The sequence below is a fragment of the Doryrhamphus excisus genome, linkage group LG2 (assembly GCF_037039965.1).
Source record: "Doryrhamphus excisus strain RoL-2023G ecotype Guam linkage group LG2, RoL_Dexc_Guam_v1.1, whole genome shotgun sequence".
NCBI lineage: Eukaryota > Metazoa > Chordata > Actinopteri > Syngnathiformes > Syngnathidae > Doryrhamphus > Doryrhamphus excisus.
This window is the reverse complement of record NC_136358.1, coordinates 12,336,006-12,408,094: the sequence shown is the minus strand read 5'-3', so window position 1 is coordinate 12,408,094 and position 72,089 is coordinate 12,336,006. Positions and strand designations below refer to the sequence as shown.

The window sequence follows — 72,089 nt, the reverse complement described above, 5'->3', positions numbered from 1 at the left end:
TAGTCTGCCCATTAGAAGTCCACCTGCACTCCATGTATCATCCTGAATCAGATGCACCTGTTTGAGGTCGTTAGCTGCATAAAGACACCTGTCCACCCCATACAATCAGTAAGACTTTAACTTGTAACATGGCGAAGACCAAAGAGCTGTCCAAAGACACTAGAGACAAAATTGTACACCTCCACAAGGCTGGAAAGGGCTACGGAGCAATTACCAAGCAGCTTGGTGAAAAAAGGTCCACTGTTGGAGCTATCATTAGAAAATGGAAGAAGCTAAACATGACGGTCAATCTCAATCGGAGTGGAGCCCCATGCAAGATATCACCTCGTGGGGTCTCAATGATTCTAAGAAAGGTGAGGAATCAGCCCAGAACTACACGACAGGACTTGGTCAATGACCTGAAAAGAGCTGGGACCACCGTTTCCAAGGTTACTATAGGTAATACACTAAGACGTCATGATGTGAAATCATGCATGGCACGAAAGGTTCCCCTGCTTAAACCAGCACATGTCAAGGCCCGTCTTAAGTTTGCATATGACCATTTGGATGATACAGAGGAGTCATGGGAGAAAGTTTTATGGTCAGATGAGACCAAAATAGAACTTTTTGGTCATAATTCCAATAAGCGTGTTTGGAGGAAGAAGAATGAAGAGTACAATCCGAAGAACACCATCCCTACTGTGAAGCATGGGGGTGGTAGCATCATGCTTTGGGGGTGTTTTTCTGCACATGGGACAGGACGAGTGCACTGCATTAAAGAGAGGATGACTGGGGCCGTGTATTGTGAGATTTTGGGGAACAACCTCCTTCCCTCTGTCAGAGCATTGAAGATGGGTCGTGGCTGGGTCTTCCAACACGACAACGACCCGAAGCACACAGCCAGGAAAACCAAGGAGTGGCTCCGTAAGAAGCATATCAAGGTTCTAGCATGGCCCAGCCAGTCTCCAGACCTGAACCCAATCGAAAATCTTTGGAGGGAGCTCAAACTCCGTGTTTCTCAGCGACAGCCCAGAAACCTGACTGATCTAGAGAAGATCTGTGTGGAGGAGTGGGCCAAGATCCCTCCTGCAGTGTGTGCAAACCTGGTGAAAAACTACAGGAAACGTTTGACCTCTGTAATAGCAAACAAAGGCTACTGTACCAAATATTAACATTCATTTTCTCAGGTGTTCAAATACTTATTAGCAGCTGTATCACACAAATAAATTGTTAAAAAATCATGCATTGTGATTTCTGGATTTTTCTTTTTAGTTTATCTCTCTCACAGTGGACATGCACCTACGATGAAAATTTCAGACCCCTCCATGATTTCTAAGTGGGAGAAATAGCAAAATAGCAGGGTGTTCAAATACTTATTTTCTTCACTGTATTTCCTTACTTCCTTTTGTCTGGTGTGCATTTCTTATATGTCCTTTGTATTTGTAAATTAATTACTCTTTGCAAAAAATGACGTCTTTCCATGAGGACAGTTGGATTATCATAACATTAAAATAGCTTCCTCAAAAATCAATGTCCTCTAAAGAGTACCATGTGTCTATTTTACTGTGTGACTTCAATGACCACAAACCAGCAACCAATGTGACTCAAATTTGACACACATGTGCTTGTTAGCCCCATAAAGATGTGTAGCAAATAATGTTGTGATTCAACTAAACACCATAAAATTACAGAGGTTGATTTGTACAGTGTGTGAAATTTCAATTTAAACTTTGGGGTTTGTGTCATGTATTCGTCAGAAAAATAATACCATAGGCAACAAAGTTGGGGAACAAGATTTGATAAATATTTGGTTAAAGAGTAGAAGAGTCGCGTTAGGTTAAAAAAACAAAATCTGGACATAGACACACGACCAAAAGTAAGACGCCAGTGTCATTATAGAATAGAGTATTTCATTGTTCGTTTTTGCAATGGTTAACCTCTTACTACACTAGTGTGACATTTTAGAATGTTTCTATAACTCCTGACATTAATTCAGTCCTTTACTGCTTTTAGTGACAATCTGTGACAAAAAAAAGCTTGAGAAAATAAAAAAATACAATAACTTTTGCTTAAACTTTGAACCTTGTGGCTAATTTATGGCTATGTTCCAATTTTGCGACATCTCCTTTCAACTACTACTAATGAGCTTGTCCAACCACTCAACGAAGAAGGTCATTACTCGATGTAACAGCCTCACGATGTAACAGACTCACGGTGTTATCTTTAAAAGAATGCTAAATTCATCACACTGTAACTTAACACTCAAAAGGCCGCGAAGAAATATATAAGTGAGAGTTAAAAATATAGCAAATACTTGCTTATATAAATAAGCAAGTATGCATGCTCCAAATCGTCCATAGGTATGAATGTGAGTGTGCATGGTTGTTTGTCTATATGTGCCCTGTGATTGGCTGGCGACCAGTCCAGGGTGTACCCCGCCTCTCGCCCGAAGACAGTTGGGATAGGCTCCAGCACGCCCACAATACTTGTGAGGATAAGCAGTAGAAAATTAATGAATGAATGATGCATTTCATCCCAGCAAAGCATTGTAGTTGTGCTGCAATGATGTCAGCCTCCCTCTGGGCTCCACTGGTGGACAGAAGCAGCATTGCTCCTGTCAAATAAAGAGCTTCCTGATCCTCACGGACACATACGTGCCACAATATGCCATTTTATGTTGTGGACATGTGTGACAAATCTGTTTTTCTCTCAAAATTCAAGCGGTGTGTCTTATAAACTGAAAATCACGGTACGTTTCAGTGTACTTTCATTATTATAGGAAAAGTAGTTAAAGCAGTGAAAAATTGTCCCCCTTCAGTGTACAATGTGGTGATTTTACTGAAATTGTTCTTGAAACACAGAGTTCAGGTATGCACTGAGCTGCAAAAGAATGTCCTTGGAAACAGTCAACAAACCGGTTTATGGAGCACTACTGCTAACAACATGTGTATTGTAACATCCAGACTGTCTCAGCATATCAGGTCAGATATTCCCTTCCAGATAATAAACTGTGGTGGTAAGAATACAAAAAAAAAAACACGACTGTGGAAAACTGATGTCATAGCAAGAGTGGACGCTTATCGCCACATTGCAACCATGTGCTGGAATGTTTACGCCCGCTCGCGTGATCTCGCATAACAGTGGCGGGTGCATGCCGTTTTTCTTACACCAGGGGTGTCATAACATACAAAATACAATGAAGATACTAAAAAATTAACTCCAAGGATCACTGCAGAGATTTTTCACTTGACTTTAAAAGTGTATCACCCCCTCCCCTGCAATTTTAAGATAATCACAATTAAGATAAATCAAAGGGAAAACTGCAAACTACAAATCACGTCTTGGCGCTGAGCAGCTGCTAAATGTATCACTCTCCCTTCTGTGTTGGTGTGTTGGTCAGACAAAACAAGGCAGTAAAGGCAGGAAGCCATGATTAAAGCACTTCCTGTCTGACTGGCCCAGCGGATCAAGACGCTTGGCAGCAGCTCGGGTATTATTTCAGTCGACCCCCTCAGTGAAGTGCTGTAATCACAGAGGAAGGCCGCTGAGTTTCCAACTGTATTGCTTCCAATTAATAAACAAATGTACCGTACAAGCCAACTTTTTTAATTTGTCGCCTTTCCCCAAGTTAACCCTGGCGTAGTTGTGTAACTTTTCTCTTGTTGTACTTTCACACAAGAGAAAAGAAAAAGAATCAGAGTTTTGGATACTTTGGATAAAATGACTGTTATTCCATTATTTCCCCCAAGGATGATAGCCAAGAGCAGGAGCAGGCAAACTACAGCCAATTAGGATTTTTAACCCTCGCCGCCAGACATTTTAAACCTTTAACATCAAAGCTGAGTTTTATATTTCATTGACGGTGTCACGTCCGGTTGCCCTTGTTTGTGCCTCTGTCTCCCTCCTGTCCTTTTCTGTTACTCCAGATCTGTTGCACCTGGCTGGAGGCGGAGCTGTTGAACGCACCTGAAGCTGATGACCCCTGTCCGGTATTTAAGCTCACCTCTAACAGCTGGCCATCGCTGGATTATTCTCCTTCGCCACCCAATGCTACAAAACTCTGTTATTCCAGTTTATGCGTTCAGCGGCTCGAGCCTCCACCAGCCCTGCTCTGTATAGTCTTTTTCCATGGTGTACCCTTTTCTACACCATCGCCTTTTGTTACCTTTTTGGGACTCAATAAACTGTTTGACCGTACTCACCTGTCTCCGCGTCTGGGATCCTGGCCCAAACGAGCCGTGACAGACGGGGTTTTTTGGCTTGTTTTTGTTGTTCAAGTCCAAAGTCACAGTTGGAGTTGCAAATATTTGATGATATTCTCAAATCAAGTCCTAAGTCTTCAAAATTGTGACTCGTTGTGGCTGTTAAAATTCACCTGTTAACCGCGGCGACAAATTTATTTCATTAATTACATCCAATTTATTCATTTAATTAACGATATGCGCACCATAGCAAGGTCCTCTCTGTTATGACGGCAGACGGAGGCACAGTGGAGCATCCTTGCATAGTCTTTTCTTCTCTCTTCATTCTGACCTGAACACATCAACATTTGTTTTCTATGCCGCTTATCCTATGCTGCAGCCTATGCCAACTGACTTCAGGCCAGCCAATCACATGGCACATATAGACAAACAACCATTCACACACACATTCATACCTATGGACAATTTGGAGTCGCTAATTAACCTAGCATGTTTTTGGAATGTTGAATGAGGAAACCGGAGTACCTGGAGAAAATGCACACATGCACGGGGAGAACAAGCAAACTCCACACAGAGATGGCCGAGGGTGGAATTGAACTCGGGTTTCCTAGCTGTGAGGCCTGCACGGTAACCACTCGACTAACATGCAACAGAGGCAACATTCGTTCGTTTTCTACCGCTTGTCCTCGCAGGGGTGCGGGGGTGCTGGAGCCTATCCCAGCTGTCTTTGGGCAAGAGGCGGGGTACACCCTGGACTGGTGGCCAGCCAATCACAGGGCACATATAGACAAACAACCATTCACTGTCACGGTTGCGCTTGGCGGTGTTGCGATACGACCCCAGGATGCAGAGAGCAGGACCAAAAGTGCAAATAAAAGGTAGTTTAATGCAGGAATGGCAGCAGTGGGAAAACACAACAGCCACTACAAAGCAAAGACAATTCACAATGAAGCCACAACCGAAAGAGCACGCACCTGAACTAAATAGGGATAATGAAATTAGAAGCAGGTGTGTGAAAAGAGCAGGGGTAAGGAAAACGAAGAGAACAACAAAGGAAGTGAATACCAAAATAAGGGCATGGAAAGTGGAACAGAGGGAAAGAAGGAAACTAAGAGAGCTGTCACGAGGGGGTGAAGCCCGCTCGGGACAATTCACACTCACATTCATACCTATGGACAATTTGGAGTCGCTAATTAACCTAGCATGTTTTTGGAATGTGGGAGGAAACCGTAACATGGGAGAACATGCCCAAGTCGAGAATCTAACACAGGTCTTACCGATCTCATGACTGTGGCCGACATGCTAACTTGCATGCTAACTTGTTCATCAAAATGCGTACTTGTCACTCCAATCTAGAAGCTACATTTTGTTTGCCTATTACACACTCCATCAACAATTTTTGAAGCGTCCTTTTATTGTGGCCAGGTTTATGCAATAATGCTCTAAAGAAAAGGTGCAGCAAAAAAAAAAAAAGAATCCATGTTGATATTGCCTTGCTTTCATTTTGAAGCTTCCTTGGCACTGAACAGGAAGTCATTGCATGCAAATAAAAAGACTTGATTCATTATTATAGATCAGGGGTGTCCGGCCAGTGCCACATAATGAAAAATGAAAGGAAAAAAAGATGATATCCGATATTGGCTTTTTTTTTCTTCTAAAAACAGATATGCCTATATTGTCCAACTCTCAATTTCTGACACCGATCAGCCGATACAGATATGTGTAACATGACATATCTCCTGTGGTGGAATGAACTCATATGTGTTGTATAGAGCATTTTTAATATCGATTTTCATGATCGGGAAACAATCCAATACCGATTCCACATTTTTTTCTTCCAAAGAAAAGCAGTCACAGTTTGCACAGTTTTTTTCCCCTCATTTTAAGTTGCATTTTCACAATATTTTGACTTTATTTCCATAATATTTAATAATAATACTACTTAATAATACTTTTCCCTCAACCTATTTTATACAACCTTTTAATTACTATTTTGTTTTTTATTAAAAAAATATTTAAAAAAATATTTAAGCTCTATTATACTAAAATTATATCTTTTTCCTCATAATATAATTTATTCTTTTAAAACTGCAAAAATATTATTATTTTGCACTTCAAATTACAGCTTAAAAAAATATTTTTTTTTACATTTTCCAACTATTTTAACTTTCTTCTTGTAAACCTTCTCATAATTCTGAATTCATCCCCATAATATTTTTGACTTTACTCTCGTAACCACTTTGTCTATAACCCAATATTCCCCAAAGGACAACTTTATTTGTTGTTTTTTTTTCGCATAATATTACAACTCCAAAAAAAGTATTTTCCATTAATATTTCAACTTCATGCAAATAAAATGACAACTTCTTTTTCATAAAATTGTGGGGGGGTTTTCAAATTTATTTTAGTAGTTAAATTATATTTTTGTGCCACAGGACAGTAAATAAACAGCAAACGGCGTTATAACTAACAATACTGTGCAGTTCTCAGTTTGTGGACCACGCACCTGTTTATACGTATTTATGTCATTTTACGACCTCTTTATCTGCACACTAAATAGGGTCCCTATTAGCTCTTCTATGTTAACGCTTCATGTTGTTATTCATTTCACAGTTAGCATCATTGAGGGTCACCGGGGAGGGTCCATGTTGTGGTCCGAAGCCAACTCAAATATTGATTTTACTTTAGGTTGACAGCAAACACCAGCCTGAATGTTCCGTAGCGTCACGCTGGTGTTATTAACTGCTTTCTCTGTCCAAGCAGTAGCTGTGTGGTTTGGTGATTTTTGCCCATCAGCCTGCTGGGTTGCCAGGTCAGACTGTGGCTGATTTGGGATGTGAAATGCAGCCACTGAGATGCTGTCACTAGACGTTGGCTCGGAATGATTGTGCTGACAAAAACATCCATCCTTGAATTTATGTTTCACTTTTTGGAAGCAATAAGAAGCACACAGGTGGGCTTTCATGTTTAGTCAGCTTTTATTACTCCACTGTTGCGTGGCTTGCGTCCCACCCTTCGTGTAGTATGAACTTTTCAACGCCCATTGACACATACAATTGTCTGCTCTTCCCAGTTGCTGTAATTATCACTTTATTGTATATTTTATTGCCAACTTCACCCAGGTTAGTAGTAGTCTGGTTATGTCATATACTGCCGTACGGCGCTCACCTGATTTGAACGTTTGTCAGTGACACATGACATGTTATAAAATTCTAACCCCGGATGACTCATTTTATTATCAGCACTGCTGTCTTGGCTCCTCCTCCTCGGTTCCAATGTTATACCCATCTCCATGAACATCTGCAGTACTTTACTACATGAACGCAAAGCAATACACATACAGTATACAGTAGACGCCTGCTATTTGCAGAGGTTACAGTACAGTATATTCCAAGACACAACCTCATCATATGCAACCCATAATGAAACCATTCGAGTCCACTGTAGTTTTTAGAGTTTTTAATGTACTTTTGAAGTTTAGAATTTCGACACATCAACATCTTGTTACATCATCTTCTTATGGGACACTACTATAGAAATTAAAATCTTTTTTATTATTATTATTTTATTATTAAATATTCTTCAGCATTATTATATATATATTACTATTATATCAGCATTATTTTATTATTAGCTTATATTTTGCAGTTTTTTCTATACATATCAATTTTGGATAATACTCTTGATACTAATAACTTTCTCTTATATAATACTCCATGTTTTGTGTATTTTAGGCTCAGAAATTGTCAATCAAAACTGAACTGTTTTTCAGTTTAGATTTGACAATTATTTAATTTTGGGTAGCAATAATAATTTATACAAAATTAAAAATCCAATCAAAATACAATATCCAAAATACAATATCTAACAATAACGATATTGTGTATGTATCATCTACAGTAAACCTCGGATATATCGGACTCGGATATATCGGAAATTCACTCACATCGGACAGATAAAAAAGAGCCAATTTTTCTGTAATGCATTTCCAATAAAAATTCATTGCATATATCGGATTTTTTATAACGGATTTCGCCTATTTCGGACAAAATCTCCAGTCCCGTTCCAATTTCCCTCGCATATATCGGATGGCCGCATTGTGGCCTTTGATCCATCTTTGATTCATGTTCACAGCCAAACCTAAAGATTATAACATCTTTGTATGAATTACAGACATGTACATGAGCATGTACAACGAAATAAAAAGTGCTATTGAAATGTATGGGAACTTGCCAACTTGTCAATAGCCTGTGACGTCATTATCGTTTGCGTTTATGTTTATCGTTTGGTTTCTAAACCTCCCTAATAGCAACAAGAAGGCATTTCTACAGATTTGAGATTTTTTTTTTTTTTTCGTTGTACATGCTCATGTACATGTCTGTAATTCATACAAAGATGTTATAATCTTCAGCTTTGGCTGTGAACATGGATCAAAGAAAGTTCCCCCATGGCATTGCGCGTCCGTGTAATGAATGTGGCAGGAAGGGTAGGCCCTAGGTCTACATGAGGCCAAATCCCAAAACAGTAGTGAGGTTAAGATCACGTAGGCCTACGTTATGCTAATCTTGTTGATGTCACTGGCTATTGTCTTTCTCCTGGCTCCAGATTTAGGACAAATATAAAAGTGAGTGACGTAAATAATACTAGCACAGCAGTGAATGAGATCTTAACCTCACTATTGGAAATAACGTAGGCCTGACGGGCATAACAGGGCCTAGCTTAATTAACAATTTGTTATGCTCAGAGTCCAATAAAGTTAAATTCTCATTACCTTACGTCTCTTTTCATTGCCCAGTCCAGGTACATTGGAAACATAGTCAAGGAAGTGCCTTTTTATAACGGATAAAATCCGATTTACGCATATACCGGATATAAATCCGATATATGCGTAAAACGGACATTTTCCGGTATACGCATATAACGGATTTCGCTTATATTGGACAAAACCAGTGGGGACAATTGAATCCAATATATCCGAGGTTTACTGTATTATCTGTATTGCTTGATCTCATTACGGTGGATGTACATACATATTGTAATAGCTTTTAAAAAATAATAATTTTCAAAACATTTTACTGCAGCTATTTGTTGCATTGCAGCGCTTCATATTATAATATTTTCCAAAACACAACTGCAACAATACAATTTTCTATTCATTCATACAGTACATTCACGATGGTGTAAATCCAAAGCATTTAACATTTAGTTGGGAGGCTTGAAATTTTTTCAACGCAAACCTGTTGACCTACAAGCGACCTGGCCTTATTTGTCTTGTTAACCGGACCTCCAAAGAGAGGTGACATTGTGACAACACAGCATCCCCGACTGTTCTCCAGCCTTGCTTGATGAATGAGACGGCAAACGAATGATAAATGGCCCAGCTGAAAGCCACATGTGCATTCAATTGGCTCACGTGAGCCACACAGGAAGAAGTGTATGTGTGTGTGAATGTGTTTGCATAGGCACAAAAGAGTCTTTGTGGACCCAATACACAGCAGGTAAATGACATCATGATACTGTATGTGTATATGTGCAGCATTCACTATCAATTTTCCCATGAGGAAGGATGTCAAAGGCACACGTCATCAGTAAACCGATATGCTTCCACACTACAATCACATCGGCTCCAAAGGCACATTTCACAACACAAACAGGACATATTGCATCGGGTTGTAATCCGAGCTGCAACAAGTTACCGCGCCATATTGCAAAACCTCTATCAATATCTAATTTGTACAAAACGAAGCAGCTGCTTGTGCAAATACAAGACAACACGTTTACTCATCTGTACCTTGACATAAATATCGGTTTTCAGAAACACCTCACTTCGGTGTCTTTCAACAGCAGGTCGCCAGTAGGTCAACCATGCAACCGGAACAATGACAAGGAAGCCGCTTTCATCATTACTCTACATACATAACATACAGACTACAAATTATAAATGAAGAACAAAACTAGCTAATTCTAACCCTCAGTAACTACTTGTACTTTATTTTTTATTTTTGTGTTAAGTTCTATGTCACTATACGGCATGCAGGTGTTGCGATGCGACCCCAGGATGCAGAGATGAAGCGAATGGTGCAGGAAAAAGCTTAGCTTTTAGTTTTGAAATTCAGCAAATGCAGCACTGGCATACGACACGCAGCAAAGAACAAACAATGCACCAACAAAAGGCAGACGCAACCGGCTGAACTAAATACGACAATCAAATTAGAAACAGATGCGCGTAGAAGGGGAAAGTAAAAGTGACGGGACACAGAACAGACCAACACAGGAAGTCCTACAAAATAAGAGCAGGAACTAAGGCTAAGAGGAAAACTAAGAGCTGTCACGAGGGGGTGAAGCCCAACCGTGACAGCTAAGCAACAGCTGTGTCTGTAAGCAATCCTTTTTTTCTACCTCTGCATGCACTTTAAAATGTTGCAACTGTGTTGTTGGTGGGGTGAACTCATCCAAAATATGACCGTTCAGCAGTTAATTATCACCGTTACAACATTGGTTTTGTTGCTGCTGTGTTGTGCAATAGAAAATGGACCATGACCATGTTGTCAAATAACAGTCTCTCACCAGTGTTACCATCAGGGCACTGACTGTACTGTTCTCAGGAAGTAAAATATCACAAATCTCACATGCACCTGCTAAGCTGACCTAGCTACATTTCTAGAAGGAACATGCAATCCTGTGTTGCTTACCATGAGCAGTGGGTATTGGGAAAACTGGTTGGAAATAATTTCATTGGAGAGAAAGTGTAACACATATGACACAAACAGCAATTAACATTTTAAAGCGCAAGCAGAGGTAGATAAAGCTACTGTTAAACTCTATCCACTACAGACTACAAATGACAAACATAGAGGATGCATAGTCCATAGTTGACAAGTTTGAGTGTGTACGTATCTATATGATGAGAGAAGTATCCATACATTTGGGGTTACCATGGAAGGCTGCATGATAGGAACTGAATGTTCTAGGGATTGTACACTGCTGCCAACCAAGAATTTCAGGTCTGGAGGCTGTCAATAAAGCCGGTCTGGCCAGTCTGTGACAAAGACCAACTGCCTTTTTCCAGTGCATCTGCTACTCAACTCATTCAGTGCTAAGTAATAATGACATTGCCATTTTCATATCATTTCCTACAATGAAATAAACGGACCACTAGCAAACAGGTGCAGGATCAACTGGAGTACATGAACCTGTGTAGTAATGGGGGTTAATCTGACTGTTTTAACTGTTAAAGTACTTCAAACTGATCTATTGTCTAAGATGTGATGTTGAGCAGGAGACATGAGTAAAGAATCCTCCACTGTCGGGTTAAGCAAGTAGGTTTTTGTGCCCTTTGATGTGGGATTACTTAGAGGCTCCTGCTGGGTTTGGATCGACGGGGGTTCCGGAGGAGGAGGGAGCAGCAGCTGCCTTAGTCATCAGGAACTTTAATGGAGCACATCTCTCCTTCGTTCGCAAAGACACAATGTACCTTTTGGTGTTCGCTGTGTTTCACATGCGAGTCCGCGTTTTCGATGTAAGCTGATTTGGGAAACATTCCGAAAACATTCCATGTATCACTGTCGAATAACTCCTAAATATTGTACCAAAGCTGGAATACTCATTTGCTTTTAGATTGTATGGGGAGGAAAGGTCGGTTGCCAGAATCTGCTCTTCCTAACTGGGAGCTGGACCTGTACAGTTTTCCCTCGTTTATAGCGATTCATAAAATAAATTAAATGTTAATAATTTTTTCAGAGCATAGAGCAACTTTCCATCTATGGTTTTTAACATTATTAGAGCCCTGGAGACATGAAATAACACCCCTATAGTCACCATTACACGCCTACTATTCATTGTTTACACCGGAGTGCACAACTATTAGGTTACAGGGACTCTTACGACAGTCGCTAGCTGGGAAGCTAGTGAGCTAACAAGCTAGCATGATAATCAGTTAGCGTCAAATTTATTTATTCTAAACTTAAGGATTTAAAACATAGTGGGAAAGGACAAAGTGAGAGGGCACGAATGCACCACTTCCACACAAAATAGGAGAACCTTTTTTTCATTGAGGTAGGGTAATGTTACATAGAGACATCCATCCTTATTACATGACTGCTCCTTAATCACCAGGATACTACATACCACTTGCATTTAAATATGTTTGGACTATTAATCGACTTTAGTCTACCACAAAGAAGAGCTTTGCTATAGCATCATTGGTTCGATGGTAAGCAAACTACTTCTTACAAAAAAGGCTGTACAGTTAACTCTCCACTACTCACCGCTCCTCACCTTGCCATTCCAACTACAATGGGAGCCTGTTAGCAAGATGACCGTAGGTAACAAAAGCTGTGGCTTCTCTCACAAGCACCCTCATGCCCTTTGCGGACTGCCTTATCGGCAGGGGTGAAAGGTGCAATGGTACCTGTAGCAGGAACAAAAGCAGCTGTGAGCTCTTTGTAAAGTGGCAGACGGCGTATCGTAAAGTAATGCTTGATAAGGGACAGAAAGCAGCTGGGGGGAAAACATGGTGATGACAGTAGGATAACATGACACAAGAAAACCATTTATAAACAGCTATGTTGTTAATGTGTTGATGTGCTAAGCTGCAGATCACCTGTGCTTGTTTTGTTGTAGAAACTAAGTATACTTTTCAGATCATGGAGAGTTTGACGTTTTAGAACTTGACATGTGACCCTTTTAGAATATAAATGTGTGTGTGTATATGTATGTAAAAAAAATCAATGTTTTTTGCAGAAATTACGTTAACTTTACAAAGTTTTCGTAATTTTCTGTTGGAGCTGCTCTGCATCTGCGCACACCTGGGAAAAATTATAATCAAGCCGTTCTTACGACATGCTTGGAAACTCACATGTTGCCAGATTGTTGCAATGTCTACGCTCGCTTCCTGTTCAACCCTGTGTTGTACTTGCCTAGTAGTAGTATTTTGCAGTATGTTTGCAAGTTCTGGTGACCAGTGTGAGACAGATTCTGTGGGAAAATTTGTAGTCTTCTTGGAAATGACATAACTATTATCCATTCATCTATCCTCACGAATATATATACTCATCTGGCTACTTTATTTAAAATGTTTAAATTTAGAATGATAAACAAAACCCAAACCCAAAACTTTAAAAATATACATTTCTGGTATCATTCATTCATTTTCTACCACTTATCCTCACGAGGGTCACAGGGGTGCTGGAGCCTATCCCAGCTGTTTTTGGGTGAGAGGCGGGGTACACCCTGGACTGGTCGCCAGCCAATCACAGGGCACATATAGGCAAACAACCATTCACACTCACATTCATACCTATGGACAATTTGGAGCATGCAAACGCCACAGCGGAGAATCAAACCTGATCTCCTGACTGTGTGGCATACGTGCTAATAAAATTATGTTCGTTGAATACTATGAATGGGGATACAATTTACTCAACACACTCACTAAAAATCTCAGTCTCAAGTCATCAAACTAAAGTCAGAGTCAAGCGTTGATTCACTCATGTCAAACTCCAGGTCAGGTTGCTGCAGTCTTTGATGATAATGTCAGGTCGAGGCCAAAGTCATCAAAATTGTGACTCAGGTCTAACTCAAGTCCAAGTCATGCGACTCAAGTCCACACCTCAGTCTGCATGGACGTTGCTTACAAGTCTGCTTAAGAGGCTTGACTCACAAGTCCAGAGAAGATTTGCACTGTACAAATGGCAACCTGAGTAAGTGGGTCATTCATTAATCCTGTGTTTATACATGGCACCTGTATATTGTTGATGTCAGGTAGAAATATACACCCGCAAGGTCATCACAAGCTAAATAAACAACCAACTTGGACTTGTAAGGCCATAATGCATTCGCTGTACCCAATAAAGCAGCGAGGGGCTCGTGATTCTGTAAACTGTAGAGAACATAAAGTTTTACTTGGAGTTAGAGGCGCACGTGAGCACGTGTCGGAAAATATACAGTACCTGTAGGGCAGGGGTGCTCACACTTTTTCAGCATGCGAGCTACTTTTAAAATGACTGAGTCAAAATGATCTACCCACTACCAAAATGCAAAACATCTATTTATTTTCAAATGTATTGAGGATTATTTTTACGTACAATGTATGTTGATGTACCTTACATAACCAAATGAGCCAATATTGCAAAACACACATCATTAACTATTAACATTTTTTGTAATTACTTGAGTTTACTTAGATTACTTGCACTGAATTGAATCAGCCAGGGATGCATAGTCTGGACAGTAGCTGCTGATAGCCAGCCTCAAGCACACTTCCAAATGTTCATCAGTCATGGTGGAACGGTATTTGGACTTAATGATCTTCATGTAAGAAAAAAAGTCCACCTCCCATTCCGTATGGAAGTGATATGTTTTTGCCTTTTTACTTGGCCCAGCTACTTCACTCATTTTAGTGACCATAAACTTTAGCGAGGGCTTAAAATCTGACGGAATTCGCCGACTAGCTTAGCACTTTGCATCGTTGTTTACGCATGAGCGGTGACCTAAAGGTCAAAATTCAGTTGTCATCTGACTGGTTGTCCTTTATGTCAATCAAGTAACGGGGATAGATGATAGGCTGACATTGTAAGTTCTGCTGCACTTAGAGACGTTGTTTGATTTGATTGGTCACCCGAAGGGCAACATTCAGTTGTCATCTGAATGGCTGCCCTGTATATCAATCAAGTGACGGCATTGATGCTAGGATGATATTTTTTTAATGTCATGCCGTGATCGACCAGTGATCGACTAGTACCACCTCCGCGATTGACCGGTAGATCGCGATCGACTTAATGAGCACCCCTGCTGTAGGGGGTTTACACAAGAAAGAAATAATACTGTGTTTCACCGGCTGTTTTTCCTTTGTCGAACACACCATCCAAGCCATCATACCTTTGCATAACACTGTCGTACTGTAGGTCTTGCATAATTGACTTGTCATAATGCAGACATTACAGGAGGCTCTCGGTGTACATAGGGGTTCCTTTTGCTAAGAGAGCATGGATATCTATTTAACCTTGTGTTTGTCCGCACACTGAAAAGGGCGTTCCAAGGGAGGGAGAGATTGGCTTATCAGGAAGAAGAAGTGTCAATGACAGCAATACCTTGTTTCCACATTACTGTCCATTTCATAGGAGAAGATCCTTTCACATGTTCTAGGATTCCATCTTTATCTGCGTTTGAACTGATTTCACTTCATTTTCCACTTTCACTTGTGACACAAGACAATCACAATTGTTTGTCTCGAGTTGGCAGGGCAAAAAAAATAAAAAAGAACTAAATTGACTTTGTTCCTTCAACTGTGCACATGTAACTAGTTCTTTTTATTTTTGCATAGTAGTCATAATTTTGGGGAGTGCAGAAAATGTCACAACATGAGGACAGCTTGTTGTGCTTTGCAAAAAAACGTTTTGATGATACCTTCAAGGTCGAGTCAATTTAAAGCCAATTCACATGCCTTTAGATAACATCCAAAAGGAAACTCAACCGGGGTGCTAAACCTGGACCTTTTTATTCAAAGCGCTCAGTGAACCACAAATTGAGTGGTAAAAAGAAAAAGCTGCCCTAATAGCTCTGACACAGGACCCCTGCTTTTATCTTCTGCCTTATTCTTTCCATCTCAATCCAGTTGAACAATGAATAAACGACCATGCTGGCGGTCGCGTTGACATAGCAATCCTTTGATTTTCTGTCAATGTGGGTCAAAGCACACAGGACGCATAGTGAACAAACTTTTGTATATTTCTTGACTATAATAAGCATTTTTCAGCACAAAAATGGCAACATGAACTAAACTAAACTAACAGCAGGCACAACAACTCCTAATAAAAACATGGGCTACTGTTGCTGGAGAAATACACGCCAAGTTAAAACTCAACTCTGAACACCTGACGTCATTTCCTGTCCTCTTATGTCTAAATGGCTCATTTTCTGTTATTATGTCAACTATATTGGAAAATCTGAGTGTAAAGGTGACTATAGGGGTGTTATTTCACGCCAAGAGGGCTTTAATAATGTTACAAATTGCATTTAGAAAGCTGCAAACAGATTTTCTATGCTCCAACTATGAAAATATTCTATTTATAAATGAGGAATCATACTTCACTTTTCATGGTCATGTCTAGAACCAATTAGCTGCGATAAATGAGGGATTGATGTGTCTCTTTCTGAGCAATACAACACAGGGGTTCCATTTAGGCCTCTGCTGCTAACTAGTGGTTAAATATGTAATTACATTAAAAATGTACATAACAATTTCTAAGCAGCTGCTTTAGCAGGTTGATGGTGAAATTACAGTACCGATTAAAAATCTGAAAAATCTACCATTGAAACTGTCCGAGTGTTTTACACTTTGCAAGTATGTATTGTTGCTGAGTTTGCTGACACACAAGGAGTGTTCCGAATGTGTAAGTTGTGCCAAGCTTTAAGAAAAGCTCTCTCAGCGTTTTCGCTAAAAGCCTTTCTGGCTCCTGTACCAATGGAGCTTGTTGTGTAACCCGTATGCCCACCATAGACCCTGGTGAACCGCTTTGAGGACGAAGCCCGTCACGGTGGTTTTTAAACATGGGTTCATCCACCACAGCACTCAATTAACACTTCATCCCAAGGTCGTAGCTTTGGGGTTGACACGTATTCCCTTGCTTCATGCGCTTCCTCAGAGCGAGTTAAGTACACACAACAGTAGTCGGGACCACTTGACCCCTTTCTTACCACAGAAGCCTATGACTGCAGCTATATGACTGTTCTGCTAAAAAACGTGCTTTGCTAAACATTTTAAAATAAAGCTCAGTCCGCTATAAATCTGTGTACACTGAAGCACTACATTACTGGCATAGTGACACCTCACCACCAGCTAGCAACTCTCTATGACAAATCAATGTCTCCAGGAAGCTGCACGGCGGACGAGTGGTCAGCGCGCAGGCCTTACAGCAAGGAGACTTGAGTTCAATTCCATTCATTCATTCATTCATTTTCTACCGCTTTTTCCTCACGAGGGTCGCGGGGGGTGCTGGAGCCTATCCCAGCTGTCTTCAGGCAGGTTGCCAGCCAATCACAGGAGTTCAATTCCAACCCGGCTATTTCTGTGTGTAGTTTGCATGTTCTCCCCATGCGTGCATGGGTTTTCTCCCTCCCTCCCACATTCCAAAAACATGCTAGGTTAACTGGCGACTCCAAAGTATCCATAGGTATGAATGTGAGTGTGAATGGTTGTTTGTCTATATGTGCCCTGTGATTGGCTGGCGACCAGTCCAGGGTGTACCCCACCCGAACACAGCTAGGATAGGCTCCAGCACCCACGCAATCCTCATGAGGATAGAAAATGAAAGAATGAATGTCTCCAGGAAGGATGTTCCACTCGTGCTTAAAATGACTAAATTACGACAAAATATTATGTTATGATGAATGTGAAAGGTGTTGGTAGGGCAAAGGTCAGACCAGCTGAACCTCACAGAGCGAGGGCACGCTGGACTGGGGGGTTAAATGCACGTGACAGAGAAAAACGAGAGGCTTCCAGAATGTGCAAAATCCAAATTACAGAGCTGAGGTGGACCGAATGCGTGTTGCCAAACACATGACTGGCTACAAGCAAAGGGGGGAATGATATTACAGCCAAATGAGTGTTAAAGAAGTGGAAAAAGTGACACAATGCTCTGCAAGGACTAAAACTGTGTATAAATCACTTCTAATAAAAGTGTAACACATTAACACCCTTTGCTAATTGACCACTGCATCATTTTCACCAACATCTGAATTGGAGCAATAACATTCATACCTGCAACAAAATATATTAAAAAGCCCAAAAACACCAAAGTTTTATACTCTAAACCCCATAATATGTCTTTTGACCGGTGCTGGTGCTTGCCTCTCACCCAAAGTCAGCTGGGTTAGGCTCCAGTATACCTTAATGAGGGTGAAGTGGTTCAGAAAATGGTTGGTTGGATGGATGGATGGATATTATTGTCATTGCACAATAACACAGCAGTGAAATTGCCAACAAAATCCACCTGGCTTTGGAGGCCAACCATTAAAAGCAGACATATTTTGAACATGGAAGCTTTTTTCATAGTCAATTTAAGTATAAACATTTACGAGCAGGCTAATAGACATAAATGTATTTCTGCCTCTTTTGCACTTCTCACTAGTCTTGCGTAAATCCACTGTAAGCCCATAAAATGCACAATATTGTCATGAGTGTAACACATATGCAGACTTTTCCACAAGCCTGTTGGAGGTGATCACATGACAGTACATTACATAGTGTGGTTTAGAATATAAAACCCGAGTGTTCCTGGGTTTTTCATTTGTAAAGTTTTATTGAATTGGAAGCTATGAATGGAAAAAGAAACCAGATGGATCTTGAGTGGTTGCCGTGGTGTGGCACATAATCACCACATACACAGGAAAAACAAGGAGTGTGTGTGTGAGAAAGAGAGTGCGTCCATTTTTTTTGCCAGTTCTTAAGGTCCATTAGCTGCCCTCAGAGGAGCAGGAACGTAAAACGGTCTGCTGCACGCATTACAAAGAAATACTGTAACTCTGCATGATGCATTTGTGCTGATTTTCATGGACTGTGTCTCAATTGGTCCACTTCCATACTTACACTTAGCATTTCCAATGCATAAGGTTGGTGCACGGCATGGTTGCAATTCAACGTTAAAAAGGAGAGAAGAGGAAGTGCGTATAAGGACAGCACTGTACTGTCAAAATTCAATCTACATATATAAATACTACTTGTTCATCAAATTTAATTGGTTCCAGACCAATTACACTCATACTGTAAGTATACTCTGTACAGTATGTACTTTGTCCCCGAGGATGGTGCACTGATGATGCAATGCATTTTGCCATACTTGAGACAAAGCAGTAGTGTATGTGTTGGAGGTGACGGTGCATGGGAAATGAAAGGCCAATTAAAGAGTGCAGAGTCAGTCTTATTAGTGCAGACTGCATGTTTATCCAAGGGGTGGTGAAGTAAAAGAAAAACAAAACTCACAAGCTTCAGCACGCAGGCGCTTAGACTTTACATTCACATGAAGAACACATTATTAGTCAGTCAGAGTGGTCTTTATGGGAAAATATTAAACCAGGAACACACTCACGGTTCTCTTCCAAAAGCTTTCATTATGGAAAAAAGTAAGCGGCATTGAAAGCCAACACAATTCCAGCACTGAAGGTTAAAATGTGAACTCTATTTGACAGGGGTTCCCCTTTTTTTGCTAATACAGAAACATTGAAGGATGCAAGGCCATTTTGCAAAAAAACAAAACAAACAATAGCCACATATACATGAACCCAGATATTCGGTTTATTTGCTCAAACAGAAAAAAATTAACCTTTGTATACACCTCATTCTGAAAGAAAAGTGCCAATCCAAAGGAATATATATCCGATTAAGGTATCTTGTACCCGCTCAGGCGGAAAGTTGTCAGAGTGTGTTCTCCTTCGTCGCGTTTTTCTTCTTCTGTTGTTTATTGGTGGTTGGCAAGCATCAGAATCTAAACCCTTCTATACTTTATTCACAAGTCCAGTTTTTCTTGCATGCATGGGTTTTCTTCGGGTACTCCGGTTTCCTCCCGCATTCCAAAAACATGCTAGGTTAATTGGCCACTCCAAATTGTCCATTGGTATAAATGTGAGTGTGAATGGTTGTTTGTCTAATGTGCCCTGTGATTGGCTGGCGACCAGTCCAGGGTGTATCCCGACTCTCGCCCGAAGACAGCTGGGATAGGCTCCTGCACCCCTGCACCCTCGTGAGGATGAGTGGTAGAAAATGAATGAATGAGTAAGATTGAATTTAATCTTTTCCTGTTTAAATTTATCCTGGGTGCGCTCTTAGCGCATGCTCAGATATGACGTAACACACAACTTGAGACGTTCTTCAGTTTTAAAAATGGAGGAGAGCAAACAACACTGCACTGCTGCAGGAAGTTTGTTTTGGATCCAAACTAAATTTCAAGACAGGACGAACAAAAAACTCGCATACGGAGTTATTCCAACAAGTGAAAGAAAAACTTGGGGAAGTCGGTATCACGTGATGTTGGTGTTTACGCTTTACTGCACATGCTCCATTGACTATTCTGTGTCATTATAGCGGCGCATGTAGTCAGGAGATTGGAATATTCCTTTCCATGTGTACCACTGTTTTCGGAAAAGTCTTTCGGAAAGATTCCATTCGGAAAGAGGAAAAACTCCTCATATAAACATTGCTAATGTTCACCAATCACAGTGTATCTACAAATGGCGAAAACATGGAGGAGTGGTGAACCTTTCCAGGAGTGGCCGGCCAACTAGCAGTGACAACCCACGCAAGAGGTCACAAAAGACACCACGACATCATCCAATGAACTGCAGACTCAGTTCATTCAAGATCAATCAAGATCAGCGTTGATTACTCATAAGATAGATGGTGTGTGAGTGCCTGCATTGACCCAAAAAGGTCATTTCTATGAAAAATGTCAGTTTATGTCCACATCTTGTCGTATTGTCAATTTAATACCTCAGTGTATTAAACCCACAAAGACAGCCACATCAACTACACGAGTGTTGACAAGTCATGTTTGAGGCTGACCGCTGGGTTATCTGATTGAAGTGCAAGCTGTGGTGGAACCAATATAAGGAGTGAGAATCGAGCTGCAATATTGCGAAGCACAACTCTTCTGCACTCTGTGTGCACGCTGCGGCCCCGCCTCCACCCACCAAGACAAAGAGACTGTATGACTGACAAAAGGGCTCACTCCCAAGACCCGGCTCCTGTGCCCAAGCCACACAGCTTCAAGCCCAAACAAGTGGCTGCGGCCGGGACGGATGACCTGGAGGAGCCAGTGACCCTCCTCCAAGCCTCTCTCCCCTGGTTTCGGTTCCTGCTGAAGACGGTGTCTGGGATCCGCCTTCGAGAGGGGGGACTAGTGCCACCCACTGGGCTACGTGGGAAGCACAGCCCAGTCCACCAATGGAGAGGGGGGATGGCGCCGTCTACTGGCAAAGTGAGGAGGTACAGCCCACACTACCTGCAAGACGAGGAGCAGGGCTTGCTGGAGAAGATGGGGAAGCTACGGCACGGATGCCAAGAGGTGTGGTCGCCCTCTTCCACCTCGCCATGTCACGCCACGGCACAGCTCTACCCTCTCGCTGTTGCCGAGTCGCAGCCCGTCGTGCACCCACCGACGGCTCCCGTGCCAAGCGGCGAGGTGTCCCGGATTCCTCCAATGCCCAAGCCGCGCAGCCCCAGGGGTTCCCAAGACCTGGCTCCCGTGCCAAGCTGCGTCTCGGATTCCTCCAGTGCCCAAGCCGCGCAGCCCCAGGGGTTCCCAAGACCTGGCTCCCGTGCCAAGCTGCGTGACGGCCCAGAGTCCTCCTGTACCCAAGCCGCACAGCCCCAGGTGTTCTCAAGACCCGGCTCCTGTGCCAAGCTGTGTGACAGCCCAGAGCCCTCCTGTACCCAAGCCGCGCAGCCCCAGGGGTCCCCAAGACCCGGCTCCCGTCCCAAGCTGCGTGGCATCTCAAGCCCAAACAAGTGGCTGCGGCCGGGACGGCTGACCTGGAGGAGCCAGTGACCCTCCTCCAAGCCTCCTTCCTCCCTTCCCTGGTTTCGGTTCCTGCTGAAGACGGCGTCTGGGATCCGCCTTCGAGAGGGGGGACTAGTGCCACCCGCTGGGCTACGTGGGAAGCACAGCCCAGTCCACCAATGGAGGGGGGGGGTGGCGCCATCTACTGGCAAAGTGAGGAGGTACAGCCCACACTACCTGTACTACGAGGAGCAGGACTTGCTGGAGCAGATGGGGAGGCTCCGCCATGGATGCCGCGTCAGGCCCGGATGCCGCCTGCTTCTCCTCCACCGCGTCAGGCCCGGATGCCGCCTGCTTCTCCTCGACTGCCTGCCGGAGCCCAGGTTCTACATCCAGGGCGCCCCCCTGAGGATGCCTACCTTGCGCATAGTCGGGGGCGTCCCCCGGAGGGGTCTTGCTGCCTCCGCCGGGGCTGCTGCCCCGGCCGACCCCCAGAAGGGTCCCGTCGGCTACCCACCTCCGGTCCTCCCACCACCCATCCCTCTTTGACTTGGAACTGTCTTGGACGTCTGGGATCCGTCCTTGAGGGGGGTGTACTGTCACGCCCTGTTTGGGTTCCCAGGTGACAGTTTGTCTATGTTCCCTGTCTGGGCTTTGGTTTCCTTTTTGGACACACACATTTTTTTTGGACTTCTGGTTTTCCTGTGTCTGCCTTGGTTGTCCTTATGTTTCACACCTGTCCCTAATTTGTGCTGTCTATTTAATTCAGGTGTGTGCTTCTCCCTGGGTGGGATCATTATCATTTGTACGTCTGTTCCCTGAGTTGCTTTTCGCTGCTGCTGCTGCAATTATTGCACGCAATAAATATTATTTACCTGCAATTGGTTCTGCTCTCTGCATCCTGGGGTTGAACCTTAAAGCTCTCGAGACCGACCGTGACAGGTATGAATGTGAGTGTGAATTGTTGTTTGTTTATATGTCCCTGTGATTGGCTGGCCACCAGTTCAGGGTGTACCCCGCCTCTCGCCCGAAGACAGCTGGGGTAGACTCCAGCACTCCCCGCGACCCTCGTGAGGATAAGCGGTAGAAAATGAATGAATGATACCAGAAATTGTGATTTTTAAAGTTTTGTGTTGTTTATCATTCTAACTTTAAACATTTTAAATAAACTAGCCAGATGGGAATATATATTTGCACCAGCAAAAAAGACATGAACTGGATGGTCAAACAGAGTGTGAGACAGGACTACAATACCTCACCTTTAAAAGATAATTCACAACATTATTCCGGTATACTATCTTTTTACACACCATTTCTAAATATGCAAATCTTGTTTCTTAAATTCTTTAAATTTTATTATATTTTATTCATATCACATTACGTTTTATTTAAGTTTGAGTTTGGGTTTGAGGTTTATTAACATTTTCCTTTAACATTCATTCATTCATTCATTCATTTTCTACCACTTATCCTCACGAGGGTCACGAGGGATGCTGGAGCGAATCCCAGCTGTCTTCTGCAAGAGGCAGGGTACACCCTGGACTGGTCGCCAGCCAATCACAGGGCACATATAGACAAACCATTCACACTCACATTCATACCTATGGACAATTTGGAGTCGCTAATTAACCTAGCATGTTTTTGGAATAATAATGAAATTAATCCTCAAAAAATGTACGTTGCATAAGTGTGCACACAGTGCGTAGCACTTTTTCTACATGGACCTTATTGTGAGTTTTGGGCCTAAAATCTGTGCTACTCCAAAATAATGTTAATAATATATAAAATGCATTAGAATTTATTGCCACACCAACTATCAGTCTATTGATCATTAACATTGGCCAAACAACGCAACTGTAATCCGTATTCTTTAAAACGTATTGTTGCCTATGTATTGTACAATCAAAAGCACAAACCTCGCCATCTATACCATTGACACTTGACATGTAATCAAGTTTGAAAGGTTCAATCCGCCTTGTGGATGCATTTATTTATTTATATATATATTTATTTATATATCACAAGATTTTATCTGTTTGTGATCAAGAACTAGCATTAATATGCTAATGCTGATGGGAAAGTCCTCCTTGGTGTCACAGTAATGTTTTAACTCGCTTCACCTGGAAGTTAGCAAGCATGTCTGACATAACAAATGGAATTTAGCATCTTGCCAATACAGATGTTGGACTAAGCGTTCAAGGAATCACCATTAAAGGTGCGAGATGTGCTCACGCTCGCCAAGAACGGCGGCCACCTTCACATTGCGCTTGCAGTTTTAATGCATGCAACCTTTGAAAAAATAAAAACTGGCATATTCAATGAGAGTTAAGACTTAACCTTGACTCTAGTTCATAAATCACACGTATGCGTAGGTCTGGCTTTCAGTGCTAAATGGTGGATCAAAGGCTCTGAACAACACTGAATCCATCTGTCATTGTTCCCGTCCAGACGGAAAAGTGTGTAAAAGTAGGAGGTGAGGTCTGCCCAAAAAACTCAAATGGATGCTGGGAAATGAACCAGCATCTGTTTTCTATCAGGAATGTATAGACTGAGTGAAAGGGGACACAGTGAAGCATGGAAACAGTGGAAGGGAAAAAGTATCCCAGCAGGGATTGGATGGAAACTGATGTACAGAAGAGGTTCTCTGTCACCGTGCAAAAGCAAAAGGATGACAGCAATAGTGCACACACCTTTAAATCAATTTGCACACAGAGTCTTTAAGTCATGAAGTAAGGCTGATGTATGACAGCCTTTACAGTCTGCAGGTTTGTGGCTCACACATCTTTAGTAATTAGCTTCTGCTTCCTTATGGCTTTCATTTGAATGACATTGTGAGGCCATATTCCTTCATATTTTAGCAAAGAATTGATGGATTTTAATGGCTTCAGTATACTGTTGCACTTTTTTTACATTTACATTTATACATTCTGCCATTCTTTGACTTTTTCAGGAGGTGTACTCTGTGTTTAGTTGTCATTTTTAATGTCACAATGTCAGCTTTCGCATTTTTATTTTTATTTTGCGCTTTTATACAATTTGTATCATATATATTAATATTGTGATTGGCTGGCAACCAGTCCAGGGTGTACCCCGCCGACAGCTGGGATAGGCTCCAGCACCCCCTGCGACCCTTGCGAGGATAAGCGGTAGAAAATGAATGAATGAATGAATGAATGAATGTATTAATATTGTGGTGGTCTGTTTTGTCATTTTATCAAATTACTACATTACTACTGTTGAGCAAATATTTGATATAATGTTTTTTTTTTTTCATTTTTTAAATAAAATATTTTGGCTTTTTTGTATGAAATGTACATTTTGCCATTGTTGATATGCACCAACTGATTTATATTGACTGTTGCAGTACATACTATATTTAAGTACATATAACATAATATACATATAATATAAGTACATATATTTTTTTGTGAATGACATGATTGTTTTCTTTGCCTTGTTTTTTAAGCTTTTTTGGATTAACTTTATTTTTTCTCTACATATTTTTAATTTAATTTCTTCAGTGAATAATTGTTTTTGAAAATAAATTTGGTGCATGAGCTAAAAATAATATTTTTGTGAATAGTGCATTAATTTGAAGACACCCCTCCCCAAAAACATGTTTTCAATTTTGGTGCATATTTTTGTGTACTATTTTGTAACTTTTTTTGCACTTTAGATTGGCCAGTTTGGACCACACTATATATTAATAAATTCAGCTGAAATTAAAATTTGCTGCATTTTTATCAATTAAAAAAATCATCTACGCTATCAGACAAAATGTTCATCAAAACTGAAAAAAAAAACTATATAATTTGTGTGTATGTGTTTTTTTGACATTCGCCCTCATCCTGTCAAAAACCTCCCACACAAGAGCCATGGCACTTAATAAACGAACGTCTGCAAAGGAATTATGTAACCAAAGTAACAAAAGATGAATGTGGCTGACAGAAAAACAAAGTGTCATTCCATGAGCAGCGAAACCCAACCTCATCCCCTTCAAAAGTCGTTATGAGCGAAAGTAGACATCAGAACATCTCATCTGCGCGGGCCTCCTCGTTACATAAGGTCAAATGTGGAAAAAACTTTATGTGTGTGTGTACAATGGAAGCATTTAATGTGCCATTTACATACATGTCACTCTCACTTAAAGGCAGAAAAAAGAAACCTGACCTAGAACGTTTTATATCAGCACTCTGTCTCATTTGTTTTTCCACCAATCTGATTTCATAAGCAGAAATGTAGTAAAAAAAAAACGCCCCGCTTCATATGTTTTTTTTTTTTTAAATGCTATGTCAAACCTGCCTGTTAATGAAGAATTTAACTTTTTTAGTAGCACACCTGCCTGACACACACCTCTATTTAAGTTAAATGTTTAGATTTTCTTGAAAGGGATCGTCAAGGTAGTAGTACACATTAGCATAGTAGTGAGGAAGGTCTGCCTCTTTTATGAATGTATTGTGTCAAAGAGAAGAAAGGCAATGGCAAGGGGTGTTTGAACATTTCGGCACCCTTGCTGTTTTATTGATTTGAATACCTTTAGCACTAATCATTGGCACACTAAGCTCACTGACCCTTGGCCTACATAGACAAGTGAAGCCAATCATGAGAAAGAAAGGGTATTTCAGGTGGCCAATTGCAAGTTGTTCTCCTCTCTGCATCTTCTCAGACAAGTAACCCCAATGGTAGCCTCAAAAACGATCATCAAATGACCTGAGAGCAAAGATTGTTCAACATCATGGTTAAGGGGAAGGATACAAAAGTCAAACTCAACCCACAGACCAGCTGATGGTGGTTCCATCATGCTGTGTGGCCACTGCAGGTAGTGGAGATCGTGTTCAACTTGAAGACAGCAAGGATTCCAATCAGTATCAGCTGTTTCTTGCTAACAATGTTCAAGAATCAGTGACGAAGTTGAAGTTTCACCGGGGCTGGATACTTCCAACGACAAATTGACCCAAAACACTGCTCATATTCTACTAAGGCATTCATGCAGAAGAACAAGTACAATGTTCCGGAATGGCCATCTCAGTCTCCAGACCTATGTAAATAAGATTGAAAATCTGTGGTCTGATATAAAGCACGCTGTCCATGCTCGGAAACCATCAAGCCTGACTCAACTGGAGATGTTTTGGAAAGAAGAATGAATTTAGAACATCAATGGAAGCTATAAGAAACGTTTATTCCTGCAAAAGGAGGATCTACTAAATATTGATGTCATTTTTCTGTTGGGGGCTGCACGGCGGACGAGTGGTTAATTGTCCATAGGTATGAATGGTTGTTTGTCTATATGTGCCCTGTGATTGGCTGACGACCAGTCTCCGCCTCTCGACAGCTGGGATAGGCTCCAGCAACCCCTCGACCCTTGTGAGGATAAGCTGTAGAAAATGAATGAATTAATGAATTTTTCTGTTTCTGTTTATCCAAATTTAGGCATCCGCCTACTTTTGTTTAAAAAATAATTGCACACTTTCTGTACATCCTATAAACTTCCTTTCCCTGGAATGGTTGATCCCAACAACCAGGGATTGAAAAAGGAAAATCTTGAAAATGATCAGGGGTGCACAAACTTTTTCATACCACTGTATATCAAGCCATGTGTCCACAATAGACCTTTTGATAGGTGTCTTGATGACACAAGTAAACCATTTCCGTTACCTGCCAGTACAAGCCACAAATGTGAAGGTAAACCACTTTGGTGAGCGGAGGTAGCATAAACAGTGGCACTTGCATGAAGTGGTCTCAACTGATCATTCTACAAACACACACTGCGATAGCTCCATCATCCCTATTCCACATTGAAATAAAAGCCCATTTGCCATCTTTTGTTACAATATGCCATCTTTCCAAGCTCCAGCACGTCAACCCCAAATGGAAAATTCAGCGCACAGTTCTATATTTTGGTGGCGACGGCGGCACACAGTATCTTTCAGCGCCATCTCGATTGCCTTTGCAGACGGACGGGGCCGTGCAGCAGCAGCTATAAATGCACGGGATCCAGACATTTCCCAATATCCTGTGCAAGAGTCTGAGTAAGTATCTTGGCCTCTTGAGAGAGACATGCTAATTACCAACATTGCGGTCCGGACTGCAAGGTTTACAGTATCAAGCCACAAGGGACGTTCATCAGGTTAAACATGAATGACGCATCTCAGAGATGTTGTAATATTTGCTCCTTCCGTGTTGGAAAAAAAAGGTTTTCCCCAAGAGTGATTAAAACATTACATGCATAGACAAAATAGTCTGTCTGTTATTGTGGAACCCATTTGTGTTGACGCCCCTTAGACTGGCTGACTGTGTCAGCACAGTCAAACCCAACCTTTGTGTGCACATTTGCTTGTGACTTTGGGCAGAGACAAAGGAAGAATGGGTGTTGTTTGAAGTCAGATTGGTCATAAAGAATATGAAGCAAGAGCAGCGGTTGGTGTTCCTCAGGATCATGCCTTGTTCCCATGTTATTATTGCACCAACATGGTCCAGTGTCTAAATTCATGTAACTTGCAATACTGCAAGATGCAGGAATTAAAGGTTTCCTTATCAAATGTGCGGTGTTTGTAGGAATGTAAGACTATCAGAACCCCACTTCGCTCTGCTGACCCGGTGGCCCTAACCTCAACCCTCAAACACACAACACACATCCCAGTGGAGTCGTGGCAAAACCGGGTTAAGCGATAGGCTGTGACGGTATGGCTCATTTCCACTAATCACACTATTCCCCCATTCGCATCCGCCGGGCCTTCTAATCCATCACTGATTTTCCAGTTTTCGCAGCAAGCCTGGAAAGTGCGAATAGGCGTTTCCTGTGGAAACAGGACTCTGCGCACGGATCAATTAAAGCCTCTGCAGCTGTGGTACTGACGGGGAAAGAAAGTGCTGTGTCGACTGTGAGTTGGCAGGCGCTACGTTTAACTTTCAGTGGTGTCTCCAGTTCAAAGGTCATTATTTTGGGAGTGCAGTCAAAGATATTTTTAGAGATATGAGACAGATTTGCTTACAGCACAATGACAGGACACATCAACATGCTAATACAGACCACACAGCCACAGCGTTAGCTTCTTTTGGATAGACACAAACACTCATTTTTAATTAAATAGTGAGGAAGAAAAATGCTTTACTACTGAGACATTATAAATACTAGTTGTGTTGTACCTATAAAAATATGTTTTATAAAATCCTTACTCAGCAGAGAGCATGAGAAAGGCAGCCATTTTGAGTGTTGATTAAAAACAAAAGAAAATACCAAATGCCGTCCCTCTCGTTAGTCATCAAGTTAAGCCCGGCCTATTTATACAAGTTAGTTGGAGCCAGCCAGACATCAACACCAACCTGTTTTGGCAGCGTCATTCCTGGTGGAAATGCACTCAAAGGCTTTAACCCTTGACAGGGCCTTCAAATACCACCACAGTATTGCGATGAAAAAACGCATTTCTGGTAATATTTGCTGGTAATTACTAGACTCTACAAAAGGGTCTGGACAAACATAAAAACTGGCATGGATTTTTTTTTAGTACAGCTGCCATTTTAGGCTAATTTACCACCCATATTCATTCAACACAGCCCAAATGGCTTAGAAAAAAATGAGAATAAATCAGCATTAACAGCCATCATATTTTATGTTGCATTACAGGCTCTAACACTTTCAAGAAGCAAAACAGAAGCCCATCTACAGGTAGCATTAAAATCAATAAATAACACACAGACCAACAACAAGAAATGTACCACCTATCTTGACAGATAAGGCTATATATTGATATACTGTTTATCAGTCTCTGGCCAAATTGTTATATAAGCTTGCTATTGTCATCTTTGCACATTCCCTCTTGCATGGACGCTTAACAAAAAATGCAAAAAAGCGTTTATCATTATTAATGTTACAAGCTTCAAAGCATACTTGTTCCAGTAAATCCTAATATTATTTTATTTCTTTTTTTTAAGCAAAACTATACCTTACATAGTCGTATGAAACTCCTACATGTGTTCACATGAATAAAGAATTGTACCCAAAAATGTGGTGTTCTTTTTCTTCTGTTCATATATTGGTCCCTGGGTGTTATTGTGCCACTTCATTTAATTTAAAGTGTCGTCTTTAAAATACCCCCGAAATCTTCATGTAATAGACCTCCTGGTATTATACTATGCTGTTTTAAGTTATATTTATTAAACTACAACAAGTGGGAATTAAACAATATGAACCAAGAACAATGGTGTTCCTCAGGGTTTATATATTGGTCCTGGGTGTTATTGTGCCACTTCATTTACAGTGTAGTCTTTAAAATACCTCAAAATCTTCATGTACTAGACCTCCTGGTATTATACTATGTTGTTTTAAGTCATATTTATTAAACTAGAACGACTGGGAATTAAAGAATATGAAACAAGAACAATGGTGTTCCTCAGGGATCACAGAGTGGTCAATTTCTGTGTTTGCATCAATTGGCTTAATAGCTATAAAATGATTGTTACTGTAGGGATGGCCTTGGATATTAGTTAAATTAATTAATTAAATTATTAGACGTTCTAATAAGTAAATAGTAAATGCTGGTGGGGAAAAAAACAGCTGTTACTTATGCTGAGTAGGTTTTCTTCTTTGATTGTATGTTTACTTTTGTAAAAACGAGCCACAGCATCCCTACCCTGGGCTGTATGCAAGAAGTTGGTTGTTTTAGAACGTAGTGGAGAATTTGTTGTTAAAACTACTGTCAGCATGCTATCACATTGGTGTTACCTGACAAGAGTGCTGAAAGAAAAAGACAGCCACAGGTGTAGAAGTGTTTTTCTCAGCACCTCTCAGGCGCCAGGCTGAGTTGTTGAGTCTAATCTTATCCCACCTACAAACTATTATTATACAGCAGTTTGAAGAACAGAAGTCAATTAAGGTTGCAGGAAATTTACGAGTGTTTCTTATATTACATCGCTGCAAACCTTTGATCAAGGGAATTGGATTATTTTTGTTTGTTGCAGACATTTAATCCAAAAGGCTTCTACAGTTAAATAAATTGTAAAAGTGTGCTGTCTCCCTGTTTATGACGCTGGTGGGTGTGTCTATTGGGATGGTTGTTGTTGTTGCCCAGCATGGTTTGTATAACAATAGTTGATTTGACTAACTGCTGGCAAAACAGTTCGTTAAGGTGGCCACTCCTCCCATGGATTGAGACAACAAATTACATGTGTACATAAAAGCACAATTCAGGGAGGATTTAGGTGAGGGGTGTCCAAAGCCCGCTGCACATTAGAAAATGTATAATTTAACAAGAAAACCAAAAAAATTAAAATAAACCAACAAATGCGGCTTCCTTAAATGTTGACTGTAGTTGCTCATGATTCATCATTGCAACAAGGGCGGCCTACTTTCCCCCGACGGCAGCGGAAATCCTCATAGAAGCTTAATAACAGGTAAAAGAGCAAATAAAAGTTATAAAATAAAGACTGAAAGCGTGGTCTACGTAAGCAGGGCACAAAAACGAAGTCACTGCTCGGCAGAAACCATCCTTCAAATCAAATCAAATCAAATCAACTTTATTTGCACTTTTATTAGCACTTTTCCTGCAAGGAGATGCAACACAAAGTGCTTTCCAGAATTAAAACAATTTCCACAATTAAAAAGGAAAACAATGAAGCAAAAAGAAAGCCCCTCCTTCCCACCCTCCATACTAGACCCACACACGCACACACACACGCAAGCACACAATCACACAGAGTAGGGAGACATGGCATGGCACTGAGGAACAAGGAAACGCCACCTTGGGGGCCGTCCACACTGGGAGGGGCTGCAGGCCGTGCCATCGGAGGACCAGCACCCGGGCCCCCCGACTCCGATAGACGGGCGGACACCCACATTAAAGGGAGGAACCCCCAGCCGGCCGTGTCGAAGGGACCCAAGGATGGCACCCCCTCAGCATACCCGAACAGCCCCCAGTGTGGAGGACCCCCCTGAGGAAACACTGGAGTTAGAAGCTAAAGACTAAGAGCATAAAATAGGACTAAAAGATAAAACATAACACTGGAGTTAAAAACTGAAGACCAAGAGCAAAAAATATGACTAAAAAGATAAAAACAAAACACTGGAGTTAAAAGCTGAAGATTAAGAGCATAAAATAGGACTAACAAGATAAAAACAAAACCCTGGAGTTAAAAGCTGAAGAATAAGAACATAAAATCGGACTAAAAGGATGAAAACATAAGAAAAGCTTAACAATATTAGTTAAAAGCCTGATTAAAAAGGTGCGTCAGCATGTACAGATTAAAAAGGAGTGGACCTAAAATTGAGCCACATTCAATTTCATGGGTTCCTGAGGAACATGTATCCATACTTACATAAAAACATCTGCCTGTGAGATAAGAACAAAACCAGTTAAGAACAGTACCAGAGAGGCCGACCAGGTATCTAAGTCTATTTAATAAAATGTGATGGTCCACTGTATCAAAAGCAGAGCTTAGATCCAGTAGAACCAAGACTATAAGCTTTTTGTTATCTAAATTCCACCTGATGTCGTTTAAAATCTTTAAAAGTGCTGTCTCGGTACTGTGGTTCCTCCTAAAGCCAGACTGATGTTTCTCTAAAATGCTATTTCTGTTTAAAAAGTCATTAAGTTGGTAAAAAAAACAGTTTTTCTAAAATGTTACTTAAAAACGGCAAGTTGGATACGGGTCGTTTATTATTAAGATTGTTGGGGTCTAAGTTGCTCTTCTTCAGAAGGGGCTTCACCACTGCCGTTTTAAAGGCGGTGGGGAAGACACCCGTCTGAAGAGAGCAATTCAAGATGTTTAAAAACTGCTCCTCAAAAAATCCATTAAGTGATTTTAAGAGTGATGTGGGAATTGGATCTAAAAGGCAGGTTGTTGGGCTTACTTGGGAGAAAACTCGAAAAAGTGTCCTTGCATCAACCAGGGCAAAACTCTCCAGTCTCTCCTCAGGCAAGGACAACAGTCCAGGTGTGTTAACAGGCAAAACTTTCTGGGGTAACAGGCAGGATCTGATTACCTTGATTTTAGTTCTGAAGTGGTCTGCAAAGTTTTCACAAAGATCGTCTGTTGGTGTCTTAAAAACTTTATTAAAATTAGTGCCTGTTAAAATATTAAAGGTGGAGAAGAGGAACCGGGGATGGTTGGAAATGAGTTGTGAGAAATGGGAAATTCGTGCCTTTTTTACTGTATTATTGTAGGTTTTAAAATCTCGTAATGAACTGTCAATTTAGTTTTTCTCCATCTTCTCTCAGCACTCCTGCATTTTCTTTTCAGTTTATTGATTTCATCGTTATTTCTCCACGGGGGTGTAGGTTTCCTTTTTATTGTTTTTGTTACAGGTGGAGCTACTGAGTCCAGAGTTGACTTCAGTTTACTGTTAAAATTATCAACGATAAAATCACAAGGTGCAGGTAAAATTTCAGCAGGAGTGCTCCGTAAAATCTCAATAAAATTTGCAGCCACTTCAGAAGTTAGATAGCGTCTCCTCACTGTTCTCACCGGGGCCTCCTCCTGGTTAAAACTGGTGATGCTAAAAAATACACAGTAGTGGTCGGACATAGCCAGGTCAACAACAGAGGACACACCGATGGACAGGCCATGGGTTATGACCAGGTCCAGGGTGTGTCCTCTGTTGTGAGTTGGCTGTGTGACGTGCTGCTTAAAATCAAGACAATTTAAAAGGTTTAAAAACTCTCTGGATATTGGATACGAGGTATCATCAATATGTAGATTAAAATCACCAGATAATAAAATCCTGTTATAAGAAGTGTGAATGATTGATGAAAGTTACGATAATTCACTAATAAAAGAACTAGAGTGATGGGGTGGTCTGTATACAGTGATACAAAGAATTGGAGGGCTGCTAAAAGTAAAGGCATGGTGCTCAAATGACTTGTAGCTGTTGAAAGACACTCCATTTGAGGTCAGCGAGTCATTTGTGATGGATGCCGTCCCACCTCCTCTTTTACCCTCTCTAGTAGAATATAAAAAATCAAAATTTGGTGGGCAGGCCTCAGTGAGAACAACGGATGCGTCAGTACCAAGCCATGTCTCAGTTAAAAGAAGACAGTCTAACTTATTATCTAAAATCACATCATTCATTAAAAAGGTTCTATTTAAAAGAGAGCAAACATTAAAAAGTGCTACATTGATGGTGACAGGTGGCTTGTTGATCATGGAGGTGGGGTATGGGTGTCTATTGAGTGGTCGGAGGTTATGAGGGTTCACAGAGTGAGTATGGCGGTGTCTGATGTGTCGATGTAGTGTAATGATTACCGGAGTGGAAGTAGTGTTGATGTAAGTTTGAGGTCCAAGTCCAGTATTGTGTGTATGGTGGTCAGAGGTGGAACTGAGTGGATAGGAGCATGGACCTGGGGGACATCAATCAGAGTGGGACAGAATCCAAATAATTAATCTTATGCTTGTTTAACAAATCAGGGACGGCTGTGTTCAGTAATATCTAAGAACGCTTTGCTAGCACTCGGAACGCACTCGGAACTCGGAACGGCATGTACACTTCTGGTTTCCCCTCGAGCGGCAAGTCTTCTGGGTAATGTAGTACACATCCACATTAAATCTGAATCCTTTTAAATTGGAGATTAAACTGTGTAAATGTATAAATATATCTCTCTATCTTGTAGATGTGTATATCTATTTATGCGGGATGTGTGTTTTGTATAAATTATACAATAAATGATATGAAATCATCTACAATGAAATGAATGATGATAGATATTTGTAGTTGGATGTGATATGTTTTGGGCAGTCGAGCAACGATTGGTTTCCTTTTATGGTGACTGCTGACGGAGATAAGGGATGAGATATTATAGATCTTGGACCTCAGCCTGGTGTGAATCAGGCTCACTCCACAGAGGAAATCTCCATGGTAAATTATGTCAGAACATACAGTATATCACTTTCCCCTATCCAGGATCACGGCTAACTTGAACTAGGATAGCCTGGACATCAGGTCATGATCCCTTATCCTAGTTCTATGCAACAGGCCCCAAGTAGGACCAAACCACAACAACATACTGCACATTTTGTTCATATCGGGAAACCGTTTGCCTGCCAATAAGTTAGATAACTTGTTTACCAAATTGTTGTGATGTGTTATAATCTATTATTATAATAAAACCGTGGGCTTAGTCTACTGTGGAATCCAGTGTTGTCTAACAGTATCATTAAGGTTATCAATTAATCTTGCTGAAACTAGACAACCGACCAATCAGAAGCAGGGCCATGACCAATAAAACGGGCTTTATGTAACTTAATAAATATGTTGAGGTTTTTACAACCCTCTACCACACCCACCGCACTACTAACATACTTTTCTTCCACAGCATGTCATCACAGACGTGTTAAAAGGTTCAGCTGTAACGTAGGAGCTGAAACAAGTACCTGCGGAACATTCTGTACTAAACATTAACTCATCAAGCACAGTCTGAGGTTCGTACGGTCAACTTCGTCATTAATCCTAGTCCGTCACAAGCTTAACATTATAGAGTGGACAGTTAGAGCTGTGTATGTGTACTGGAGCAGGTACAATCATCATTACACACTGGCCCGAAATCACCATTCCCCCTGCAACCTTTGTGAAAGGTTGCTATCTTTACATTAAAATCCTATTGTAACAGAGGCTCGCTTCATTCTTTGCTATGACTTCCATCAGGAGGAAGAACATTATAAATGCTAAATACATTAAATCATTATTTGTACAAGTAATAAAGTTAAATCTAAATATTTATATTTTTTTCAATTAATAGCAAAAAAACTGTCTTGTCTACAGTATAGCATCACACTCAGAGGTTGCACAGTGCCACCAGCACTGGAGGGCTGCAGTTCAGAAGTCTCATTAAAATATTCTCCAAGCTGCAAGATAACACATGGTCATTTTGTGCAAAATTATAAGACACAGCTTTAAAAAGAAAAATCAAACTGTCTTGAACTTCCCTGGGACACAGAGAACCAACGAGCCGCTCTGCTGAGCCAGCATGCATCACACACACACATGGAAAGAGTCTGCAGACAGAGTACTTTTTTCTTCTTGCAGACTTAATTTCTACTGCAGACTGGCCAACTCCAGAACGGTGGGGGGGACTCCCTTCAAAAAATACAACCAGATGGCTAAGTCGTCTAGCTGTGTTGTCACTGTGTGCACTGTGTGTGTGTTAACTCTGGGTATTGTCATCCAGACCAGACACACGTGATTATTGTTATTTTCCTAGTAGACGAGGAGCCTCTAGGCAATCATGGAACCACAAAAACTAGATATATTATTTACATGTATGCGAAACAAATGTTTATTTATACATGTTTTACAATTGGTACTTCATTATAAATATGTATTTTTCTCTCATTAGTTCTAAATGTCATCTGAGAAGTGCTGGGATTGATGTTTGCTTATGCGACCCATCTACTGCACCATACAAAAAAAATATCTACGCACAATATCCATGCTGGCATGGATGGGTAGCATCTGGTACTCCCAACATTTAGATTTTTTGCAAAATATGGTGAGGAGGTTGGCAGAGAAGTAAACAAGGAGGTGTTAACATAGTCTTGATATCCAATGTTTTACTGTTCATAGTAGTTCATATTGTTATTGAATCTGGCCTCCCCAGCATGCCTTGCGGGCATTTGGGCATAACTCATTCAATTCCAAACCATTTTTGCAGTAGAACATAGGTAAGTTTCAGCAAAATATAAATATCATTTCTCAACAAAAAAAGGGAGAAAAAGGCTTTTTGTGAAAAGATAAATTTCAAGCTTAACTTTCACTTGACACAATTTATATTTAGCCAAAACATCTATGCCACAATATAAACAATACAAAAAATGGTTATTTTATTGTATTGCAAATATAACATCATGAAGTAGTTACAATTTTTATATTTGACATTTGAACTGTGTGTATGCATTAATAATGTCCCTTCAATGTGTAACCTCCTTGGCCAACACTGCCAGATGCCTTTTCACTTCCTGGTTGCTGCAGAGCTCTCAAAAAATGTACTTCTGCCACCCTGTGGCTGCTTTTTCAGCATCAAACATATTCATTCATTCATTCATTTTCTACTGCTTATCCTCACGAGGGTCACTGGGGTGCTGGAGCCTATCCCAGCTGTCTTCGGAGGGGCAGGGAACACCCTGGACTGGTGGTTAATGCTATGCAGCAGGATGACGCAGTAGCATGGCAAACTCAAACACAAGACATGGCAATGAACCGACAACAAAAGGAGCGCGCACCTGAACTAAATAGGCAACACAAAATAAGAAACACCCTCGTAGACCCACCACCTACGGGGGCAAGCATAAGGGTCCGGTGCAATGTGTGTTGGGTGGCGGTCAAGGGCGGGTGCGTAGGCGACCTGGTTCTTGGGACATGGAATGTCACTTCGCTGGTGGGGAAGGAACCTGAACTTGTGCAATAGGTTGAGACATTCCGACTAGACATAGTCGGACTCACCTCGAACCACAGTTTGGGTTCCGGAACCAAACTCCTCGAGAGGGGCTGGACTTTGTTCTACTCTGGAGTTGCTGCAGGGGAGAGGCGGCGAGCTGGTGTGGGCTTATTAATAGCCCCCCGGCTTGGTGCCTCTGTATTGGAGTCAGCCCTGGTGAACGAGAGGGTCATTTCCCTACGCCTTCGGGCTGGGGAAAGGGTCCTGACTGTCATTTGTGCGTACGCACAAAATGGCAGTTCGGAGTACCCGGCCTTCTTGGAGTCCATCAGAGGGGTGCTGGAGAGCACCCCAGCTGGTGACTCCGTTGTTCTACTGGGAGACTTCAACGCCCATGTGGGCAATGACAGTGTGACCTGGAAGGGCGTGATTGGGAGGAACGGCCTCCCTGATCTGAACCCGTGCGGTGTGATGTTATTGTGCTTCTGTGCAAACCACAGTTTGTCCATAACTAACACCATGTTCGAACATAGGGATGTCCATAAGTGCACTTGGCACCAGGACACCCTAGGCCGCAGGTCTATGATCGACTTTGTAGTCGTATCATCAGACCTGCGTCCGCATGTTCTGGACACACGGGTGAAGAGAGGGGCTGAGCTGTCAACTGATCACCACCTGGTGATGAGTTGGATTAGATGGTGGGGGAGGATGCTGGACAGACCTGGTAGACCCAAACGAGTAGTGAGGGTGTGCTGGGAACGTCTGGCAGAGTCCCCCGTTCGTCGAGTCTTCAACTCTCACCTCCAGCAGAGTTTCACCTGCATCCCGGGGGAGGACCGGGATATTGAGTCCGAATGGGCCATATTCCGTGCCTCCATTGCTGAGGCAGCTGACCGCTGCGGCCGCAAGGCGGTCGGTCCCAGTCGCGGTGGCAGGCCCCCGAACCCGATGGTGGACACCAGAGGTCAGGGCTGCCGTCAAGCTGAAGAAGGAGTCCTATCGAGCCTTGATGGCTTGTGGGACTCCGGAAGCAGCTGACAGGTACCGTCAGGCCAAACGGTTTGCGGCTTTGGCGGTTGTTGAGGAAAAAACTCGGGTGTGGGAGGAATTCGGTGAAGCCATGGAGCACGACTTTCGGTCGGCCTCGAAGAGGTTCTGGCAAACCATCCGGTGCCTCAGAAAAGGGAAGCAGTGCCCAGTCCACACTGTTTACAGTGGAGACGGGGGCCTGCTGACCTCGACTGGGGATGTAGTCGGATGGTGGAAGGAATACTTTGAGGCCCTTCTCAATCCCACTGACATGCCTTCCATAGAGGAAGCAGAGTCTGAGGACACATACGTGGACAGTGCCATCACTGTGGCTGAGGTATCTGGGGTGGTTAAGACGCTCCTCAGTGGCAAAGCTCCAGGGGTGGACGAGTTCCACCCAGAATTCCTCAAGGCTCTGGATGTTGAGGGACTGTCTTGGCTGACACGTCTCTTCAACATTGCATGGAAGTCTGGAACAGTACCTTCGGATTGGCAGACTGGGGTAGTGGTCCCCCTTTTCAAGAAGGGTGACCGGAGGGTGTGTTCCAACTACAGGGGGATCACACTCCTCAGCCTCCCTGGGAAAGTCTATTCCAGGGTGCTGGAGAGAAGGGTACGACCATTGGCCAAACCTCTGATACAAGAGGTCCAATGCGGTTTTCGTCCTGGTCGTGGAACACTGGACCAGCTCTACACCCTCACAAGGATGCTTGAGGGTGCATGGGAGTTTGCCGAACCAGTCTACATGTGCTTTGTGGACCTGGAAAAGGCATTCGACCATGTCCCTCGTAGCGTCCTTTGGGGGGTGCTCCGGGAGTATGGGATTGGTGGTGCGTTACTACGTGCTATCCAGTCCTTGTACAAACGGGGCAGGAGTCTGGTTCGCATTGACAGTAGTAAGTCGAGCCTGTTTCCGGTAAACGTTGGTCTCCGCCAAGGATGCCCTTTGTCACCGATTCTGTTCACAATTTTCATGGACAGAATTTCTAGGTGCAGCCAAGGTGTTGATGGAGTCCAGTTCAGGGGCCTCTCATCTCTGCTATATGCAGATGATGTGGTTCTTATGGCTTCTTCGGGCTGCGACCTTCAGCGTTTACTGGGACGGTTTGCATCTGAGTGTGAAGCATCTGGGATGAGACTCATTCATTCATTCATTCATTTTCTACCGCTTTTCCTCACGAGGGTCGCGGGGGTGCTGGAGCCTATCCCAGCTGTCTTTGGGCGAGAGGCGGGGTACACCCTGGACTGGTCGCCAGCCAATCACAGGGCACATATAGACAAACAACCATTCACACTCACATTCATACCTATGGACAATTTGGAGTCGCCAATTAACCTAGCATGTTTTTGGAATGTGGGAGGAAACCGGAGTACCCGGAGAAAACCCACGCATGCACGGGGAGAACATGCAAACTCCACACAGAGATGGCCGAGGGTGGGAATTGAACCCTGGGGATGAGACTCAGTACCTCCAAATCAGAGGCCATGGTTCTCAGTCGGAAGGGTGAGTGCTCCCTCCGGGTTGGGAATGAGGTCCTGCCCCAGGTGGAGGAGTTTAACTATCTCGGGGTCTTGTTCACGAGTGAGGGAAAGTGGGAGCGTGAGGTCGACAGACGGATCGGTGCAGCCTCGGCAGTAATGCGGTCGCTGTACCGGACCGTCGTGGTGAAAAGAGAGCTGAGTCGGAGGGCAAAGCTCTCAATTTCCCGGTCGATCTATGTTCCCAGCCTCACCTAGCTTTGGGTCATGACCGAAAGAATGAGATCGTGGATACAGGCGGCTGAAATGAGTTTCCTCCGTAGGGTAGCTGGACTCACCCTAAGAGATAGGGTGAGGAGCTCAGCCATCCGGGAGGGGCTCAGAGTAGAGCCGCTTCTCCTTCACATCGAGAGGAGTCAGTTGAGGTGGCTCGGGCATCTAGTCCGGATGCTTCCCGGATGCCTCCCTGGTGAGGTGTTCCGGGCATGTCCAGCCGGGAAAAGGCCCCGGGGCAGACCTAGGACACGCTGGAGGGACTATGTCTCACAGCTGGCCTGGGAACGCCTTGGTGTCCTCCCGGTGGAGCTGGAGGAGGTGGCCGGGGACCGGGAAGTCTGGGTTTCCCTACTAAGACTGCTGCCCCCGCGACCCGGACCCGGATAAGCGGAGGAAAATGGAATGGAATGAAAAAAAATAAGAAACAGGTGCGGGAGATAATTGAAAGGTGGGGTGGACCCCTCTGGGGAGGCCAGCCCGCCGTGGAAGGGCGGACACTGGAGGAGGAGGCGCGGCATCCCGCCGTGGAAGGGCGGACACCGGAGGAGGAGGCGCGGCATCCCGCCGTGGAAGGGCAGACACCGAAGGAGGAGGCGCGGCTTCCTGCCGTGGAAGGGCGGACACCGGAGGAGGAGGCGCGGCATCCCGGCGTGGAAGGGCAGACACCGGAGGAGGAGGCGCTGCATCCTGCCGTGGAAGGGCGGACACCGGACGAGGAGGCGTGGCATCCCGCCGTGGAAGCGCGGACACCGGAGGAGGAGGCGCGGCATCCCGCCGTGGAAGAAAACGTACCGGGCAGCACATCCCGCTTAGCCGGAGGAACCGGTTGTGCCGGAGGCCAGCACAGGGCACCACACTCCACGGACGGGGTGTGATGTGCATCCTACGACGCACAGCTGGTCGTACTAGCCCCCCCTTCCAAAGGCAGATTCCAGACGCCATATGCCGCTGGACGTGGAACCAGGGACGGGAGGAGGGGGACCTGGAGGAGGGTCTTGAGTTTCGGCCGCTCTGCTGCCCGGACCGGGGCTACAAGGGAACTCAAGCGAGGTTTGGGCCCTAGAGGGGTCTGGAGCATCAAGCCGCTGGATTTGAGCGCCAGGGGTTGCTGGGGCTTGAAGCTGCGCGGCTTGGGGACTGGAAGAATCTGTGGGGTCACGCAGCTTGGCACGGGAGCCAGGGTTTGTGGAACCTTGAAGCTGCGTGGCTTGGGCAGTGGAGGGGAACATGCGCTGCGCTCCTCTTTGTGTTGCACGGAAGGCAACGGGGATCCGGAAGAGGGCAGCGGGAGATTGGCGTGCTTACATAGAGTGGGAGCCTTTTTGCGCTTGATCGTACTCTGAAGCAGCGTGAGCGGGAGGGGGGTGCACCCCGGCTTGGCGCGGAGGTGAGGGACGAGACGGCTTCGCCCGCTGAAGCCTTGCTGGTGCCAGCCGAGACGTGCGTCGGCGGCAGGCTGGTGTGTCAGCGCCGGGTCCGGGGCTGGGGATAAGCGTGCCGTCCGGCCCCCACACCATGTCTTCCAGCTCCTCTTTGCGCACTCCTCCTCCATCGCCTTAAAGATCTGCAGGGTCCAGAAATCCATCTCCACGAGGTCGTCTGGCCGGATCATTCTGTCACGGTGCGGCTTTTGAGCTTTGTGGTTCGACCCCAGGATGCAGAGATGAGGACCCAAATGCAGGTAAAATATATTTATTAATGCTATGCAGCAGGGTGACGCAGTAGCATGGCAATGAACCGACAACAAAGAGAGCGCGCACCTGAACTAAATAGGCAACACAAAATAAGAAACAGGTGCGGGAGATAATTGATAGGAACGGAAAATAGGACAAAGCAACCGAGGAAGTGAATACAAAATAAGGACACGAACGAGGAACAGAGGAAAACTAGAGGCTAAAGGGGAACTAAACGAGCTGTCACAAGGGGGTGAAGCCCGATCGTGGCACAAACAACCATTCACACTCACATTCATACCTATGGACAATTTGGAGTCAGCATCAAATATATGAAAATAACAATTAAGTGTTATTTTTAGTAGCATTAATATTAATAAGTATTAATCATTTTCAAATTTGGAACTGAGCTCTCTCAATCTTTTCAATGCTACAAGCCTTTTCACTTCTTGGTTGGTGTGTAGCATGTATTAGGAAAGGAAAGATGGATGCCGAGCGCTTATAAAATGCATTTCTGACACCTTGTGGCCGTTTTTGTGGCTTAAACTGCACTGAACATGCTCTCTTTTATTGGGCAGTTGCATCAGTACCTCTTTTTGCCTATAGCGCAAAAAAGGAAAAGATATATAAATATATCTTTAGGATTGGGTGTTCAGGTTACACAAAACTTATCACCCTCAATCGTTGCCATCTTGGCTATGTAGTGAAAGGGGAGGGACTAATTAGAGTAGCACCTATCCAAAACTGAAGTAAGTAGAACACTTATTGAAGTGTATTGAAGTATTTCATTTGAGAAGAGACCTGAGACATGTTGCAGCATTGCATACACATCTGCAGGCTCATTTCAAGGTGTGGGGGTGGAGCATAGCAGCGGACTATCACTGCATCCATCTCACTGTTTATCTCATGATTCCCAAACAAAATCCTCCCAGTTCCTGTCTGTGCAGAGCCTCCAACCAACCAACAGTCTACACATGCCAGCTCCCTTTCCAGTTTACAGTGAGTGAGGACTGAGGAAGGCCTCCTGCTTGTGTCTCCTTATACTTGCATGTAAATCAGCAGGCTGGTAAAAGATAAGCACCACATTTACAGAAGCTTCTGTTCTCTTTGGCCTCTGGGCCTGAACACATGCTGGCTGATCACATTAGGGACTCATTGTCCGACATTATTGGTCACAGGACGGCGCCATAGTGAAAAAAGGCCACTAGTAATTCAGGGTGACAGCGCGGGTGCGCTATTGAATCCGGATAAACAGTCTTAACAGTAGAGGACGCTATCAACGCCAATGTCAATCAACATTTACCATATTTTCACCGCAGTCTCAATTTCTGAACTTAACACATACATAGGACGCACCCTGTTGTGAGGCGCATGTGATGTACGTATTACAGCATGTTCTCCTAATTGGTTTATCACTGCCAGCATGCGTATTATGTCCCTTTGTCAGCGGAAAATGATCCGACGGTCAAGCGAAGCGCTTTCCAAAGTAGCACAACAACATTTTTTACAGATTTTCAGTGCACACATAAGGCGCACCGGATGATAAGGCACAACACTAAAGGCTTTTAAAAGTGCCTTATAGTGCCAAAAATATGGTACCGTAAAATTGATAATTATAACTGGAAGCAATTATATTATTTGATAATTATTTATTTATAATGGTAGAGGGAAACAGGCAGTATTTTTTGGTGCCCTCTTATCACTATTTCGTTCGAGAGACATATTTAAGCAAACTGTACTTATTAGTGGCCTAAATTAAGCATTTTCAATTATAGAAATGGCAGATGAAGCATTCTCTCGGTGAATGTAGTATTCTACATTGGCCACTAGGTGTCAGTAATTGTTTGGTGAGATCTCACAACAGAGGTCCAATAAAAAAACATAATAATCCTAATAAATAACTGTCAGGGCTATAACTCACCACAAGCTAAAACTCAACTCTGAACCTCCGACATTATTTCCTGTCCACTGGGGATCACATTTACTGTGACACACACTATATGTGGCTATATGATAATGGTTAGTTTTACTTTAACAAAGCAGTAAAAGTCTGAGTAGTACTATGCAGGCCATGACCCAGAGCTACCTCAGGCTTAGCTTAGATAAGAGTTTTGTTTTGTTTTGTTTTAATCAAACAAATATTTAAATCTGTGGTTCTAAATTCACTCTGCAGGCACAAACTAGGAGAAATATTTATCGAGCTTGCATTTAAATCCCATGAGATATTTCCAGCCAACCATGTCTTAAACTTGTCTTATGACGATAAAGCATGGTGAAGTGGGTCGGTTATGAAACCACCAATGGAGGTCATGTCAACATGGACAACAACCGATGACACAACCGTGAAGCACTTCAATTCATAAATAACTTCCTGAGCGTCTTGCTAAAAATAACTGGTCTTGAGAGCACATTTACTGGAGCAATGCTAACAAGAGTTTGAAACAGACGCGCCTGGTGGGACGTGTTTATTCGTTGAGCAACAAACCGAGGATCTAAGTGACATCTGTGTAACATCGGTGTCTCTTTTGTCATAGTCACCAGAATTTACATACCACAACATGGGCACGTCTTTTCTTGCCCAATAGTACAATAAACATTTTCTTTTCAAGATTTGTAACTGCTCACGCTTTTAAACATGAAACACTCCTGCACTCCTTGATATCCGTATCAGCTTTTCTGCCAAATGATATCAGCAGCCATGTGATGACGTGATCCATGGAGCAACAAAGCTTGCTAGAGCTTACTAAGCACGCCGGCGGTCTGCAATTATTGACAAGCGTCACCCTTGGATTGTAAAAATACCACAAAGTATTAGGACCACATTGAAAAGAAAAAGTCGTAAATTTCCAAATATAAAGAAAAAAAATTATACTATGATAGTAAAAGTTGTCAATTCACAAGAAAAAAAATACAATAAAGTTATGCATTTCTCCCCCAAATCATAAATGTACATGTCTTTTTTTTTTATAAAATTATTGTTTTTCCCTGAGGACAAAGTAACCAATTTACAAGATAAAGTTGTCCATCTAACGGAATAAAGTTGTAAATTTACTATCATACAATTTACAATTTTTATTATTGCAAATTTATAAATTAAATTTTTTTTCCTGAACAAAGTTGTTTTTGTTTGTTTGTTTGTTTGTTTTGTCCCGTCCAGCCATTGGGCCATTGATCTAAATGCCCTTACATGCTAAATAGATTTGCTCTATGTCAGCAAAGGTGTAAGCTACAACTTCCCTGTAACATGAAATTTTATTTGCTGTTATTTGATGTTTTTGTTATGCGCATTTGGAGCAACTGGACCGGAGCAAGAAGAAACACAGAAAAGAAGAAGCGAAACTGGGATGGGGGTGGGGAGACCGTAAAGAGAGAGACAAAAACAGCAGCAACAACAATTCCCATAACAACAACAGTGACAAACAGGACTACATCAGTTAAATGTCAATGATGGCTATAAGGGTCACAATGGAGATGATATCACTGAAATGAAACAGTCAAACTTACCAGTGGCAATAGTAATAATGAAGACCGTGATAGTAAACACAATTACAGCCATACAGTTATTATACAGTCATTTAAATCTCACTGCTTGAGATCATTATTACTGTAATAATAGCATACCAATAGCATGTAGACATCAGGGATAAGATGGTAGATTGTGTAGAGAAGCACCCATGTGCTGTGAGTGCCCATATGGAGGTGTGTACTTATGTGTATATGTATATTCATATATGTGTGCGTAAGTGTGCTCGTGTGTGTGAATGCGTGTGTGTGAATGTGTAATTGTCACTGAGGATGACAAAAGTTTACAACTTCTACCACCCAGTAAACCCCACCCCGCGTAGCCAGGTCAAGCCCCCCCCCCCCCCCCCCGCCAGAGATCCACCGGCCCCGTGGATGCGGGCAAAGCCAGGGCTGACTCCCCAAGGCCCGGCCCCGAAGCATCCCCCCCGAGGAGACCAGCAAGAGAAATGACAGAAAATGTCAAGAAATAGGCAGGGAAATTGTCAATTTAAGGGAATAAAGTAAACAATATTTCACGATTCTTTTTTTTCTTTTTTTTTAATTTACGATTTTTATTCTTGCAAATGTATGACTTTTTTCTTGCACATTTACGTTTTTTTCCATGACAATAAAACTGTACATTTTCAAGAACATTTGCAAATTTGTAAGAAAAAATAAATAAATAATGAATAAATGTATTTTTGTGTAATATTACAATTTTTTTACAAGAACTAAGTCAACAATTTATGAGGAAAAAGTCAAGAAATTTACGGGAAAGTTGTCAATTTAATAGTTGTAAAATACCGATTATTTTTGTAAATCTACAACTTTAAATGTGTGTAGCAGTGGTAGGTAGTGGAAGAATACTGGCTTACACCAGAGGTGTTTGAGGACCAGACAACGCCACCCTGGGAATTTCACCCAGAGAGTCAATTTCTTTTTTTTCTTTTCCCTCTTAAGGCATACACAGGTTCATTATACTCATGAGGCATGAGACATGGTTCACGTTATAAAAAAATTAATAGATTTTATTAACAAGTAAACATCTTTTTAAAATACCACACACACAAGGAGGGGAAGAGGGAAACCTAATCAGGTGCTGAGGCTTACCAGGTGGAAATTGGGCTAGTGAAGGGGGGGGGAGGGATCCACCCAAAACAACTCAAAAAGCACCCAGTCACACGTGACACACTCACACAGGGTTGTGCAAAGAAAACCAATCCCAGAGGAGCACCGCACACGGACGGAGAGGATACCGCCACCCAGACCACCAGCACCACCACCGGTCCTCAGCAACTGAAAAGGGGAATAAAACAATTAGTGGGGTCAAAACAAAATAAAGCAATTAAACAAAAGTAGCAAAATTGTACTAACTAAATTGAAGGAAGAGCCACTAATCACAAATGAAACAAACAAAACAACATGTGATAAACAAAAGAAGAACTACTGAAGGAAAATCCACCCAATTCCCAAAATCAAATAAAGCGACTGGGCTAGAATATATAACTAAGTCAAAATAATCCTAAAACAAAAAAAGGTAAACCTATAGAAATAATCTAACCAAAAGCAAAGGGAAAACCTATACAATGGTAACTAAACAAAAAGGGATCTACCACCCCACCATTAAAACACACATAATAAAAACGAAACTCTAAATAAATTTGGCACGTAGTGTCTGTCTGTCAGGAGAGGCCGAGCGGCCTGGCCAGTCAGTCACAGGAGTCCAGAGCGCAAACAGAGGTCACCAGCGCCAAGCTCCCAGCCAGGCGAAGCCGCAAGACCGAACAGCAGGTCAGCGGGAAGCACAGCGGCGGGATAGCAGCCAGTCAAGGCAAGCAGCGGACGAGCAGACGAAACAGCGGAAGCAACCGCAGAGACCGAGAGCGGAGACAAAGCAGCGGAGTTCTCAGACGGCTGGCATTCAGGCAGATTACACCTTCTAAGCAGATGTTAAAATTAACGATATGACTGACAATGATGCGGTTACGACCCATGTTAGTACTCTACATACCTTCTAAGCAGATACACAGGCACGTGAGAGGAGCGAGGGAGGGAGTAAGCCCAGGCGGCTACGGGTGTCTCACCTATGACCACACTCTCATTAGCAAGCTATGAGCATGCACAGCAACGGAGAGAGAGGAAGAGATAACACTCACCACAATAGGACGCCAAAAGACACGTGTGTCCCCAACAGCACACCGACCACTGTCTCAGTCGAACACTTGACCCGGAAGTACACAGACGGAAGTGCAGAGAGAGAGACAGTGAGAGGAGCACTGCTTAAATACTCGCCACCCACACAATGATTGGCCGGCAGTGAACTCTGTTTAATGGGACACGCTGCATAGGGAGATATGGATATACTCCTATGCTGCTACATTCTACCCCCCCTTCTTGCATCGTCGCCCCGACGATGAACAAAGAGGGAGATACTACAAACTAGCTACAAGGTCTAAACAAAGCAGACACTCCATTCGAAACAGAAGGGTTGGCAACTTTTGGGTTTCTAGCTGGTCGTGGGAGGTGATGCACATTCGTGTGGTGGCCAGCAGTTGACCGAAGGGTCCGACGAGGAGCCACGTGATCCGGACTGGCCTGACCAACTAAGGGAACAGCCAAAGATGTTGAGGCTTCCTCTGGTGAAGCACTCGAGGGACGACGCCCAGGGGGGTCTGAGTTGGACGGTGGCACTAAAATCTGGGGTGTGGGACAAGTCATTGTCACTAACCTGGTGGTGGGCATGGCAGCGGGTACCTCAGGAGTCTGGTGTCCCAAAACAAGCAAATCATACTCAAATGAGCACTCATCTTCAACAGGTGACTCTTCAACAAGGGGAGAGTTATGGGCAGAGGCACTACCGGGGGAGTCTACTCCTACCACCGCCTTCAACATAGTACGATGTACCTGCCTTACCTTAGTCAGGTCGTCTACTGGCCCGATTGTGTACACTGAACCCCCTTGGTCTGGTGCCCTCATCACTTGATACTTTACCGAACTCCACCTATCACGGGTCTTATGAGGCCCCCTAGCACTAAAGTCCCGCAAAAACACCAACTGACCCTCACCTAACGGTAGATGTCTCACATGCTGGTCATGGGCTCGTCGTCTGCGATCAGCGGCCTGTTGCAAGCGCTCCTTTGCACCTTCAAATGCCACCTGCAGTCGAGCTTGGTGCTCCTGAACCCACTCGTGAACCGAGCCACCAACAGGACTCTCAACTCGACCCAACAGGAAATCTATCGGCAGTCGAGGGTCTTGGCCGAACATCAAGAAAAAGGGCGACTCACCCGTGGCCTGATGGGGAGTAGTGTTGTAGCAGTAGAGGACCTGGGGCAAACAGGCATTCCAATCCCTCTTCCTGGAGACTGGCAGGGTACGCAACAGATTGTGGAGTGTGCGGTTGAACCGCTCACACTGACCATTTCCTTGCGGATGGTAGGGAGTGGTACGAGATTTCACAATGCCGTACAAGTTACACAACTGCTGGATGAGGGAGCTTTCAAAATTACGACCCTGATCAGAATGCAACCGAGAAGGAACACCAAACTTGTAGAACCACTCTGACACCAGAACCTTGGCCACCGTGGCAGCACGCTGATCATGGGTCGGGATAGCTACGGTGTACTTACTAAACACATCTGTCATCACCAAGATGTTCTCTACACCATTCTGGGCAGGCTCCAGGGTGGTGTAATCAATGGCAAGGATTTCATTGGGGCGTGACGCCAACAAATGCCCCATAAAGCCACTAGCTTTGGGGTGTACATCCTTGGCAACCTGACATCTCTCACATGTCTGACACCATCGGGTCACGTCTGCAGACATGCTGGGCCAGTAGCATCGGGACCGTAGGAGCGCCAACGTTCGCTCCACTCCCTGGTGCCCGTGCTCCTGGTGGATTTTGGTCAGGACCTCTTTACACAGCGCACTCGGCAGCAACAACTGAAGCATAGCTTCAGCACCATCGGGGCGGAACACCTGGCGATACAGCACCCCATCCTTTTCAACCAGTCTGTCCCACTGACGAAGCAAGGCCAGTGCAGACTGAGACAGCTGTACCCGTTCCTCCCGAGTGGGACGCTGCTTTCTTTGCCAGAATTCTAGCAGTTCCTGGATGACGGGATCAGCCTGTTGAAGGGCATGAAGTTCAGGCGTAGAGCGCTGTGGCATGACAGCGACAGAAGCTTGAGTTACCTCCACCTTTCTCAACCCCAGGGCTTGTTCCAAGGGCTGAGGCATGGCGGTGCCGGGAAGCATCGTTTCCACGTCTTGAGGGCCAGGCGGGTGCTGACGGGAGAGCGCGTCTGCATTCCTGTTGCTTCTACCAGAACGATACTTGAGCTCAAAGTCAAAAGAGGCCAGCTGAGCTGCCCACCTCTGCTCAGTGGCGGCCAGTTTAGCTGAAGACAAATGACTAAGAGGGTTGTTGTCAGTATAAACCACACACTTATTACCCAATAAGTACTCCCTGAACTTTTCCGTCATGGCCCACTTAAGGGCCAAGAACTCCAATTTCATGGAACTATAGTTAGCCATATTCCGTTCTGTGGGCTTCAGGCCTCGACTAGCGTAGGCTATCGGTCTTACCTTACCTGCCTGCTCCTGAGAGAGCACCGCGCCCAAGCCGCCATGGCTTGCATCCACCTCGAGGACAAAAGGAAGGGAGAAATCAGCATAAGCCAACACAGGTGCAGTGGTGAGTCTAGCTTTCAATGCCTCAAAGCTCTGTTGGCACTGGTCAGTCCAACACCTGACGACACCACGGTCAGACCTCCTACCAGCCCTAGTGTTGCTACACTCAGCTACAACTTTGTGCAGAGGGGCTGCCAGCTTGGCGAAACCCTCCACAAACCGCCTGTAATACTGGCGAACCCGAGAAAAGAGCGTAACTCCGAGACAGTAGTAGGAATTGGCCAGTTGGCGACCACTTCAATTTTACTCGGATCGGTGGAGACACCCTCACCAGAAATCACATGGCCTAAGTAGCTCACTTCTCTCTGGAAGAAGGAGCACTTACTGAGCTTTGCCTTGAGGCCCTCCTGCTGTAATCGACCTAGGACCAACTTCAGCCTCTCCAGGTGTTGTTCTATAGTGGAGGAGAACACAACGATATCATCCAGATACAATAATAATGACTGACACTGCTGATCACCAAAGATACGCTGCATTAACCTCTGAAAGGTACTGGGGGCGTTACAGAGCCCAAAGGGCATTCTGTTCCACTCAAACAGGCCGAAGGGTGTGCAAAAGGCAGTCTTGGCCCGATCTGCCTCAGTAACTGGAACTTGGTTGTAACCACTGGCCAAATCCAGGGTCGAGAACCAGCGAGCACCACAAAGAGCATCCAGGGACTCCTCTATGCGTGGTAGAGGGAAGGCATCCTTATGGGTTTTACTGTTGAGCTGCCTGTAGTCAACACACATGCGAATCGAACCATCTTTCTTCCTCACTAACACGATAGGAGACGCATAGGGGCTACTGCTCTCCCGAATGACCTGGGATGACAGCAGCTGGTTAATGTGCTCCTTTACGACCTCGTACTCAGAGGGTGGAATACGCCTGTAGCGCTGCCGGACCGGGACATTATCAACTAGAGGAATGTCATGGGAGATGAGGTTGGTACACCCAAGGTCTCCCTCGTGGGCTGAAAATACAGGGGTGTACTGCTGAAGCACAGCCCTCACCTTACCTTGCTCCTCAGCAGACAATGGGGACAGGTCCAGGTCTCCCAGCTGCTGTTGCACACTGGGAACAGCTGTCTGGGAGGACAGAGTGGCCACACCTGATGGTACCTCGGTGATCCCTGCAGGCAGACTGACCACATTCACCAAGTCCAGCGTGCCAACAGCTGTACGGGGATGCAACAGCACCTCGATGGTGCCCACATTAACAACAGGTATGTAGGCTGTACCTCTGACTACTCGGACCAAGGCAGGGGACGCAAGCAACCCAGCAGGCAACCCAGAATCAGAGGGCTCAAAGAGGACAGTGGAACCAGCGTACTGCGCTGAACATGTGGCAGTCACAACTTTCATGGCTCCGCCAGGGATCCGCCAGGTTCTCTTACCTCTGATCTTTACTTGTCCTGGAACGTCACGAGGGGTCCGAGTGCTGTCAACGCGGCACTGCTGTAGGGCCTGCATAACAGGCCTGGGGGCCTCCAAAACACAAGGCTGCGAAAACAAAGTAGCGCCATGTTGCACAAAAAGCTCGTGGTAACACTTGCGCATCACATTCATCCCTAAAACACCAGGCACCCGGGCAGGTGTACCATCAGGGGGGTCCCTTACCACCAACACTCCACAGTGGGGCATTAGCTTACCACAAAGCTCCACCTCAAGCTCTAGGTAGCCAAGATAGGGGATAGCCAAACCATTAGCAGCCTTGAGCTCCAACCAGTGACACGACCGCAGGCGCTCCTGACCCCAAGGCTCGAAATACTGGCGGAAAAAGCCCTCAGAAATCGTGGTGACCATAGAACCCGTGTCCACCAAACAGGGAACCTTAACTCCACCCATGTCCACATCTAGATGGGGACAAGATGAAATCAGCTTAGAAGATTCAAAGCTACCTGAGACCTCCTGTGAGACAGTGGCGGCCCCACCCAAACTGTGGCTCCGCAGTTCGGTGGGCACTAGTTTTCCGACACCGGAGCGTTGTGGGACTGCCTACCAGGGGTAGGAGGGGGTCGGGAGGGGACCTGTGAGCGGGAAGAAACACGCGCTCCATCACAATGTCGGGCAATATGACCAGGCTGATTACAGCGCAAGCACACTATGGGGCCAGTACGAGGTGGGCGGTTGTACTGCTGGGGATTCTGCAGCCGAGCAAGGCTCTCAGTGAGCTGATTGAGCTGCTCTTGCTGACGTTTTAGCATTTCTTTCATCTCACTGATCTCTGCTACGGAAGACGAGGGGACAGACACCTGAGGACCACCATGAACCCCATACTGAACACCAAACATTAGGGGGACGGAGTGACTACGGCCTCTTGCGCCACCAGGTAACCCTTCGCGCTCCCACTGGATCGCCTCTGCCCTAACATCAAGTAAAGTGGAATTAGGCTGTCTATGCACCAACTGCTTCAGCTCACGACGCAGGGAACTGTTGAACACCTGCTCAACAAACTGGTCCCTCAGGAGGACTTCAGAGTTCAACATACCGGCCGGGGCACGCTGCTTCACCCTCTCCATGAGACCCATCAAAGCGAGGGAAAACTCTTGAAGAGTCTCGCCCTCTGTCTGCTTCCTAGAGAAGAAAGCCTCCTGCAGTGCAACATAAGAATCTGAACACCCGTATAGCTCCTGTAAAATGGCAAGTATGCAATTAGGATCCTCTCTCTCCGCGCTAGAGCGATACTTGATCTCATCTCTAGCCTCACCCTCTAAGTGATCAAACAGGAAGAATGCCTGGTCAGACCGGGATAGATGCCGGGCTCTCATACAGGCCTGCACCTCCTCTCTCCACTCACTCAAACCTACACCTACCCTTCCCCTAAAGACTGGACACTTCCTATCTCTAGGCACAAAAATTAGTCTCTCTGGTACAGAGACACTAGACGTCGAGGGGACAGTAGGTGGCACAGAAGTAAAAGGAGGAGCACTAGGCCCAGCCTGTTCCTGTCGCAACCGCTCATTGTCAGCTTTTAACTGTGCAATTACATTTCTGAGTTCCTGAATCTCTTCCTCCATAACTACAGCGAAAGCAGTATACTACAGGTAGTTAGTATGGCGCAACCGTACCACAAAAAAAAACGAACCTGCTGAAACAGTCTCACCAGGACTGTCACAAAGATCCGCTGTGAATTACCGCTGCTTTGTCTCCAAGCTCTCCAATCTGTCAGGACCAAAAAAAAAAAACACAAAATCAATACACAAAACAATCAGAAAGTAAAAAAAACAAACGGGACACACGTCTCAGCCTTTCAATTGAGTAAATCCTGCCGACAACGCCAAGTTTGTAGCAGTGGTAGGTAGTGGAAGAATACTGGCTTACACCAGAGGTGTTCGAGGACCAGACAACGCCACCCTGGGAATTTCACCCAGAGAGTCAATTTCTTTTTTTTCTTTTCCCTCTTAAGGCATACACAGGTTCATTATACTCATGAGGCATGAGACATGGTTCACGTTATAAAAAAATTAATAGATTTTATTAACAAGTAAACATTTTTTTAAAATACCACACACACAAGGAGGGGAAGAGGGAAACCTAATCAGGTGCTGAGGCTTACCAGGTGGAAATTGGGCTAGTGAAGGGGGGGGGGGGGGGGATCCACCCAAAACAACTCAAAAAGCACCCAGTCACACGTGACACACTCACACAGGGTTGTGCAAAGAAAACCAATCCCAGAGGAGCACCGCACACGGACGGAGAGGATACCGCCACCCAGACCACCAGCACCACCACCGGTCCTCAGCAACTGAAAAGGGGAATAAAACAATTAGTGGGGTCAAAACAAAATAAAGCAATTAAACAAAAGTAGCAAAATTGTACTAACTAAATTGAAGGAAGAGCCACTAATCACAAATGAAACAAACAAAACAACATGTGATAAACAAAAGAAGAACTACTGAAGGAAAATCCACCCAATTCCCAAAATCAAATAAAGCGACTGGGCTAGAATATATAACTAAGTCAAAATAATCCTAAAACAAAAAAAAGGTAAACCTATAGAAATAATCTAACCAAAAGCAAAGGGAAAACCTATACAATGGTAACTAAACAAAAAGGGATCTACCACCCCACCATTAAAACACACATAATAAAAACGAAACTCTAAATAAATTTGGCACGTAGTGTCTGTCTGTCAGGAGAGGCTGAGCGGCCTGGCCAGTCAGTCACAGGAGTCCAGAGCGCAAACAGAGGTCACCAGCGCCAAGCTCCCAGCCAGGCGAAGCCGCAAGACCGAACAGCAGGTCAGCGGGAAGCACAGCGGCGGGATAGCAGCCAGTCAAGGCAAGCAGCGGACGAGCAGACGAAACAGCGGAAGCAACCGCAGAGACCGAGAGCGGAGACAAAGCAGCGGAGTTCTCAGACGGCTGGCATTCAGGCAGATTACACCTTCTAAGCAGATGTTAAAATTAACGATATGACTGACAATGATGCGGTTACGACCCATGTTAGTACTCTACATACCTTCTAAGCAGATACACAGGCACGTGAGAGGAGCGAGGGAGGGAGTAAGCCCAGGCGGCTACGGGTGTCTCACCTATGACCACACTCTCATTAGCAAGCTATGAGCATGCACAGCAACGGAGAGAGAGGAAGAGATAACACTCACCACAATAGGACGCCAAAAGACACGTGTGTCCCCAACAGCACACCGACCACTGTCTCAGTCGAACACTTGACCCGGAAGTACACAGACGGAAGTGCAGAGAGAGAGACAGTGAGAGGAGCACTGCTTAAATACTCGCCACCCACACAATGATTGGCCGGCAGTGAACTCTGTTTAATGGGACACGCTGCATAGGGAGATATGGATATACTCCTATGCTGCTACATGTGCAAAATGTACTTTTTAAATTTATACTTTATTATTCTCACAAATGTATGACTTTACCATTATTCATGGTGTTTCACCATTTGCTTGGAATGTAACATTTTCCTTTCCACTTTCTCATGCACTCCAAATGATGTGTAAAACATTTACAAATGAAGCTGATTTGGCCTCTATCCAATAAGTGCCTACTTCCAATTTAGGTCAATAAAGTAGAATTTTAATTTTGTTGTGGTCTGTACGTTTTGTGCTTTATTTATGGCCACAGAAAACATGAGGATATATCTGGTGCTTGTGTCTTGCTCAGTAATACATCTGGTAAAAAAAAAAAGTGCATGTCGTTGTACATGAATAAATAATACAAGACCATCATCTGAGTCCTCTTCGCGTGTCAATCACTGATAGCAGAAGTAGCTGATAATGAGTTTTGGTATCTGCAAGTGACCGATGACTTTCAGAGCTTTCAGAGTTGCTGCAGGCTCATGGGAGTGGCTGCAGGGGGTGGGTGCGGGGGCAGCAACATACATTATTTTTACCTTGTTTGCTTGGTGAAACAGTTATGCTACAGCATCGTGGCGTCATGGCTGCAGTGTGTTTTAATGATGCTTGTGCATCATCTGTTGGCAGTTTATTGCTACTGCAAACATGTCTCAAATCAAATACTGGGCTTTCGTCCATACACTTCAATAATAAGTACACTGTGTACAATGCTTACTTAGGTCATCGTGTAATGACGTTCTCAATATTTATCTGATGATACACTTTCATCATACCCTCATAAGACCGCAAGCAGGAGATCCTGGTGTCGGGTAGTCAACAGGTTTCTTGTTATGTTTATCTCTGGCGTAAATGTTGGCTCCAAATTCCACGAGTATCTCAATCATATCCACTCTCATGCTTTTGGCAGCGTGGTGCAGTGGCGTCGCGTGCAGCGTTCACTTTGGCACCTGCAGGGTAAAAGGCGTCATCATGAATCATAAAGATCACAGTGTACAAGCAGCTTTATCGACCTCTGCGTTGGGCCTCTTTACTGACCTGCATTGAGTAGCTCTTTAACACAGTTTGTGTGTTTGTTGGCACAAGCTACATGCAGTGGTGTCCCGTAGTAAAGTTCATACGCCTCTAGACAAGCACCCACGGAAATCAGAAGCTTCACGCAGTCAGAGTTTCCTGAGAAGAGAATTGTATTTACCATTTTAAAAGGCAACTGCAATACTACACATACATGTATGTCACAAAGCGAAGTACTGCCATCCACGTTCCTTGCATCCACCTACGATGCATCATAGTACACAGAAACATACACAGATGCTGTTCAAAAGAGAAAAGAGGCTATTTTCATCTTTTGTAACTGATGTTTGCTCACCTGTGCTCCCGCTGGACTGGGTGTGTCCATGAAGGCAGGCCTCATCAAAGGTGTGATGGAGTCCACGGCTCCAATATTGACAGACGCTCCGCTGTGGATGAGATGCTGCAGCTGAGACCTTGTGGACCTCTGTTCTCTCAGACCAGCAGCCTGGAAGGGAACAGGTCGCACTTACATTAATTGGCCCATAAAACAAATGGTGAATATTGAGGTTTGTCTCTATATTTAATGCACAGTTAACACTCATCATGGGGAGGTTATATTGATTTTGTCCTCTTCTAAATTAATTTGAACCTCTGTGCAGTCATTAGGTGCCTGTGTTACTTCAAGGTCTAAATAGTATGTACTCACACCACTACTAATACTTGGTTAGATGTTTCCATATTTCACCAGATGCTTTTTAAAGATATTTGACTCACATTCCATGCTGGAAAAACAACCGTACAAATCAGTAATTAATGGCCCAAAATGAACAAGACATTCAAGCCTGTAATAATTAACTTTAAGTTTTGTAATAGAATGGATGTAGTTAATTGTAAAGGGTAGTCAATAGTGCTTATATGCAGCCATTATTTATGCCGCATAACTGCATACAGCATGCTGTCATATCCATCAAGCTCAATGCTAGGACGTTAGCTTCTCCTTGAAACATCGAAAATTGCAATTGTGTTTTCTTTCTACGCACTGATATCTCCAAAGAAGTATGGCTGCGTATTTTCGATATTCATCTCCTTTGTGCACAACAGGAAAAACAACGATGCGCAAAATGTTTATAAACAGTTTACAGTTGGGACATTTCTTCTTCGTTGGTTTTATGGAAACTTGCGTCCATTACTGCCATCTATCGGTTGAAATAAACATGTAAGTATTAGGTCAGTTGCGTAAAGTCACGGGTAGGTGGCAGTACTGAATCAAAACAATGTCTAAGCAGTCGAAGGAAACAAAACGAAGAAATCGACTAACATACAACAAAAGAGGTGGCGATGGTTTGTACGTGCTGTGTTATAGGTCGCACGATGGACGTGGTAGAAAAATGGACAACGGGTTGGGATTTTTCACCTTTCCCACCTGGAAAAAAACCCAGGGACCGCAGGTTGGAGAGATTTCAAAGAGACGTCGTATGGCTTGGGTCGCTGCTGTCAGACGTACGGATATCACATTCGACAGGATAACTCCCTTCATATTTGATGTCGACATTTTTATAAAGGTACTTGCTTTTTTTGTTGAAAACATTTAAGCCCCGTCAAATTCTAGCGCTGAAACGGCAGCTGTTAGAGTGTCTATTTTATAACTGTTTCATATACCGATTCTAGTAAAGCAAGCAGAAATTGACTACGGTAAAGTGAAGACAGGATTTTTATAAAGAATAATGCAATTTTCCAGATAATATTGTAGAGCAAATTTTTTTTTATTCGAAACATTTTTGGAAAATTAGGTTAAGTCAAAATATTATGATATTATTTGAGAAGAAAGTTGAAAAAAAAAAAATATATATATATATATATATATATATATACAGTGAAGAAAATAAGTATTTGAACACCCTGCTATTTTGCTATTTCTCCCACTTAGAAATCATGGAGGGGTCTGAAATTTTCATCGTAGGTGCATGTCCACTGTGAGAGCGATAAACTAAAAAGAAAAATCCAGAAATCACAATGCATGATTTTTTAACAATTTATTTGTGTGATACAGCTGCTAATAAGTATTTGAACACCTGAGAAAATGAATGTTAATATTTGGTACAGTAGCCTTTGTTTGCTATTACAGAGGTCAAACGTTTCCTGTAGTTTTTCACCAGGTTTGCACACACTGCAGGAGGGATCTTGGCCCACTCCTCCACACAGATCTTCTCTAGATCAGTCAGGTTTCTGGGCTGTCGCTGAGAAACACGGAGTTTGAGCTCCCTCCAAAGATTTTCGATTGGGTTCAGGTCTGGAGACTGGCTGGGCCATGCTAGAACCTTGATATGCTTCTTACGGAGCCACTCCTTGGTTTTCCTGGCTGTGTGCTTCGGGTCGTTGTCGTGTTGGAAGACCCAGCCAGAGGACAGAGGGAAGGAGGTTGTTCCCCAAAATCTCACAATACACGGCCCCAGTCATCCTCTCTTTAATGCAGTGCACTCGTCCTGTCCCATGTGCAGAAAAACACCCCCAAAGCATGATGCTACCACCCCCATGCTTCACAGTAGGGATGGTGTTCTTCGGATTGTACTCTTCATTCTTCTTCCTCCAAACACGCTTATTGGAATTATGACCAAAAAGTTCTATTTTGGTCTCATCTGACCATAAAACTTTCTCCCATGACTCCTCTGTATCATCCAAATGGTCATATGCAAACTTAAGACGGGCCTTGACATGTGCTGGTTTAAGCAGGGGAACCTTTCGTGCCATGCATGATTTCACATCATGACGTCTTAGTGTATTACCTACAGTAACCTTGGAAACGGTGGTCCCAGCTCTTTTCAGGTCATTGACCAAGTCCTGTCGTGTAGTTCTGGGCTGATTCCTCACCTTTCTTAGAATCATTGAGACCCCACGAGGTGATATCTTGCATGGGGCTCCACTCCGATTGAGATTGACCGTCATGTTTAGCTTCTTCCATTTTCTAATGATAGCTCCAACAGTGGACCTTTTTTCACCAAGCTGCTTGGTAATTGCTCCGTAGCCCTTTCCAGCCTTGTGGAGGTGTACAATTTTGTCTCTGGTGTCTTTGGACAGCTCTTTGGTCTTCGCCATGTTACAAGTTAAAGTCTTACTGATTGTATGGGGTGGACAGGTGTCTTTATGCAGCTAACGACCTCAAACAGGTGCATCTGATTCAGGATGATACATGGAGTGCAGGTGGACTTCTAATGGGCAGACTAACAGGTCTTTCAGGGTCAGAATTCTAGATGATACACAGGTGTTCAAATACTTATTTGCAGCTGTATCACACAAATAAATTGTTAAAAAATCATGCATTGTGATTTCTGGATTTTTCTTTTTAGTTTATCTCTCTCACAGTGGACATGCACCTACGATGAAAATTTCAGACCCCTCCATGATTTCTAAGTGGGAGAAATAGCAAAATAGCAGGGTGTTCAAATACTTATTTTCTTCACTGTATTTCTATGAGTTGCACGACCATGTAGTAGGGACCCCCGAAAGAGAATAAAAGGCGAGGGGTGTGAACTGCATATTCAGAGTGGAGCGGCAAACTTTGAATATTGTTGTCTGTCTCTTCTGTATTTCTATATTTAAGTGTTTTTACAAGTGTCACAGGAGTTTGAGCCTGATGGGAGGGGGCCACTGGACCACAGCCTGGATGTTGTCAGGGTCGGCTCGGAGTTGCCCCTTCTCCACAATGAACCCCAGAAAAGAAACAGAGGGAGCGTGGAAAGTACATTTCTCCGCCTTGACAAAGAGTCTGTTGGCAAGGAGCCTCTGTAATACCAGCCGCACCTGCTGGGTGTGTTCCTCGAGAGAGTCCGAAAAAATCAAAATATCATCAAGATAGACAAAAACGAAGCGACCAAGCATATCGCGTAGTACGTCATTAATAAGACACTGAAAAACGGCGGGTGCATTAGTGAGACCAAAAGGCATGACGAGGTATTCGAAATGGCCAATGGGGGTGTTAAATGCGGTCTTCCACTCGTCCCCCTTGCGGATGCGGACGAGGTGGTAAGCATTGCGGAGATCAAGTTTAGTGAAGAACTTAGCAGAACTGAGGGAATTAAATGCGGAATCCAATAATGGGAGTGGGTATTTGTTCTTGATAGTGATGTTATTGAGAGCGCGGTAATCAACACAAGGGCGGAGTGACTTATCCTTCATCTCGACAAAAAAGAAACCGGCAGCTAACGGGGAGGAAGAAGGGCGAATGAGACCAGCGGCGAGCGAGGAAGATATGTAATTTTCGAGAGCCTCCCTCTCAGGCTTAGACACGTTATACAGCCGCGAGGAAGGGAGCGCGGCGCCGGGGTGGAGATTAATGCAACAGTCGTACGGACGGTGCGGGGGGAGTGACATTGCTCTGTGCTTGCTGAAAACGTCGCGAAGGTCATGATAGACAGGAGGGACCAAAGTAAGGTCGATCCTCTCTGGTGCGAGGGCGTGAGTGTCTGAGGGACGGGGACACGCCCCCCTGAAACAGTGCGTGTGGCAAAAAATGCTCCAGCTAGCGATAGCTGGTTTAGACCAGTCTATGTGGGGATTGTGCCTGCACAACCAATTAAGCCCCAATACTACCGGGGCGGAGCACGAGGGAATGATAAAAAAAGTCAAGTTCTCAATGTGATTGCCTGCCAGGCGGAGCGAAAGGGGGCGGGACTGGTGAGTGAGTTCGGTCAAAACAGTTTATTGAGTCCAAAAGAGATAACAAAAGGCGATGGTGTAAAAAAGGGCAATCTGGAGTAACAAAAGGACAGGAGGGAGACAGAGGCACAAACAAGGGCAACCGGACGTGACAGAGTTGGCAGTTTTTTGTAATTAGACGGAGTTGGCGGTCTTTCACAATAAGACAGAGTTGGCAGTTTTTTGTACAAAGACGGAGTTGACGGTCATGTTGGTGAAAGGCCTTTTCGGGGTTTGAATGCGAAAACGTTTTCAAAGTACGAATGAGTGTGTGAATGGGAGATTTCGTCACTAGACATGTCTTCATATTAAAGGGTGAGAAAAAGAGTAAGTCTTTGAGGAAGCAGAGGCAAGAATTCTCCGCCCTCACCGGGGTAGAAGCTTGAGAATTACCTCAAAGAAAAGTTCATTACTCTCTCACTAACAAACAACCCTGTTGTTAGTTTTCCCTAGGAAGCTCATCACAACAGGGACCAAATTATTCCCAAGATGGGAAATAAATGTGGAAATCCCCAAGTCAAAAGGGAGGAACTTAAGTGTAAGGATTGGTGTTACGTGTTTCACCGCCAACCAACCAAAATAAAACATCTAGAAATATGGATTAACAAGTATGGTTTTGACGGACAATTATCAATCCCTAAATTAATTAAATTGCAACAGGATATTGTGAAAAAGAACAGGAATCAAACCAAAAAAAATGCAAAAGGAAGGGTATGATGATCTATCATATTGGAAGGAGTTGGCAGAGAAAAGGCAAAAAGGCGAGGTGAAGATGGAAGAAAGGAAGGTGAGAGATAGAGCAGAAAGTGAAGGTTGTAAAAAGGAAGAGTTATACAAGATAGTAAGGGAAGTTTTACTTCAGGAGTATCAGAAAGATGAAGGAAAAGTAAGTGAGTAGAAAGACTCAGACACATTTTTTACACGAAAGGAAGATAACGAAAGTAGGGTTATGCCAACTAAAGGAGTGAGCAATAGTAGTCAAAATGATGGTGAAGTAGGTGGACAATCACGATTGTATCCACAGTTCGCTGAACCCCCACATTATGACAACCACGATATCCTACCATCAGCGCCATAGCGCCTGTTGAGTGGTCAAAACAGATGGGAGAAGTATTTTCTATTATAGAGATACCAAACCCTAATGTAGACGCAATACATGCTAATTCAAATCCTGGCATAAAAGGGTGGGTTGATAAACATTTCATCGGAATGCCCACAGCAACTATGGCAGACTATATCACACACATGCAGCATGCAGCATGCAAAATGCAGGTGTTAAGTAACAAAAATAAGATGCAAAAAATAGACACCTTTGTTACAGATAACAAAGAAATCATCTTTCAAAGTCAAGGACGATTCAGAGGAAAAGGTAGAGGAAGAGGTAGAGGAAAAGGTAGACAGAAAGTGCGAAGCTATCCCAACAATACTGGATGTTGGAATTGCGGTGAGGTAGGTCACTTCTCCCGTGATTGTGACAAAGGCCAGTTCAAAAGGAACCAAAAGCCATATTCAGCATGACTAGGCTTGTCTTAACAAATACAACTAGAACCAAATGATGAATAAGTAGTACAATTAGAATTTACAAGAGATATTTGCCTTTGAACATCCCCGACCGGAAGTCACATTGGAAGTGAATGGTAATCCAATCAGATTTCTTTGTGACTGGGGAGCATGTAGAACAACTTGCAGAGATGAACTTCTACATTTCAGATCTGCAGGAAATACATGGCTCAGGACAGCAGGAGGAAAATTTGACAATAGTGGTCAACTCCCTACCAATAACGTTGTGGTCTCTAGGTCCATCAGATGTAGGACTAATTAAAAGAGCCCAACCTGTACAAATTAAAGCTAAAAATGATTACAGACCATGTGTTGGGCAATACCCAATAAAACCAGACGCATATGAAGGACTAAAACCAGTGATAGAAGAATTGTTAAAAGCTAAAGCCTTAGTAGAATGTAACAACTCACCAGGTAACACCCTTATTTTTCCAGTGGGAAAAAGAAGAGAAGAGAATGGAGAATGATACAGGACAAGCTGTAAATCAAGCTGTGGTGGCAAGAGCACCTTGTGCGCCTGACCCACACACATTGTTAAATTCTTTACCAACAGATGTCACACAGTTCACCATAGTAGACATCAGTAATGCATTCTTTTCCATTCCAATAGAGAAAGAAGGTTTAGGTTCGCATTTACGTTTGCAGGAAAAAAAAAATATGCATACACACGCTTACCGCAAGGATATTGTGAAAGCCCGATAATTTATTCACAAGCAATGATAGCCATTATGTCTATGTTTAACCCCCAAATGAAAGCCAGATATTACTATATGTAGATGACATCCTACTAGCGTCACCAGATAAGAAATCATGTGAGGAAGACACAATAGCCTTATTGCATCAATTAGCAAAAGAAGGCCATAAAAGTGGGTAAAACAAATGATGTCCTTTTTAGGATTCACTAATTAGATGTAGATGTTGGATCCCAACCTATGCACAAATAGTGTCACCATTAACAAATTTAATGTATACAAATGACGTCACTCTTACAGTGGAATGAGGAGGCAGAAAAAGCATGCTGTGAAAAAGAGTACTGGTAGGAAGTACGATTCTAGCACTGCCTGATTACAGCAAAACATTTAAACAAACAGATTATAAAGGTGTGAAGTGAGACTGAGGTCATGTACTCAGTCTTACTACAAGAGTATGGTGCAAAGAAACGACCAATAGCGCACTACTCTTCTAAGCTAGATGCAGTAGCATGCGCCATCTTACATTGTGTGCGGGCTGTAATAGCAGCATCTATGGCCGTGGAAACAAGTGCAACCATTGTATTGTTCCATTCACTAGTACTGAAAGTACCTCATGCAGTTTCCACCCTGGCATTACAGACTAGCATGACATTTTTGTCTCCTGCTAAGACATCTGTCTTGTATGGCGACACTTTTTTCCCAACCACACTTAAACACTTGAGCGAATCACCACGCTCAACCCAGCTACCCTTCTACCATTCCCTGAGGAAAACGAAACACAATGATTGTGATGAACTACCAACGCAAACTGCAAAGTGTAGACCAGACTTATTAGCTCAGGCACTAACAAAAAGAGGAGATTTTTGTAGATGTTTCCTCAAACAAAAATGATTTGGGGAAAAACAATAACAGGCTATGCAGTCATAGCGCTTACAGAAGCATGCAAATTAATGAAAGGTCAAAAGGTGACAAATTATACCGATAGCCAATATGTATATTGAACAGTAGTACATACCTTTGCACAATACTGGCAAAACAGAAGTATGATAACATCAACGGGAAAGCCAGTAACTCATTCAAAATTGTTGATAGCATTACTAGAAGCAGAACGAATTGCTGTATGTAAATGCATGGCACATACAAATAATACTGATCCGATATCCTTAGGAAATGCGTTCGCTGACCAAATGGCAAAACAAGCGGCACTAAAGGAACTGAACCATCTTAAGACTGAAAAAATTACAAGTAGACTTTGAAATATTGGCAGATATGCAACAATTGACCACTGGCTTAGGAATAAAGCAACCCTGGACAAAAATGTTTATATGTCGACAGATAAGAAACCAATCTTGCCAAAAAAATTGTAAAAGTGGGCTGATATTTTGAGCCATGGTGTTACACATGTCTCAACAGGAGGGATGTGTCACACTATTAACACCCACTTTAATTCGTAATTAAAAAATCGTATTCAAAAAATTTTTGTAGAGTGTATTGAACGTGTGCAAAACACAACGTCCAGGACAACTTGTGACCGAGGTGTGGCCAATTTCCAAAACCACAATATTAATTTCAAGTAATACACATGGACCTTATTGAGCTAAATAAAAGTGAAGGAAAGTCAGCCCTGATTCTTGCATCCCAAAGCTGTAGATTAGCGTCAGATGGGATGGAGTAGGGGGTATGTGTATGAGATGGACCAGGATCCTGTTCCTGGACCAGATATTTGCTCCTTCACCCCATTATCTTTATTACCTCCTGAGTTTAGTTTTCCAATGAGTGAATGGCCATAAATGCCTGAGACCATCCTGGCTTTTTGGTTCTCCCACAATGATCTCTGCAAAGATAACACGAGACGCAGCACAGGATGCTGTGTCCTGACCTTCTACTAACTTTACTAGAGGTTGACAGGTACTGATCACATTTTAACATGGTATTCATCTAATCTGCATGGAATATATTTTCAATGAAACAGAATTAGACTATAGCAGTCACTTTGTAAATCAAATTGTAAAAGAAAAGAAAAAAGGAAAGAAAACAGCAACAATGTTCCACATGGACTTAAAGAACCATAGCGCATGCCATCCCCAAAGTGGAGGACTGGTAGAACAGAAAATGCATGGAAGAAACAAAGCGTCCAAGGACACAATGTTTAGACCTTGTTAAATTACACATAAACATAATGGCACAAATGGTTTGAGTCCATATGAAACATTGTTTGTTACACCTTATAGGTTGACACAGTTCAGAAATGTGTAGGAAACTGATGACGATTCCACTTTGATAGAAGACATGAGACTGACACCAGGGTGTTGAGTAAAAGTGGACCAAGAAAACACTGGCACTCTCCCAAGTGGGAAGGGCCTTATCAAGTACTGTTAACGACACCAACAGCATTAAGAATTGCAGAAAGAAGTACTTGGGTACATCAAACCCATTGTAAAGTAGTCATTGTTCGGGAGTCTGACGAGGAAGGTAAAGACCCATCTGTGATGCAGGGGACTTCAGAGTCCTAGACTCTGAGGCATCGTGCTGAGCAGTGAAGATTATAGCACATACCCTTGTCCAGAAAACCGAACAATGCAACCTAGTTCTAAGATCACTATTGTAACAGGATTGGTGTTCCTGATATGTTGCAGTGTCTTCTTTCCCATACAGTGCCTCAGTGTCTCGGAGTGGACCATGATCTTGATCGCACACCTCCACCCTTGCTCTGCCAACAACCTGACAACAACATCCTGATACAACAACATGCATGATGAGTCCTCTCATCTCATCAGGCATGCCATTGTGTGCAGTTTTATCTTCACCAAGACCTGAAGAAGATCCATCACATGAACTGTGCTCTGACAGCAAACAATCACCTCCAGACATGCATTGTGACTCACTTTCCAAGACTACTGAAAGTTCAGAAGACGTTTGCTGACATGGTGTTTATGGTGACAACGACAATCACATCACCAGCCACTAAAGTGGAATGTGGCCGACTCAGAACTGGACAGGATCACACCTTTGATGCAAGGACAAGCCAAGCACCAGAATCTAGAAGTGGCAACAAATGGCCACCTGTAAGGAGGACATCCAGAGGAGAGACTGGAACAGCAATATGACCCTGGCATATGCAGCAAAGGAGACTTTGGACCAACGACTTGATGGAGGACTTTCTTAACAAGCAAGGTGGAAAGAAGCAAGGAGGTGGGGTGTGATGGGATCATGCCTACTCTGACTCATCTGATGCCAAGGATGACAATGAAGTTGACAGTAACGCACACACACACGCACACACACGAACACACACGCACACACACAAACAGTACGAGAGAGCAGACTGTGGTGTTGATGTAGAGACAAATACCACTATGACATTGTATATAACATGAGCGGAACATGTACAGTAGTGACATTACTGATTCCAGTATCTATTTACCCTATGAGTGTTGACATGTTACTAAATGCTATCTTTGAAGTATATGAACATCACCTCCCAAACTACTTCCAAACGAAAAGGGAGGTTCCAGACACCGACTAGATGATGAAAGACAATCCCACTTACATCGATGCCATCAGCGTGCCACGAGGGGTACCACAAGAATACAAACTAGTCAATCAGATTGCAGCGGGTTTGGAGGAAAATGTTATCCCATGGATAAGTTAACAAAAATGTGGATAGGATTAACTACCTCCACTATGACATACAGAAGCTTGGGAACTACACCAAGGCCGGACTCACAGCAATTGGACAAAAACTCCATGCCACGTCATTCATGGCCTTCCAGAATCGCATCGCCTTGGATGGACTGCTGGCACATCAGCAAGGAGTGTGCGCCATGCTTGGCGACCAATGTTGCATGTCCATCCCCAACAATACAGATTCCACAGGAATGCTGATGCGTGCGATCTCTGGTTTAGAGGAGCTAAACACCAAGATGAAGAACACTGGTGTTAACACTGAGGTGTTTGGTGACTGGTGGAGAGCATTTTGGAGACAATGGTCTCCTTACGTGATGTCCGTGCTTATTGCACTCGCTGTTGCCCTTCTTTTGTGCGCCTTATGTGGATGTTGTATCCCTATCTTGAAGGTTACAATCACATGGACTGTGGATTTAACCATGGCACTAATGACAACAAGGTAAATTAAATGTAACCCCCTACTGGTGGCAGGTGGCAGCGATGACAGTGATGATGACTAGGACAGCCATTATAGATATGCTCCTGACGTGTTTCTGACTTGTACTTTGACTCAGATGACGAGAACCCTTCTGTTTAAATGTAAGCACATTTTCTGACAAAGATGACCTGCGAGGAAAAAATACGAGAGGAGACCCAAGGAGCGACTGCAAACAGATAAAAGTGTGATAAACAGGAGGGAAATGTTAGAATAAAATGTAGATACAGGTATTATTTTGTTAGTTATCACCCTTATATCCATTTGCTTAGACAATAGAAAGTGTTTGAATGTACTAAAGAAGGAATGTTCCCGTGACCCTGATCAGAGACCCCCAGTGACCCCCAGGTCCTGGAGGTGCCTGGATGCACCAACAGCGACTCTGCAGATGCTCATGGTAATCCTGCAAGAATGTGTCAAGATGTCAAGATAAAGAACTCATAAAACATTAAAAGTAGTTGCTCTCACATACACACACACACATAGAAAAACAAATACAGCTCGTGCAACTGCCTTCTCCACCCCCCCCCCCCCCCCCCTTAGAGTTGCACGACCATGTAGTAGGGACCCCCGAAAGAGAATAAAAGGAGAGGAGTGTGAACTGCATATTCAGAGTGGAGCGGCATGTCACTGGGTGTGTGGTTTAACTCTCCTCGCTGCGAGAAACTTTGAATATTGTTGTCTGTCTCTTTTTCTGTATTTTCTGTATTTCTGTATTGAAGTGTTTTTACAAGTGTCACAGGAGTTTGAACCTGACACTGAGAACCACTGCTGTGGAGTTAGAGCGAAAATGAGAAAAAGTGTTTCACTCGCTGTGATAATGCATTTCAAGCAAACTATAGGCTTTGTGGTAAAAATCTTCTACATATATGGCACATGTGTGCGACGTCCAAAAAAGCACTCCACTCACTCAGAGAAGAAGGGTTAGGTTTAGGTTTAGGTTTAGGTTTAGGTTTAGGTTTAGGGTTAGGGTTAGGGTTAGGGTTAGGGTTAGGGTTAGGGTTAGGGTTAGGGTTAGGGTTAGGGTTAGGGTTAGGGTTAGGGTTAGGTTTAGGGTTAGCGTTAGGGTTAGCGTTAGGGTTAGGTTAAGGGTTAGGGTTTTGGCACTTATGGAACACATTTAGTGTGATGTGCTTTATTGCTTGGCACACACAACCATTGTGTGAAAATGCACTATATTCGCTCTCAAACACATTGTGAGCAAAGGATCATACGGCGGGTCATTGTGAGACAGCGGAAGGTGCCCAGAGGCTCATTCCAAGTGTGCCTGACGCAGCTTCGCATCCCATTCTATCTGCCACAGTTTCATGTGGCTGAGAAGCACTGCTAAGTTAGAGCGAAAATGAGAAAAAGTGTTTCACTCGCTGTGATAATGTATTTCAAGCAACCTATAGGCTTTGTGGTAAAAATTTTCTCCATATATGGAACATGTGTGCCACGTCCAAAAAAGCACTCCACTCGCTCAGAGAAGAGGGGTTAGGGTTAGGGTTAGGGTTAGGTTTAGGTTTAGGTTTAGGTTTAGGTTTAGGTTTAGGGTTAGGGTTAGGGTTAGGGTTAGGTTTAGGGTTAGGGTTAGGGTTAGCGTTAGCGTTAGCGTTAGCGTTAGCGTTAGGTTAAGGGTTAGGGTTAGGGTTTTGGCACTTATGGAACACATTTAGTGTGATGTGCTTTATTGCTTGGCACATACAACCATTGTTCGAAAATGCACTATATTCGCTCTCAAACACATTGTGAGCAAAGGATCACACGGCGGGTCATTGTGAGCCAGCGGAAGGTGCCCGGAGGCTCATTCTAGCCTGACGCAGCTTCGCATCCCATTCTATCTAAATATATGGTACATGTGTGCCACGTCCAAAAAAGCACTCCACTCGCTCAGAGAAGAAGGGTTAAGTTTAGGTTTAGGTTTAGGTTTAGGTTTAGGTTTAGGTTTAGGTTTAGGTTTAGGTTTAGGTTTAATAATAATAATAATAATACATTTTATTTGTATAGCGCTTTTCAAGATACTCAAAGACACTTTACAAAAGAATGAAGTTGAATAAAACAAGTAAACAGAATAAAAGACACACCAAAATACAACATTCATTGGTTAATACATGAGTAAAAACATGAGTACAGTTAAAACATGAGTAAAAGCGGGGCGGGGCACAGCAGTCAGATATAAAAGGTTAGACATTAAAAACAGATTTAAAGAGGTGGGTTTTGAGTTGTTTTTTAAAGGTGGGAAGGCCAGGGCAAGCACTGAGTGAATGGGGCAAAGAGTTCCAGAGGGTGGGGGCAGCGATGGAGAAGGCTGTGTCTCCCCAGGTTCGGAGCTTGGTCTTACAGGGGAGTGCCAGGAGGTTTGAGTCTGAGGAGCGAAGGGGACGCGGGGGATTATGTGGATTGAGGAGGTCTGTGAGATATGGGGGGGTCAGATCATGGAGGGCTTTGTAGGTGATGAGAAGAATTTTGAAGTGAATGCGTTGGGGGACGGGAAGCCAGTGGAGGTTTTGGACAGGGTTTAGGTTTAGGTTTAGGTTTAGGTTTAGGGTTAGGGTTAGGGTTAGCGTTAGGGTTAGGTTAAGGGTTAGGGTTTTGGCACTTATGGAACACATTTAGTGTGATGTGCTTTATTGCTTGGCACACACAACCATTGTTCGAAAATGCACTTTATTCGCTCTCAAACAAATTGTGAGCAAAGGATCTTACGGCGGGTCATTGTGAGCCAGCGGAAGGTGCTCGGAGGCTTATTCCAGATGTGCCTGACGCAGCTTCGCATCCCGTTCTATCTGCCACAGTTTCATGTGGCTGAGAAGCACTGCTGTGGAGTTAGAGCGAAAATGAGAAAAAGTGTTTCACTCGCTGTGATAATGTATTTCAAGCAACCTATAGGCTTTGTGGTAAAAATCTTCTACATATATGGCACATGTGTGCCACGTCCAAAAAAGCACTCCACTCGCTCAGAGAAGAAGGATTAGGTTTAGGTTTAGGTTTAGGTTTAGGTTTTGGTGTAGGTTTAGGTTTAGGTTTAGGTTTAGGTTTAGGTTTAGGTTTAGGTTTAGGTTTAGGTTTAGGTTTACGGTTAGGGTTAGCGTTAAGGGTTAGCGTTAGGGTTAGCGTTAGGGTTAGGGTTAGGGTTAGGGTTAGGGTTAGGTTAAGGGTTAGGGTTTTGGCACTTACAGAACACATTTAGTGTGATGTGCTTTATTGCTTGGCACACAAACCATTGTTCGAAAATGCACTATATTCGCTCTCAAACACATTGTGAGCAAAGGATCATACGGCGGGTCGTATCATAGACCTGCAGCCTGGGGTGTCCTGGTGCCAAGTGCACTTATGGACATCCCTATGTTCGAACATGGTGTTAGTTATGGACAAAGTGTGGTTCCCACAGAAGTCCAATAACATCACACCGCCCGGGTTCAGATCAGGGAGGCCGTTCCTCCCAATCACGGCCCTCAGGTCACACTGTCATTGCCCTTATGGGCGTTGAAGTCTCCCAGTAGAACGACGGAGTCACCAGGACTCCAAAAAGACCGGGTACTCCGAACTGCCGTTTGGCGCGTACGCACGAATGACAGTTAGGACCTTTTGCCCAGCCCGAAGGCGTAGAGAAATTACCCTCTCGTTCACCGGGGCTGACTCCAACACAGAGGCACCAAGCCGGGGGTCTATTGATAAGCCTACACCAGCTCGCTGCCTCTCCCCTGCAGCAACTCCAGAGTTGAACGAGGTCCAGTCCCTCTTGAGGAGTTTGGTTCCGGAACCCAAACTGTGGGTCGAGGTGAGTCCGACTATGTCTAGTCGGAATATCTCAACCTCTGCACAAGTTCAGGTTCCTTCCCCACCAGAGAAGTGACATTTCATGTCCCAAGAACCAGTTTTTTGCCACCGAAGACCAGGTCACCCATGTACCCGCCCTTGACCGCCACCCAACACACAATGCACTGGACCCTTATGCTTGCCCCCGTAGGTGGTGGGTCTACGAGGGGGAGATCCCATGTGGCTGGGGGTGAAGGCTCGACCACCAGGCACTCACCTGCGAGCCCCTCCCCCGGGCCTGGCTCCAGGGTGAGGCCCCGGTATCCCACATCTGAGCGAGGTACGGTTGCTCCTCCTCCGTCACCTCCCCAGTGGCAAAGCTTCGGGGTGGACAAGTTCCACCCGGAATTCCTCAAGGCTCTGGATGTTGAGGGACTGTCTTGGCTGGCACGATTCTTCAACATTGCGTGGAAGTCGGGAACAGTGTCTTTGGATTGGCAGACCGGAGTGGTGGTCCCCCTTTTCAAGAAGGGTGACCGGAGGATGTGTTCCAACTATAGGGGGATCACACTCCTCAGCCTCCCTGGGAAAGTCTATTCCAGGGTGCTGGAGAGAAGGGTACGACCGTTGGTCGAACCTCTGTTACAAGAGGTCCAATGCGGTTTTCGTCCTGGTCATGGAACACTGGACCAGCTCTACACCCTCACGAGGGTGCTGGAGGGTGCATGGGAGTTTGCCCAACCAGTCTACATGTACTTTGTGGATCTGGAAAAGGCATTCGTCCGTGTCCCTCGTGGCGTACTTTGGGGGGATTGGTGGCGCGCTACTACGTGCTATCTGGTCCTTGTACAAACGGGGCAGGAGTCTGGTTCGCATTGTCAGGAGTAAGTCGAGCCTGTTTCCGGTAAACGTTGGCCTCCGCTAAGGCTGCTCTTTGTCACCGATTCTGTTCACAATTTTCATGGACAGAATTTCTAGGCGCAGCCAAGGTGTTGAGGGAATCTGTTTCAGGGGCCTTAGACTCTCATCTCTGCTATTTGCAGATGATGTGGTTCTTATGGCCTCTATGGGCTGTGACCTTCAGCGCTTACTGGGACAGTTTGCATCTGAGTGTGAAGCGTCTGGGATGAGACTGAGTACCTCCAAATCAGAGGCCATGGTTCTCAGTCTTAAAAGGGTGGAGTGCTCCCTCCGGGTTGGGAATGAGGTCCTACCCCAGGTGGAGGAGTTTAGGTATCTCGGGGTCTTGTTCACGAGTGAGGGAAAGTGGGAGCGTGAGGTCGACAGATGGATCGGCGCAGCCTCGGCAGTAATGCGGTCGCTGTAACGGACCGTCGTGGTTAAAAAAGCTCTCAATTTACCGGTCAATCTATGTTCCCACCCTCACCTATGGTCATGAGCTTTGGGTCATGACCGAAAGAATGACATCTCGGATACAGGCGGCTGAAATTAGTTTCCTCCGTAGGGTAGCTGGACTCACCCTAAGAGATAGGGTGAGGAGCTCAGTCATCCGGGAGGGCTCAGAGTAGAGTCGCTTCTCCTTCACATCGAGAGGAGTCAGTTGAGGTGGCTCGGGCATCTAGTCCGGATGCCTCCCGGACTCCTCCCTGGTGAGGTGTTCCGGGCATACCCAGCCGGGAAAAGGCCCCGGGGCAGACCTAGGACAAGCTGGAGGGATTATGTCTCACAGCTGGCCTGGGAACACCTTGGTGTCCTCCCGGTGGAGCTGGAGGAGCT

At 43.9% G+C, this 72,089-nt stretch overlaps 1 long non-coding RNA gene across 1 annotated transcript; it reads right to left on the bottom strand.

Annotated features, from left to right (window-relative positions):
• Positions 1-46,007: 46,007 nt before the first annotated feature.
• LOC144901959 (uncharacterized) lies at positions 46,008-53,731 on the bottom strand. Its single transcript, XR_013630164.1, has 3 exons — positions 53,315-53,731; positions 52,755-52,831; positions 46,008-46,292 (listed from the first exon to the last, which is right to left on the bottom strand). It is a non-coding gene; the product is annotated as an uncharacterized LOC144901959 (long non-coding RNA).
• Positions 53,732-72,089: the final 18,358 nt, after the last annotated feature.